Source organism: Cornus florida, unplaced genomic scaffold (assembly GCF_030987335.1).
Source record: "Cornus florida cultivar Cherokee Brave unplaced genomic scaffold, ASM3098733v1 CherokeeBrave_3.0.0_Hap2_Chr11, whole genome shotgun sequence".
NCBI classification, from domain to species: domain Eukaryota; kingdom Viridiplantae; phylum Streptophyta; class Magnoliopsida; order Cornales; family Cornaceae; genus Cornus; species Cornus florida.
Genome location: NW_026775581.1, coordinates 115,883,897 through 115,955,985, shown reverse-complemented (window position 1 = coordinate 115,955,985; position 72,089 = coordinate 115,883,897). Strand labels below are relative to the sequence as shown.

General features: G+C 34.5%; 6 protein-coding genes and 1 pseudogene across 9 annotated transcripts in view; 1 reads left to right on the top strand and 6 right to left on the bottom strand.

Moving 5' to 3' along the window:
- Positions 1-6,714, top strand: part of LOC132285673 (uncharacterized) — a 6,842-nt gene extending 128 nt beyond the window's left edge. Inside the window, exons 1-2 of the mRNA XM_059787865.1 lie at positions 1-2,259; positions 6,071-6,714. The exon at positions 1-2,259 is cut by the window's left edge and continues 128 nt beyond it. Coding sequence (XP_059643848.1) covers positions 832-2,106 — 1,275 coding nt within the window. The 5' untranslated portion in view covers positions 1-831 and the 3' untranslated portion in view covers positions 2,107-2,259; positions 6,071-6,714. The remainder of the gene's footprint in view (positions 2,260-6,070) is intronic.
- A 9,122-nt stretch (positions 6,715-15,836) lies between these two features.
- On the bottom strand, positions 15,837-19,130 carry LOC132285674 (uncharacterized). Its single transcript, XM_059787867.1, has 2 exons — positions 18,796-19,130; positions 15,837-16,264 (listed from the first exon to the last, which is right to left on the bottom strand). The coding sequence occupies exons 1-2, from the start codon at positions 18,875-18,877 to the stop codon at positions 16,065-16,067; spliced, it is 282 nt and encodes a 93-aa protein (XP_059643850.1). The 5' UTR covers positions 18,878-19,130; the 3' UTR covers positions 15,837-16,064.
- A 10,005-nt stretch (positions 19,131-29,135) lies between these two features.
- LOC132281508 (ribulose bisphosphate carboxylase/oxygenase activase, chloroplastic) lies at positions 29,136-49,642 on the bottom strand. Of its 4 annotated transcripts, XM_059783209.1 has the most exons (12): positions 49,197-49,639; positions 48,663-48,748; positions 48,512-48,521; positions 42,989-43,051; positions 42,398-42,511; positions 41,389-41,450; positions 38,594-38,648; positions 38,180-38,381; positions 33,002-33,108; positions 32,373-32,428; positions 31,232-31,324; positions 29,136-29,397 (listed from the first exon to the last, which is right to left on the bottom strand). In XM_059783209.1, exons 1-12 carry the CDS (start codon positions 49,570-49,572, stop codon positions 29,290-29,292), a joined length of 1,332 nt encoding a protein of 443 aa, XP_059639192.1. In that variant the 5' UTR covers positions 49,573-49,639; the 3' UTR covers positions 29,136-29,289. The 4 variants fall into 4 exon arrangements, with proteins under 4 accessions (XP_059639192.1, XP_059639193.1, XP_059639194.1 ...); XM_059783210.1 differs by lacking the exon at positions 31,232-31,324 and having other exon boundaries at positions 49,197-49,640; XM_059783211.1 differs by lacking the exons at positions 31,232-31,324; positions 32,373-32,428 and having other exon boundaries at positions 49,197-49,642.
- A 628-nt stretch (positions 49,643-50,270) lies between these two features.
- On the bottom strand, positions 50,271-52,180 carry LOC132281920 (E3 ubiquitin-protein ligase RSL1-like; annotated as a pseudogene).
- A 575-nt stretch (positions 52,181-52,755) lies between these two features.
- Positions 52,756-60,397, bottom strand: LOC132286068 (probable E3 ubiquitin-protein ligase ARI2). Its single transcript, XM_059788321.1, has 2 exons — positions 54,533-60,397; positions 52,756-53,747 (listed from the first exon to the last, which is right to left on the bottom strand). The coding sequence occupies exon 1, from the start codon at positions 55,434-55,436 to the stop codon at positions 54,624-54,626; it is 813 nt and encodes a 270-aa protein (XP_059644304.1). The 5' UTR covers positions 55,437-60,397; the 3' UTR covers positions 52,756-53,747; positions 54,533-54,623.
- An 830-nt stretch (positions 60,398-61,227) lies between these two features.
- On the bottom strand, positions 61,228-63,042 carry LOC132286169 (E3 ubiquitin-protein ligase RSL1-like). The gene is made up of 2 exons (XM_059788441.1): positions 61,816-63,042; positions 61,228-61,633 (listed from the first exon to the last, which is right to left on the bottom strand). Exons 1-2 carry the CDS (start codon positions 62,535-62,537, stop codon positions 61,561-61,563), a joined length of 795 nt encoding a protein of 264 aa, XP_059644424.1. The 5' UTR covers positions 62,538-63,042; the 3' UTR covers positions 61,228-61,560.
- Positions 63,043-67,770: 4,728 nt separating this feature from the next.
- On the bottom strand, positions 67,771-70,447 carry LOC132282578 (E3 ubiquitin-protein ligase RSL1-like). The gene is made up of 2 exons (XM_059784305.1): positions 68,798-70,447; positions 67,771-68,059 (listed from the first exon to the last, which is right to left on the bottom strand). Exons 1-2 carry the CDS (start codon positions 69,613-69,615, stop codon positions 67,978-67,980), a joined length of 900 nt encoding a protein of 299 aa, XP_059640288.1. The 5' UTR covers positions 69,616-70,447; the 3' UTR covers positions 67,771-67,977.
- Between the last annotated feature and the right edge of the window lie 1,642 nt (positions 70,448-72,089).

The following is a 72,089-nucleotide window of genomic DNA, read 5'->3' as shown; positions in this document are numbered from 1 at the left end:
ACTGCGCGCAGATTTTTAGAGAGAGAAAGTCCGGTGAAACCGAAATGCAGAGCGATTTCAAGAGAGAGAGAGCGAATAGAAGAACAACGGGTCAAGAAGAAGAAGAAGCTACATTGATTCCGACGAACAAGTCTCTGTAAACACTCTTCCTGAATCTGTTTTTACAATAGGTTCTTTCATACTCTCCAAACAAGGTCAGGCTACCCATTTTTTCTCTCTCTATATAAGCTCGTATTTTTTCCCTCTGGAAGCTTGAATCTCTGTTGTTCAATTTCAATTGTCTGTAAATATTCGAACGTTTCACTGAAAACTGCAAGTTCTATTCCTTTGTAATTCTGTTGCATATGAGTTGGTTGAGGTTTCTGGGTGAATCATTGATAGTTCTAGCCTATCGAATTTCGAAAGAATTGAGGTTTACTTGGGATCACGGAAAGGTATCTTTTCATGGGTTTTGGAGTTTCTGCTTGAACATGGAGGGTTTTCTTATATCTTACTTGTGATTAGAATTGGTGCTTGAGTTTGTTGGATTGGAGTTTAAAACTTATGATATTGAATTTTGGAGGGAGAGTTAGTTGGGATTGGGATCTCTGGTCTTGGTCCTCGTGGGCTTAACCCCTCCAATTTTCCCACGCTTGATTGGTTTTTGAAGATGTGTTTTGGGTTAGCATTGTTGGGGTTGCCTGTAGAGGGATTAAACCTTGTTTGGAAGACAGGTTTTGGAAACAGAGCAAAACCCTAGTTTAGAAGTGAAATAGGAGTCTTCTGTTTTGTGTTTGGAGCTGTGGAACTTGATGATCCTTCTTTTGGTTTATGGATTTTATGTCTTGAGAAATGCAACCACGACATCAGAACTCACGTATCAATCTTGCTGAACTGAAAGCTCAAATAATTAAAAAACTTGGGCCGGAGGGATCAATGCAATATTTTTATTATCTGAATAGATTACTGAGTTTGAAGATAAGCAAGGTTGAGTTTAATAAGCTTTGTCTTCAGATTGTTGGAAGAGAGAACATTCCACTGCATAATCAGTTTGTTCGTTCAATTCTGAAAAATGCTTGTAATGCAAAAGTGCCACCACCAATTCATGATAAAAATCCTGTCAAGTCTGCAAGAGCAGCTGCGAATAAAGATCCTCCTCCTGATGGGCATCAGCAAAATGGGTCCCATCCTTCTATAACCCAGACTCCAAATTCGGTGGTTTTGTTGAATGGGGATATATTGCCATTGTCACCCCTGAAAGCCAGGTCTGCAATTCATGACCAGAAGCTAGTAGATCGTCATAGTCCTCTTGGACCAAATGGGAAGACAACCTTTGCTTCTCAACAATCAACAACCATATGTGACAGCGATTCTAATGTTGTTTTGGGAAATGGGAACTTGATTTCAAATGATATTCAAAGCCTGGTGCAGCATCATCAAGAAATCACAAAGCAAGCAGAGAATGCAAGGGAAGTTATGCATCAGCTCCCTGCTAAATCATCAGAAATAAAGACATCACCTGATAATTCAGTTCCTGTACATAGTAAAGACCAGATTGAAGTATTTGTTGGCAATGAAAAAGAGGTGTCTGCTAGAAGTCTAGTCTGCGCCCCACTTGGGATTCCATTTTGCCCGGTTAGTATAGGTGCGGCCGGCAGGGTCATACCTTTGGCAAGCAGTGGTAAATGTCCTAGCTCATTTGAAAGTAATAGTTTGTTGAAGACCAAGACGCTGAGGGAACGCATGGAGCTGATTGCTACAACTCAAGGCCTCGAAGGAGTGTCGATGGGCTGTGCCGATCTGTTGAATAATGGGTTGGATGCTTACTTGAAGGGTTTAATTAGGTCTTGCATTGAATTGGCGGGGGCAAGGTCAGCACATGAGCCTTTGCCGAAAAATATTCTCAAGCATCGCTCTGATGGGAAGCTTGTTAACGGTGTCACATCGGTTTATCACTATCAGATGCAAAATAGTGGCATGCCATTGCAAGGCATACAAGAACAGAGATCCCATTGTCCAATATCTTTGCTAGATTTTAAGACTGCAATGGAGCTAGACCCAAAGCAGCTTGGTGAAGACTGGCCATTACTGATGGAAAAAATATGTACTCATGCATTTGAGGAATAACACAGCGGGAGCAAACATTGGTGTCCAGCAGTCATGACTGGCTGTTCGCTATTGGTCCAGAAGGCATGTCTGCTTTGTTTAAGCACCTGTGGGTGGCTTTGATGTAGTTATATCTCTTTCATGGCCTTCTTGGACCAGTTCATTATCCTTGAGGTAAAACTCCATCCCTTTTGAGATAATGGTGATCAGATCCTGAAAACTTTTTATTTACCTGCTACGGAGCTTGTCTTTAGTCAGAAGCACTATGTTTATCTGCAACCAAACGAAGGGAGTTGAAGAAAGAATGCCCATGTTTGGTTGCACTGTTGTAGTATTAGCATACAAGTTGATAATCTCACTGCGTATTTTTGCTTTCTCTGTAATTTATAACCAATGGGGAGGAAATTTAGAACAGTTTTGCAGGAATAATTCGTGTAGCTTGGTAGAAAAGTAAAATTGCATGATATAACAGTTTTTGTGTATTTAATTTCAATGCAAAGAATTCATTAGAATCTCAATATTAACATGTGATTGCCAGTTGAATATTCTTGATGATATAAAAAACTCCCTTTATTGAAGTTATATTTCTCTTTGTTTTATTTGGAAGTTTATCTTTGCTTTGTTTGGCTGCAATATTTAAATTTTCTATTTTTCACATTTTTGCTGAAGCTTTTCTATTGTTATGCTTTATTTTTGAGTTGCTTATCTAGTTAAGTGCTTGGAAGAATATTCTCACGATAACCTGCTTTATGAAAAATTACCAACTTTCAATTGTTTGGGTGTAAAGAATTTCCACTACTAGTGACCTCCTTGCAGAATCCCAATGTCAAGTTGTTCCGACTAATGAGTTTTTGCTTTCTCCCATGATGGAATTTTTTGAGTTTAAGGAGTCTGCCAATGGATTGTAGCATTGAATCTATCAACTAAAAGTTTGATATCCGAATTATTATTATTATTATTATTATTATATATATATATTTTTTCCATTTGCTTAATATGAAACAAATAACTGAGCTATGCCCATAGCAAGTCCAAAGGTTCAAATATACTTGACTGCTATTTGTGCATTGTTATTTTTCTTCATTTTTTTCTCTTCAAACTACAAACGTTTGTTGGAAAATACCACAACATCCTTCAATTTCCATTTCGTTGGAGTCTTAACTATGCATGGTGACCCAAATATTTATACACAGAATAGTATCATGCACACACACACACACACTATATCATTATATAAATTAATGGCCGGATTCTATTAAGAAAAAGGAGAGAGAGAGAGAGAGAGAGAGAGGCTTCTGCAAGGTTTTTATTAGCAATATCAGTGTTAGTGGATGATTCCTATTCTTTTTTTTTTTTTTTTTTTTTTTTTTTTTCTGAATTATTCCTATTCTTAAATTAGGTTTATTAGTTTTCATGTTCAAACTTTAACTTGTAAATTTGATGATTGTATAATATTCTTCACCTTTTAGGACAATGTTATAGATTTGTCATTTCACAATTTTCAGGTTGAATATGTTAAGCATATGAATGATTTTATTTTTATTTTTGTTTTTGTTTGTTTGTTTTGTTTTGATAAGTAATTAAATAAATGAATGATTGAATACATCCTTTATCGACTGCAAGTGCTTTAAGCAATTTTATACCCTTTGTTTGCATGATACTGTAAGAAAAATAACTCGGCAATCAAAATTCAATTGTTGAATATATATCTGAGCTAGGACTACTGTAGATTATTTTTAAAAAGCATAAACCTTTGGAAATATTATTTAATTGTTAGCAACATACATTGACATAAGTATACATCACTAGATATATGCATATATAGTGTATAAATAACCTAGGTATATACGCGTGAATTTGTAAGAATCATCCATAATTGATGCAGGGTAAATAATCCACATTCTGAAAATTGTAGAAATGTTGTTTCAATGCCTAAAGGGCTGAAACTATTGGAATTGGGTAGAAAACTCGGAAACTGAAACCAAAAACTTGAAACTGTTTTCTTCAATTTCTCCGAAATCTATCCATAGATTTTGAATTAAATGTTTGGCATCATGAATACATGCAATGGACTAGCTTTTCAGAGTCGAGTTTTGGAAATTAAGAAGGATTTGCACAAAATAAATAAATAAAGAAATAAAGAAAAAGATGACCAGGAATCATGAAAGGTTAAGAAGTTTGTGGCGAGAGAACCAGCCAAACCATGGTGCAGTTCTTGCCATTTTTGGTTCAATGGGTTCCGTTTGGAAGGGAGAACAAACACCTAAAAATTGGATTTGCATCAAGATAATTATGGTGATAAACAAGGAAAGATAAGTTGTTGAAAATCTTGGAAATTTTTTGGAAACAGAAACCAGCTAGAGGTTAGGGATGAAAGTTCATATGCAGCCGTGCTAGCGCCACTCCTGCACCAGGAACGTGGGGGCTCATGAGGCCGCTGTGGGGCTCGGTAGATTTCACCTGAGCTCACCTAATTCAACTTGGTAGGCTAGTTTTCGTGTCAGAGATGTCCTGTTTATTGGGTTTTACAGGTTTGACTGCATTCAATTTCGTGCCAAAAATATGCATTTTAAATATAATCAAATAGTAAAGATACAATTAATAAATATTAATAATTGAGTAATAATTAAAGATACTGAAAAAAATAAACACTTAATGAAAGTGAGTTAGTAAGTTCAAGTTAGTGTCCTTTGTTAGATTATTTATATAATTAACTGCAAATGTATGGAAAAGGACTGGGGTTTAAAAAAGAAAACATGTTAAGATATAACTATTTTTGCTTCTTTAAACATTATTGATTACTTGTTGGATGGGTCCTTTAGATTATTATTGAAAATTGAATTGTGTTAACATGGAATGACACGTTCAAACTTGATTTTTTGTGTTGTTCAATGACATAAATAATGGTGTAATATTTACTTTCAATATCTGGGTACTCTTGTAATCATTAATGGATTAATTGGCCCACGATAATTCTTAATGATTTAATAAATTATATTGTGGTTAAATTACATTGATCAAATATGTTAATGAACGGTTATATACATTGATTTAGTAAACTTGGTTGTGCTTGTGATCCTTTTGGTGACACCTTTAGGTTAGACAGGTCAAGCTCCACATATCCTTCTAGTGAGAGCTTTAGTTGGATATAGGTACAACCAGGGGTTGCATTAATACTAATCCAACTGTTTGGCCGTGCTATGTTAGTTTGTGCTAACTCTTCTTGTGATTGATTTAGGTTGTGCTTCGTAGTAATAGTACGCATTATTAGATTACATTGGCACACGTCTTTCCAATGATAATTTCATGTTGGAGATGGGTAATAATGTCAGTCCTTATAGTGACAGCTTCAAGTTGGATTGTCCTAGCTGCACATAATTTTCAAATGACTCTTGTAACTTTTAAGTTGACATGGGGTATCTTGCAGTTAACAAGTGAACTTTTCCAGTGACAGTTTCAAGCTAAGTCATGCTGTGGTAGCAGCTCCATCCTTCCGGTGACAACTGCAGGTTGGGTTTGATGAGTACTTATTTTTGTAGAATTGAATTGTCCATATCCTCCCACTGATAATTTCAGGTCGGATATAGTAAGGTTACACAGTATGAATCCTTTCCATGGCAAATTTTGGTTGGGTGATAATATACTAGCTTGTATCAACTCTACAAGTGACAACTTAAGATTGATTATAACAGCAATTGTATAAAGTTGCATATCATGGAACCATGACGTTTACACGTGTTCATGTTATTGCTTGAATTTTATTGTTTGTGCTGAACATGACATTCACAATAGTTGTCATGCATCTATGCATTCAAAATCATTGATTGTTCTTGTAACATATCATAGTCATGTTACATATGCAATTTATTAGAATGAAACTATTTGGTAAAATTGTTATATTGGTAAGCCTATAATGCAGACTGCTTAGTATAGGTATATTTTGCTTACTGAGTTGTCGAACACATTATATTCTTTAACATTTCAGGTGAAAGAAGGAACTGGGGAGATGCATTCTGTGTTTTGAATTATATCATGGATATTCTCTTTGATTCTTGATGTATAATGCTGATATAGTTCTTTGGGAATTTAAATTTTCTACATTGATATGGTCATTGTAACAAGGGTGTTTGAGAAGGTTCTTTCCCTTCCATGGTTTTAGTTGTTGTTGTATCCCTTGTTGTTTCAAATGTATTATTTTTAGATGGTGCAGACAAAATTTATTGCACAATATATCAATTTTAAAGTTACACATAATGTTGAGTGCTTACCTTGTAATTTACTTGTATTCATGATTTTTTTTTTTTTTTTTTATTAAACTTGGCAAATAACTCACACACCCACGGTGCCTCTACGGAGACTTGAACCGCAACCTTTCACTTTGGAAGGTGAGGATATACCACTAGGCTTTGGTGGTATATAATGATTTGACTCATGTGCATTTGTGATGTAACAATATTGTTTGCACACTTAATAATATCAGCCAACACACTTTTTGAGCAGTTGATGCCAAAAATCAGTTGTCTTGAAATGTCTTTCCATCATACTTTATTTGTTATTTTTTTGTTGATGGGTCACTCCCTTGTCACTCGAATGATATCTCCTTAAACTTCAGTATATGATGTTTTTCAATGCATCAACACTTGATACTAGCTACTTCTTAGTCAGATACCTAGGAAGCACAAATACTTCTCTTAAGGTGCCGTGGCGGTATTGGACACTCAGACACTTGCCAGATACACGGATACGGCCCGGACACGTGTCGGATACGGTTAGAAGTATCTTGAATAGTGAATATTTTATTTTCTAGTCGGACACGTCATGGACACGGTAAGGATATGTTTTGGACACTTCCAGGATATGGCGGGGTGATTTTGCAATTATTTTTTTTAGAAAAATGGAATTCAATGCAATTTAAGATATATTATGGGTTAATTAAAAAATAAAAATAACATAAAATTTAAGAAAAACAAAAGTAACAAACATCTAGCTCTAAACTCCAAATTATTGATTGATTATGTTTATATGGATAAAATGACAAAAAAATTATTATATATATATATAATATTATATTATTATTTTTTGATGTATCCATGCCGTACTTGTGTCCTATTTTTTGGAATTTGCCATATCGCCGTGTCCGTATCTTGTTGTACCCGTATCCTGTATCCATGCTTCCTAGGCGGATACCAGTTTGTGTGGAATGCATGTATTAAGTTGTAAGGTTTAAACACTAAACCTGAGATTTAAGTTCCACTCTTCCAACTTGTGGAAATCTGGGGGGAAGGTATTGGAGAAGGGGGAGATGTGATGAATGAGAGGGCACAATCAAGAGAGACAACTTTCTAGGTTATCATTTTTGACATCATTTGGCGGTTAATTCTTTAATAATCATACCCTCTCTACATGTAAATACTAACTAGCCTTTATGCAGTGCAGAATAAAAAGTTTCATTTTTCATTCTACATCTGTCAATTCTAGAACTCTTGATATATTCTTTGTACCTAAAATTAGAAGAGATGCTGGTTTCTTGAGTTTATCGTCCCATCTATTTCAATATATGCCGATTGTTTCTTTGATCGCAGAAGGCTGACTTTATTTTATGGTAAGATTTATTGGTTGACAGCTCACATCTTTACCTAACCTCTGTTAGTTAGTAATTGGTGTTTCAATGTGACAGCATTCATGCATGGTGTTTCAGGATGAATACAAGGTCTCTGTAAGTTCTTTTTACCTCAATTTTTGTCCTGCAACATTAGTAGCTGCTTTTACTGTTGTTGATTTTTGTTTTCTTTTTAGTTCATTTCTTACTACCAGTTACACTTCTCGAGTTTATAATTTGCACAATCACTAGTGGTGTATGAAAATTGTTCTTTAGAAATAGTTTATATTCTTTAAGTGCAACTATGCCATGGTTTTTATATTGGCAATTTTAACAGTGTTACTAACAATTCGTACAATAAACTACTATAAAATTTTATGGCATAAAGATGGCATCTCTTGCTAATAGAATTAATGTTATTGTGTTTTCCTACCACAATGAAGGTATTGTATTAACTCTTTCAATGACCTGGCCATAGCTACCGATTTTGCAAAGCATTTCTAAATAAAAAGATTGTAGTTTGGTCTTCCATCCTTTATTTTGCTTCCTTCTCTTTGACGACAAAGAAGAACCTGTCTTAACTCTTAAGGAGCCCTAGTTGAACAGTTAAGACCCTTGGAGAGCATAATATATTAGCTTCATAACTTCAAATGTTCCAATAGTATGATTTTGGAATTTCTCTTTATCTATGGGCTAACCTTCCATACCTCTTATAGCTCTAGTCCATTCTTAACAGCTAGGAAGCACATATACAGATACATATACGATACGGTACGGATACGGTGATGTGACAAATTTTTTTAAAAAAGGATACGGGTAAGGTAGGACACAACAATAAAAAACAAAAAATTATATTTATATATAAAATTAATTTTTGGTCAATTTTTTAAAGTATTATGAATCTAAATGTAATTTTTAATATAACATAGGAGTTCGTTTCACAACACATAAAGCAAACATCCCTAGCCATCACTTAATAAAATTTAAACTTTTTTTTAACAATTATGCTATGTTATTATTGTTGGAAAATTTACATTTTAGTGTCCAAAACTAGTTTCAAATATGTTTTAAAGTGCCTTAGAAGTATCGGATACGTAGTCGAAGTATTTGAGAGGTATCGGATACGTGTTAGAAATTTTAAAATTATGGATACGTTTAAAAAGTATCAGTACGTATCCGCGAGTATCCGAGGAGTATCGGTATCCAACACATAGCCGATACTGGTACGTCGCTCTCGTAGAAGTATTCGTGCTTCCTAGCTTAACAGCAACAGTGTCCTGCTCATTTGGTCTGCAGAACATTACTGGATCTGTAAATTCTAATGCTGTTAGAATTTGTGAAAAGGATGGAGCTGTAGGAAAAGAGTACTAGGAAAGATTGCGCAGAGTTTTTGAAATATTCTACTTTGTTAGGTGGATAAGCCAAGGGATGAGCATTTGAAACGACTTACGGTGCAAGGAGGTTGCATTCGTTCTTTTATTCCTTGATTTATTTCATGCAACAGTGGATAATGCACCTCCATTAGTAAAAATGTGAGTTTCCCTGGAGTTACGTGGTCTGGGAGAGTTTTACAGGATTAGGAGTTAATGTCAGTTGATGAGCTCTTCAAGTGTCTGATGGTGCTTCAATCACCAGAGGTAAAGGGTATGCCGTGACATGGAGGATTTCCAAGAATGGCTAGTGTGGGATGAATTCATTTTACCATGCACTGTGTGGGGGAAAATATCACCTTTACATGGATAGTCATTTGAAGTGTCAAGGTTTCAATTGACTTTTTTTTCACTTGGACAGCAGCTTTGGAGGCGGCTGTTGTTATTGACGACAATGTATGAAAAAGGAAGGTACTACAAAATTGGTGTTGCAAGTTTACAAGAGTTGAGGAGACCGTACAGCAGTAGGTGATGCTTATTCAGTTGTATAGGCATTGGGTAGCTGGTACGGGAGTTTTTTAAGAGATGGGGATTAGTGTAGAAGGCTTCCTGATATGTCTTTTTTGGATTCTTTGTTCTGTGCTATAAGGTCTTTTGAAGGAGTAGAAATGCTGGTATGTATCATATCACCACCTATCTGCTTTGATTCCTTTAATAATGCTAGGCTTGTCCTTATTTCTTACAGGCTTAATGTTACGGGACGGTTCCACACCCAAAAGGACCAGTCACTTTTGGGGTTCCCTGCACCCACTTAAGAAGCCCGACACAGCCCAATACATATCCAATGTAGGATTTAGAACATGTCTGTATTTGTGACATTAAGCTGCAAATGAATTGAGCTTCCATTTATTACAGGCTGCAATTAAAGTTTGATTGCAGGTATCATGTAGAAAACTAAAGTTATGAAGAAGAAATAAAGAAGTATTTTGGATCATACTAAAACAAAACCAAAACCACTTCTGATAGACTTATGCTAGAAACTAGCGGTGAACCATGGAGTGCTCTGTCCCGTCCCTCAGACTCTAACCTCACCCCTGAAGAAAGGGGAATGGAAACTGGGATCAAGCCCATTCTCACCTAGTGGTCAAGGAGCTGCCGTTCGAATGATTGTCAACCACCAGATCTGCTGGTCTGCAATATTCACCCTGGCCCACAAGCACAAAACCTCGGCAAGGGATATAATCACAAAGTACTCCAAAGACTTGAAATCACTTGGATTGAAAAGCAAGTCGATGATGCCATCTAAGGTTTATTTTGCTCACACAATACCAAACTAAGAAGTATGAACATGGATGCAAGACGTGACAATCTTTAAAAACTAGGATTGGAATACGGATACGGTGAAGGCACAACAGTAAAAAATATATTTTATTTATATGAAAATCATGCTATATTTCATGAAAACTAAATCAAATATTCTATCTGATGAAGTTTATAACTTGGCATATTCTATAATCGTAATCACACTAGTCGTTTAGAGAGAGAAAAAGAATACGTCAAATATATATGTAAGTGTTTGTGTATCTCTGTAGATATGTTTACATTTATGCATATATACACAATTCGATTATTCCTATACCCTCTCCTACTCTCATGCCCCCACTCTAAGTGATTTGTTTTTAAATATTGTTACCTTATTTATAAAATTTATATAAACCGTTAATTTGAACTTTCTTTTTCATGCTAAAAGAAAGTCTTATCTAAGTACATGGTCATTAGACACATCTTAGCGAGTGTTTGATAAGTGTTGGTCACATGTCCAAAATGAAGAAGTTTATTTTAAATTATAGGTACGTTCAAACTTGTCCGAAGGTGTTCGATGCATGCCCGACACGGACACAACCCTCTTTGGAAGTACATGGTCATTAGACACATCTTAGCGAGTGTTTGATAAGTGTTGGTCACATGTCCAAAATTAAGAAATTTATTTTAAATTATAGGTACGTTCAAACTTGTCCGAAGGTGTTCGATACATGCCCGACATGGACACAACCCTCTTTGGAAGTGTTCATGCTTCTTAGATCTCGGAAGAATTAATTTTTTTTTTTTTTTAAATTAACAGAAATTCTATGAAAAGAAATAGAACATAGATGATATGGATACTGCTGGACTTTTCTTACTCCTATAAGGATTTTGAACATAGCTTACTCCAAAATATAGCCCACGAACCATATTGTAGCCCATATCCAACAAACTTGAAAGTACCCAAGTACCTTAGATCTTGATTCTTAAATTTTGCTCCAACTTATAGGAGCCTTGACCCCAAAAAAGATTCCGGGCTGAGCTGGAGTTCCATAAGCCATTAAAGCACTAGTTTCTGGACGACTTTGTTATTGCAATTCAGAGTTGGGGACAAATTGTAGTCTGTAGTATTGAATGTTAATTATCTTAATTCCTTCCAATAGAGATGTTTTATGTCAGCGCCATTGTCCTCTCACTAGACTGCTACTTGAACTCACTGCATCTCGGATGGTTCTAGCCCTAGCCCTCCAAAATAGGGCCTAGGGAACACCAATTTCCAACTGGAGAGGATATCTCTTGTCACTGAATTCATATTTAAGCAAACTGTGAGCTCTAGCAATTAGCGACTTTCTACATGACCTGGAACACAGACGGTATGATGATGTCCCAACAGGACTGATTTATAAGCAAATCCCTGCGAGCCCACTTAGCCATAATTAGCTACGATATTTAGCAAATTCATGTCTTGTCATTGTTGCTTTGTCACATTTTTCTTTTCTTCGATGCCTTAACCCACCTTCACTCTATGGAGTGCAAACGGCTTCTCAACTTACGTTATTTGAAGCCTTTTTGTATTGAAATATGACAATGTGAGGCTTTTCAACTTTTTCTTTTTGCCCTTGATGACCTTTTGTAGAATAAATATACTGCTCTGATAAATCTGCAGCACATGCTTGATAAGCAGTACTCTACTAGCATATGATAATGATCTGTTAGGTCAACCATTTCTTCCTTTTGTCATTTTTCCGTAAGCTCCTTGTAATCATCTGTTTTCCAGTTGAGATGATTAGCCAAAAAGTGGCTTCTGAGTCAGCTCAAAGAATAAACCAGCACTCCTATGGGGTTTCACCTTCACAACCATACAACAGTGACCATAAACGCCTGGGACAAGAAGGGAGAATATCCTCCCTAATTGTTGCTGCATAGCTTGCATGTGTAATGCTGTGGAGGAGTTGGTCGATCATCTCCTGATTCATTGTAGACTTGTTTGGGACCTTTGGGGTATGTTTTTCCTTTGTTTGAAGTTTGTTAGGTGTTGGCGTACTTGGTCTCTGTGATGTTGGGAAGTTAAAAGGGAGAATATACTAGCAAAGAGGTTTTTGAAGGCTTGGCAGGAATCACATTTGTGCCTTATGTGGTGGTGTGAAGGAGAGGATAGCTGCACCTTTGAGGAAGTGTAGATGCCAATCCACAGATTGGAGAGGCATGATATTGGATTATAGGGAAGTTTCTTGATTTGTTACACTCGTATGATTTGTCATTTTGATAGGAGTTCTTTTTTTGTTTTGCTTCTGTAACAATGTGTGTACATGAATTGCATCTCTTGTAGTATCTTTTGATTGACAAATGATATTGCTTATAAAAAATAAAATAAAAGGTTCTAGCTTCATCTTCTGTAGATTATCACAATCAATTATTAACTAGGGCACTGTTAGATTCTCTTACCCCCTTTTGTTTGTCCAAGTAAATTAAAACCCATTGAAGTTTATATCAGTTTAGTGCGGTGGTCCAAAAGCACTGTTCCCTCCAACACAATGTTTAAGTTCCCCATCTATATCCAGGGTTCTTATATAGGCAAAGAATTTAGGTTTGTGCACCAAATTCTTATAGCAACTGAGGAACCGTGGACAAAAACTGCCAATGACCGTTATTATTCCTACACTTTTTCCAGATTTTGCTGTCTCTCATTCTGAATGTCCAAAAAGCATAGACTTTGCGTATTAACTAATTTATTCATTTTTATATTTTAAGGGGGTCATTTATTGCTACTAGATTCCACACCACCTATGAAGCACCGACATGGCATTCCTTAGCGCCGTATCAGTGTCAGACACGTGTCCGATACGCCTGAGAAGTGTCCCTTTATTCTATTTTATTTTTCTGATCGGATACGCTGCTGGACACTTTGGGATACGTTGCCGGACACGGCTGGTGGGAGTTGGACTGACGATGCCGATGATATATAAGTATATGTATATATGTGTATGAATGTATCGATTCAAATAGATGTATAAAGTTGAGATAAGAGGATAAGGATCTAACTGATGAGGGATGAGAGAATCGCTGGGTGAAGAATAGTGGCTGACAGCCGAGAAGATGAGGAAGTGATGGAGAAGATGAAGATTGCGGAGCGAGAGTAATAACAATTCTGTGAAAAAAGAGAGGGGGGATAAGACTCATCTTGTTTCTATCAAGTTTTTTACCAGGATTATAAAATTGCATCTTTTATTGTGTGGTAATGAAATTTGGGCTTTTTTTTTTTTTTTTTTTTTTGTTTTTTTGGTTTTTTTCCAAAGAAAGTTTGGAGGGTCTAATTTATAATGGTTTTGTTTATTAATATAAATTAAAAATTGAGCAAAAATTAAAATTTTATATATAATAAAAAATTAATATTATTTTATTGTTGTATCCTCGATGTGTCTGTGTCCTATTTTTTCAAAATTTTCCGTGTCACCGTGTCCGTGTCATATCGTACCGTGTCCCGTGTCGGTGTTCATGCTTCATAGCACACCACTAAATTTAACCATTGATATTAGGAATTAGGTTTTGCTGCCTCTTACAGAGAAGAGCCTCCGTTGCCTCGTAGGGGCACCACCTTTTAATGTTGCCCTTTTAATGTTTCCTATTCTCATTTCAATCCATTTCCCCCCTCATTACCTGTTGCAAATATTGAAGACTCAAAATCAGGAGCTGAATAACTAGGAAAAAAATAAAAATCTGGAGCTGAATCAGAGATATTAGTAAAAATATTCTTGGCGGGAGTAAATCTTATGTCTTGCTCTATTGCAGTGAAGAAATTATTCAAACCTTAGCTGGAGACTTGTTTCAGCAATCTGTAATTTACACTCTGGCAGGTTTCTTTGTAAAATCTACATCAGCATCTCTGTTCTGGCCTCCTTAGGATCTTGTATCTTTGCCCTCACATCTTGTACTCTCCCCTCGACACCCTGATGAAACGCAATGCCAATAGGCCCTTCTAATGGGAGTATGTCATTGAAAGAGAAAAGCCATTGCCATTACTGGGCCCGTCTAAGTGGGGCACGGGAGGGAAATGCTAAAAAACAGACATAACATTTGACATTATTTTACACAAAGTAGTTGCTCTCATACCTGAACCCGTGTCCTCGCGCTTGTCAGTCCGAATTTTTTAGCATTGCACAATAGAAAAATCAACTAGATATGACACCCAACAATGGCAGTGGAACAGCTTAACTAACAAAGGGGCGGCACAATGCAATACTCCGTTAGCCACTTTAGGAGCATCTAACACTGAACTTCTATGAGAAGGCGCTAGGTTTCTGCAGTTTTTGAGATTGTAGCTTTTAAGGTCAATGTACAAGAATCCAAATGATGATTTGTTTATTACTGAAGTAATCATCTAAGAATCTGAGTTTTATATGAATTTAGAGAATCCCAATTATCTTACCAGTTGTATGGTCTCTGGAGACTATTAGCTCTGCTTGAAGGGTAAATGGAGCAATTACCGTAAAATTCAGGGATGAGCACACTACAATAGTTACTCTCAAGGCTATTGGTTCGGCTTGAAGAGTAAATGGAGCAATGACAGTAAAATTCAGGGATGCACACTGCAATAGTTCTCTCGACTAAGATGGCTTCTGAGGTTTTGGCCTAAGGAGTGGCATTGCCATGTAAATCAAACCACTGCTTATTCGGAAAGTGTGGAGCTCCTGTTCTGAGATGTTTGAATGTTATATGCTGTTTATGTTGCTCTGTAATTTCACATACTGAAGCTTCATATAAGTAGAAGGAAAGGGATGGCTTCCCAAACAACTTTTGAGGTGACTTGGCTTTTTCCGAAGACAACCAAGTCAGCCTTCAAACAATAGCTATTTCAGATTACTTACCAGGAAAATAAAAAGTTGGCTATTCCAGATTGAGAATACCTGAATATTTTGATATGTTTGAAAGAACTTCTAGAATATTTATAACCATGTATTAAAGTTTAAACACGATAATCTGGTTTTGACGAGTAAACCTAGCTCCATGATGCATGGTCACGGGTACATATGCTTTACATAGTCTAGCTTTTATATTACACGGCAGGTGGGGGAAGCATTTCTGCATAGATTTGATTTGTTTCCAGGCAAGCTCTCCAGAGGAAATGTTCACCCTCGAGTCCTTGACGGAAACCTGATGTTTCAAAATAGTTTTTATTTTCTTTAACATGAGAAGAACTTGCCTTGGATTAGCTGGTGGCTGTCTTGTGAACGGTTCCACTTGCATGCACACGGCACAACCTGTGTTCTTTTCTTTTTCTTCTCTTTTCCCTGTATTGTGTGGTATCCCAAACACCTTTTCACACAGATGGCCACTGCTCTTTATTAATCACAACTCTCATACAAATGGCATGTGCGTCACAAAACTTCCATACAGATGACGTGCTTGACAAAAGTATAGAGAACGAGCAAAATTGAGCTCACCGGGGGAGCTTTTCCACCGAATGACTTGAGTGTGGATCATGACAAAACACAATATATATTTACAAATGAGTTCTTTATTCTTATTGTACTCTTATACTGGCAATAGAGGTAAAATGGATACATATTTCATTATCACTGATATGGACACGCGTGAAATAGCTCTGCACCATACCACTTCAAATTCAGCTGTAGGAATTTGAGATGATAATGCCATGTCATGTTGCAGGACACTAGCGAAGCATTATTATTATCAGCATTGAACCAGTCTTATGAAGCATGATTTGTGGAGAAAGATGAGGCAGTGCTGTGGTTGGACCATACAAAAATCCTCCAAAAAGGCCGTTGCTTGCGCTTGGAATGGTTGGACATCAACTCTGATTCTGATCTCCTCAGCATTTCCCACATCACCTGCACGTCCTCATATCCACAGGTCTGTATATCATCATGAAGCTTTAAAAGCCCGGCACCTGCGCAGAACAACATCGTGGAGAGAAAGCAGGTAAGTGGTATTTCTAAAACTACTAGTTCCAGAAGAGAAACATAATTAAGGACACCGTTGCAATAATTGTCATGATCATGCTATTAATTGACATTAGTCACCCATGTGAAGTCCTAATGCCTAAAATCAGCCGCAGAAATGAACAGAATAATATTATCTGCTAGTGAACTGATACATGTGAATCCACACCACCCACAAAAAGGGAATTAAAGTGAACCGATACATGTGCACCAACCACAAAAAGGGAATTAAATGGATAATACGAAAATCTTTAGGCCAGATATATAGAAAGTTGGTAATAAATTTACATTGGTTAAGATAGAGGTGCTATCTTTAGGCCTAATTTTCATGTCTGCAATGCATATGAAAGGGAAAAATTCAAACTCTAACCATACGAACTTTTATCTGCTCATTTCTGTGATTGCAATGCAAATGAGAAGGAAAATTCAAACCGTCTGAACTTTTATCTGATTATCCTGTTAGGACTATAATTGTTTATACCAGATCGAGTGAAATCTTATTTGCTAGCCGGTAATAAGTTTTCTGTTATCACATTTAAATTATTCCCAAGGTGTTTGTCATCATTTTAAAGGCTAGAGTTATAATCTCGTGTCATCACTTGCACAATTCACACACTTAACTGTGTAACTGTGTTTCTGAGGGGATTCAGCCTAGCTAATGTAGAACACCATTATCTTTGATGATTTTTTGGCATTTTATGTGTGTAATAATATAAAATAAATCGAAAAAGATGGAACTTCTTTAAGAAGCTTAATATAGCTCTGCTGAAGTTCCAGAGTGGGGTTGGACATATCTTTATAGCAGAAATTAATCCGTACTATAAAGAAGAATAAATTCTTCTTTAAACAAGTGACATTATTTTTTCATTCAAGTGGTCCCAAATTTTAATAATCAGATGTAGGATTATCATCATTTTGGTTGTTAGCAAGAATACCTTTTGAATAAAGGAATTAATCTCTGATTAGGGTGGCACTGTACTATATATAACACTATTTTTTTTTAATCTATGAGTGGATATATCCTAGCGGATACAACCATCATCAATAGAATCTTTTAATTGTGTTTTATTTATTTTTTTATATGAAGGAGAAAGATAAATGAATCACAACCCTTTCATAAAAAAGATTTTGGAACAACTTTAGTAAGATCTAACAGTAATGTTGCTAATAACAACAAAGGGCTGGGGCAAGGATCTTTATTACTACCTGTTATAGTAAAACAAATTGCCCAAAGAGGTTTGATAAACTAGTTTAATCTATGAATATCTACTTATTCATATATAATTTATTCATACCATGCTAAAGTAGCACGAGGCCATTTCCTAGTAGCCAATTATGGAAATCTCACCACTATAAGTGCCGTGTAACCCTTCCAACCACTGTCCATTAGACTTATAGTTGAAAGGTAAACCAGTGTCGATGCCAGAAAATTTGTCTGAGATCCTATTCAGAGCTGCTACGCCTTGGGAGCACTAGAAGCATACATGTTGCCCCTTTTTTTATTTTTTATTTTCTATTATTATTATTATTATTTTTATGGTTTGGTTGATATAGAGAAATTAGGTTAGAAATAACATATTGGGACAATAACATCAATTTCTCGGATGGACCGTTCATTGCCAACAACTTGGGGAAAGGCTTTGTGAATGAATGAATATCCTTGAGAAGTCAAAAGATGAATGAATGAGAGCCACTTTTTAGTTCACTAACAAACTCTAAGGAAAGAGTGGTGCTGAGGAACTGCCCACATAGAAAAATATAATTATAAAATTAATGGGTTTTAATTCTTTTTCCTGAAAAAGACAACAATAATGCTTCCCTTCAACGCAATGAATAAAAAAAAAAAGGAAAAAAAAAGAAAAAAAAGCAGAGGATCAAAGAGGAACATTCCTCAAGCAATTGCTCTATTCCTTTACTTTTTATCAATTTCTTTTTTAAATTCTACAAAAATTTGTCCATATATAAATACTCCAATATTCTTTTCAAAATTAAAGGGAAACTTAATTATATTAAGATTAAACAATTCCGTGTCCTTTAAGAAAAAAGAAAAAAGAAAAAAAAAAAAAAAAAAAAATTCTAAGAGAACTAAAAACATAACCATGCACTGTAGAGAATCTGGAGATCGAAATTAAAGATGGACTAGACTCTCAGAGTTAATTTCTGTATACACCATGCATCACACTCTCTCTATAACTAATTCAACAATAAACATTTTCCAGCAAAATATAACTTTGTTTTCTCAAAAGAACAAGATTTAAACGCAAAAAAAAAAAAATGAAGGAGAAAGAGAGAGATTATATAGAGGGAGTACACAGAGAAAGAGTAACAAAACTAATTATTCTCGTTATTGCAAAAAAAAAGAAAAAAAGAAAAAAAGTGAAGTTACCCATTAATTTGTTCCCCAAATGAACCAAATTTTGAAGGCAGAAAAAAAATGAAAGAGGAAGAGAGACGACATAGAGAGAGTAGAATGACTAACCATTCTTGCGATTCTTGAGTCGGGCAGAAAAAGCAACCCAAACTCTTCGGACAGGAAAGACCATCTTGTGCCACAAATCCATGACTTTTATCTTGACCTTCCTCCTGCGAATCCCAATCCCAGTGGGTCGACTCGCAATCCCTCTTAACCAGGCCAGACCTCCTGTCCTCTGTATTTAACCTACCCACCACTTACATAGATAGAGACAGAGATAGAGAGAGAGAGAACAACAGTAGAGAGATAGAGAGAGAGAGAGAGAGAGAGAGAGACAGAGACAGAGAGCCTAACTGCAGAGCAACTGGTTTGATCAGTGATGAATAATAACCGACGGTGGTCCAAATGGGTGGTTTTTAAAAAAATATATAGGAATAGAATTCACCGACACGTGACGGTGTGGGTTTGGCTTTTTGTAAATAATAAATTGGAAGACGACACGTGGTGTAAATCTTGTGGACATTTGGACTTTCGATTGCTATTAAGGTCTCGTTGTGTCAGAGAAGGGGAAGGCCATTTCCAATAGAATTTTGACTTTTGTAGGATAGGATTGGAAACGTGTGTGCCTTGAGTTGGGTGAGGATCAGTAAAAAGGTTACCATTGGGCGGCTTCACCCTCTACTTGTTAACCACAAATTTCCATTCCTTACTTTGAAGGGTATGTATCTGTATCTGTATCTATATATTGGAGGGATTTAAATATCCTACCACATTATGCTTTCACCCACTAAAGTAAGAAGGGGCGAGCTCGTTTAACCCAGTTGGTAGGTAGGGTTCTACATTCCACTCACTCCATCTTTCTTAAATTTCAATTCAACACATTTTCTTCCTCCTCAACTATTAAGTATGAAAGGGTGAACTCGGTAGTTCACGGTATGCTTCCATAAAGTTAAGCGACTAGGTAATTTGTATGTTGACCCAAATTTACTATTTACAAATTCAGTAAAAGATTTAGTTTAAACCACATTGAATCAAATATATTATTCAAAATAATATGTTTAACACTGAAGTAATTATAGTCTTTTAACTCTTTTTCCTTTGGATTACGGATTACTTTAAGTGTTTTAAGAATTTGTTCTTGAAAAAAATATAAAATTAGAATTGCATAAGGAAAAGAAAAATAATTTGGGTTAACAAAAAAACGAATTAAACGGTGAGCTAAACATATCAAAATGTCTTAAATCGTTTAAAGGGATTGGTGGTAAATTTTTTTTTTTTGTATTTTATCGTATTTTTCAAACCTCAACGGCCGGAATGACAAGTATAAGTATTTTTCCAAAGAATAGTATTCCATAATTTACTAATTAGGATTATGAGTTGAGAATATAATTGTCTTTTCGCACAAATATTAGACAAAAGTATTTTCACAAGCATTTAAAAGGTACTAGTACAACGTACGTGGGTTGCATGTGAGTAAAAACTTATTTAAAATTAATATTCAATAAAGTAATTAAACAATTATTTTTTCAATGATAATTAAAATTAATTTCTTAAAATAATTACATTGATATATTAATTAAGATAAACATATTACAAGATTAACCAAGGATAACAATTTAAGAAATCTTTACAATAATAAATTATATATTTCCTTGTCTAATTAGTATTATTATTAACTAATTCGTACTATATATTTCCTTGTCTAATTAAATTTCTTTTTAGTAGTTTTATAGAAATTCTTCTAAATACCTTATATTAATTTTAAAAAATAAAAACTCATAATAAACAGTTAATTTGTGATACAGTTTTATAAAAACTCTTAACACTACTAAGACGTATATATTTCTTTTATATATTTTCTTCTTTAATTAGAGAGATTAAATTATTTATTTTCTTTATGTATTATCTTGTCTAATTAGATTTTATTTTATTTAAAAACTCATAATAAATAGGTAATTTGAGTTTTATAGAAACTCTTCTAAACACCTTATATTAATTAAAAAAATAAAAACTAATTCTAAATAGGAAATTTGTGTTAAGACTTTTCTGGGAACTCTTTTAAAAATTATATATATTTCTTTTACATATTTTCTTATCTAATTAGGGAGACTAAATTATTTATTTTCTGCATATATTTTCTTGTCTAATTATATTTTATTTTATTAAAAAATTCATAATAAATTGGTAATTTGAGTTTTATAGAAACTCTTTTAAAGAGCTTATATTAATTGAAAAAATAAAAACTAATACTATTTATAATTTGTGTTAGAGTTTTATAGAAACTCTTTTATATTTTTTATATTAATTAATAAATATTTTTTATATTTATACATAAATACTGAAACACTGAAACTTTTTACACTTTTAAATTGAAAAAATAAAAACTAATACTAAATAGGTGATTTGTGTTAGAGTTTCATAGAAACTCTTGTAAAAATTATATATCTGTTTCTTTTATATATTTTATCGTCTAATTAGAGAGACTAAATTATTTATATATTTTATTGTCTAATTAAATTTTATTTTATTAAAAACTTATAATAAATTGGTAGTTTGAGTTTTATAGAAACTCTTCTAAAGAGTCTGTAGTAATTAAAAAAAATAAAAACTCATACTAAATAGGTAATTTGTATTAGAGTTCTATACAAACTCTTAATTTTTTTTATATATTAATTAATAAATATTTTTTATATTTATAAATAAATATTAAAACTCTTTACACTTATAATGCTTCTGTAATCATTCAAAATATAAGAAAAATAAGTGTAATAAATCTTAATCAGAGGGGAGGTAAATTTAATTCACCCTTACATCAAAATCCTCCCCCCAAACTCTACTGTGACGACAGCCTCTGGGCTATCCCTTCATATATATATTGGAGAGGACTTAGCCCAACATCAAGTTTTTATTTATTTTTTAATTATTTTTATATACAATCACACAAGGAGACTTCAAATTAAAATGGAGGGTTGTGTCAATTTTATTTATTACAAAATAAAAAACTGCTTTAACTAATCTCCAAAATATTTTTTTTTCTTTATTTAATTGAATTTGCAGAAAATTGACAACCAAACAAGTTTCAATTATTAAAAATTACGTTAAAAATACTGAATCAAACATATTTAAAATTTTCATGTATACTGATGCGCTCGAATTAAATGCAATTTAATGTCTACCAAGTAAAATTTTACACGTATCTCACTATAGTTAATCTTTTGGAGGATTCGGTTCTCTATTTTTGATTGAGGATTTCAGTTAAAACAAACTTGTTTTTCTTTTTTGTCCTTTTAAATGAAAAATAAAATAATTGATGGAATACTAATGAGTGGGGTTTCTAATTTATATATAAAAATTTGAGTTAAAACATTAATGTTAGTATATAATTGTATATGTAGAGGTTTGTAATATAGAGTATAGACACCCCTAGTGTCGGCAAAGGTCTAGTCACAGAGGTAGTCAACGAGTGAGAGAGAGGAAGAGTGGATATGGTATGAAAAAGATTGCTCATCCGACAAGTTCCAAAGTTTTCGTCTTAAAAATAATGCTGACCAATCAGATGTGTACAGCGTATAGCAATCAAGGGTGCTTTTGTCCTTTCACTACAATCTCCTTCTCTCTTTCTCTAACATTTCAACACTGCTACTTGTCAGTTATGGAGTGGAGTCATCAAATGTGCTCAAAATCCACTGAGGACACACACCCACTCATAATTTAGCCCTAATTATGTATGAACTTTGAAGTGGAGTATATTCTACAGGTTACACACACACAAACACACACACACACATATATATATACTTGTTTGTATGTCACACCTCATTTTTCTAAGTATATAAAGGAATAGAAAATTTGTCTTGTCAATTGTCACCACCGACAGTTATTCTTCGAGGCGTGCCAAACGTGGCCTTTTATAATTAACATTAGCCAATAAAATTTCTTTCCCTTTTATGGTAATAAACTTTTAGTATATCCCATTTTACAATATTAATATTGTTTGCTCACTTGTGGTATTTGGGTTCAGCCAACTGGAAAATGGAAAGTAGTTTGAGAGAATTTTATTTATTTTTTAATGCGGGTGAAAGACTTAATATCATCCTGAGTTATGCTTCACATGCATAGGTTTAATCATATGTATTTTACTTTCGAACTTTATACCATAGCTATTTACAGTATTATTGTTTTCAAGTATATTAGAGTTCCAAGTGAACTCTAGAGCGTGATGTGTAATGTTATATAATAGTATAACAATAGAAGTGATTTCAATTGTCACATGATTGCTCGGCACAAGTGCCAAACTCAGCCTTGGAACTCTAGAGCGTGATGTGTAATGTTATATGATAGTATAACAATAGAAGTGATATAAATTGTCACATGATTGCTCGGCACAAGTGCCAAACTCAGCCTTTGACCCAATGTCACACCAACTCTTTTTTTACTTAGATTGTGTTACTGTGTTGCGGTTCAATTATGACTCAAATTATGAGTATAAATAATTTGATCAATTTTTTGTCATGTGGGTTTTAGATCTAGTGTGTAAAACCCTCTTATAATATAGGTTTTGTGTATAAATATTCCTTCTTTTTGAAAATATACATTTCAGTCAATATAATTTTAAAAATGTGCAAATAAGCCCATCTGATTATTTTTTGGTCAAAATTGACATAAAGTAAATTTAGAAACTCTAATTTGCCCCTTACTCTCCCTATTTTGCCTTTATTTTATTTTATTTTTATCAGTTGGGTTTCACCCGTTTAACAATGGATCTTCTTCATTTTTATTTTTATTTTAATATTACATAAAGACCAATACTTTCATCCTGCGCAGGGATGATGAAGACGAGACCACATCATGTTACGTTACTTGTCCAATATTAAAAATGGGCAATGCTCATTTTTGCGGGTTAAACCCACTTTCCCTTGTTAGTCTCTCCTCTCTCTCTAAATGCAGAAGACCCAATTTTTCATCAGCCTCAACCTCCGCATTTCCACTCCTTCTCCCACCACATCACTGCCATTACCCTCAATGCATTCGCAGCGGCACACTCCGGCTACACCATGGCTCTCAAGCACACCGTCCTACGATACCCTCCCTCCGCCTCCCCTTATCTTCCCCTCTCTCTCCTCTCCAATGCACCGCCACTATGCCCGAATTTATCTCCAAATCCGATCTCAAGCATTCGGATCCAATAATCGAAGTAGACAATGAAGACGAGATGTGGAGGACGCCACCGCAGAGTGATAGAACGTCGCCTCCACCTTCGCTACCTGACACTCAATTTTAACAAAACAAAATCAAAATCAAAATCAACATAACATAACATTCTAAACAAAAGTGTTAGGTGGGTTTTGGATTATCCATCTACATTGCAGTCTTTGCCATTTTCATAGTTAGGTTGGGAATTATTTTTGGATGGTTAAAACATAAAGGTTGGAGTGTTGTGAATTCCTTCTGTCATTTTTAGACAAGTGTGACAGTAATGAGTGTGTCATTGGTCTAGGTCACGTGGTTGTTGTGCAAACAAGTTGGGTGATAATAAAAAATTGAACCGACCCATGGAAACAAAAATTAAAAGAACATATAACATTGGATGCATCTCTTTTAATAAACCAACTAAATTATTAAATATATATAGATACAAATAAGTTCATTTCCAACCGATTATATCATAATTTTTAAATGCATAAACATCCTTTTGTGAACTCATAGTCTCATCTACGAAAAATATATTAAATGAGATTTATTATATGTGATGGTTATGACCTACTATTTTGATGATGACCATAAATGACATAAGGAGAATCGACAAAATTAAAGCATGAGTATGGTCTAGATTATTAAGGTTCTTGTGGTGTGTTTCGTCAACTTCAACTAGGAAATGTTAGTGGCAATCAATCAATATTATTCATAGCTTTTAGTGTGTGGAACTATCCTGCACCTAACAATAATTAATGCCCTGTGGTGGCCCTATATATATATATATTTATTTATTTATAATGCTAATTAATCCTAAGTGGTCCATATATCAATATTTGTATTTATATTTTATATGATCTAATTAATTCGTCAATTAGTCGTAACTTCCTAACAAACTAGCCACAGTTAGATTTTAAAGCAAACTAGTATTTGAACAATGATCATCACAATCTTTAAAGTTCAATTTATATATATGTATATATATATTTACACACATAGTTGGGTTAGGTCAGGATTGTGAGGGGTGGGCTATTACCGTTGAGGGTGCAATTGTTGTTCATAATCGAAATATCTTGTTATATTGATGAAATTTTAAAATTTATGATATTTAACGTTTTTTAAATAGCAAAGCTGTTATAATCCAACGTTTGCATGACATATAAAAGAGAGTGATTGAGAAAAGAATATAGGAGATTAGTTCTTAATGTTGGACATAAATAAAAAAAAAGCATATTGTTTATTCGAAAATTTACAACTACGTATTAGAAAAGAACGACATGCACCATGTTGTGGGGGCTTCCCCCACAGTTTAGTATTGGGAGAGCCGGGGCAAATGTTAATTTTTTATTAAAAATAATAAAAAATATTGACAATAAGAATACGACAAGACAACGGATAATAGAATGTTTAGTTTAAATCTTTTCTATAAATGCGGTTTTGATTCTCTCTTAATCAATCAATTAGGATGTCAAATGACTGGCATCATATCATTAAGTGACGGATCAACAACAAAATGTTATTTTAAGTTTATTTAAACTTGCAATTGGATAATTAGGATGGACAAGAGAAAAACATGTAATACTATTCTTTATGAGAGAAGAAAAGATAGGAGAGAATAATGTAAACATCTATTCATGTTCCGATAACAAAAGAGACGACAAAAAGAAAAAAAAATTTTTTTGATAGGGATAATATTTCATTGTGTTTAAAATAACTTTTTAAAAAGAGAAAAACGACAAGAAATAATTGCTTTTAAAACAAATTGTTAATATTTTTGGCCAAAAAAACAAAAGAATTCACCTGTTATAAAAAACGGATTTGAATTTGAAGAGGTCTTGCTTGCACTTTATCAAAGGTGAAGATTACATCATCATTTGATGAGAGTTGATCATTTTTAATGAGTCTTATGTAATGATTTAATCTTCACAACAATGTCTTGATGAGTCCCATCTATCAATTTAACATCAACCACATGATTTTCTCCGGCTCTCTCTATTGCTCGAGAGGATCTTTGTCAACAAGAAATAGAGACAACATATGGTTCCTAATTCTTCTATTATTGCCTTTCATTTTCTCATATTCAACGAAAACATTAGTTGAACGGTTAAGTCATTACATCATTTTTTTTCTCTTTCATTTTCTTATTTGACCAATTCTTATTCACTCCTGAAAACAAAATAAAAATTAGGATAGTGTTCACATTTTGAATGGTTTGCATAATTTTCTTCCTAGTGTTCATTATTAGGCTGAATAGTGTAAAAATCAGAACATTGGAGGACATAAAAGCATCATTTTATCACAAGTTGAGCCCTACTGAAAAGAAAAGAGAATCCATATTATCTGAATAAAGTAAAGTTTGGAATAAACAAAAATGTGTGTTTGTGGGGAATACACTCCCAACCTGTCAATTTTTAAATAATAAACACCAGATGAACCCGAACCCCCCATCAACTGGGACCCACAACACAATAGAAGTGACACGTTGGAAAACACATTACACTACTAATGTGTTTCCAAATCAACAATCACTCTCACATTATTTATTTCCTTTTATCATATTATCAGCATCTTTCATTATCAAACCAACCATCTTTAATTAAGAACCAACAAGACATAAAAATGAGATTCCCGCTATTACTTCTTATCCTCCTCCTTATCCAAACTTTCCCTAAGAAGCGGCTTTTATATATTCCATTCCACACCACTAGATTTAACAAAGAGGCTCCCAAGAATGTGCAAGCGACAAGAGAAAAGTGTCACTTGGAATTTTTCAAAGCACTAGTGACTCAATTTTAGATGCTTTGGAATGTATGAATATTTTAGGTTTGCCAAGTTAAAAATTAGGGATATACACATACATAGTATTATCCACATATGTAAGAACTCAGGACTTAACAAGTACTATAACCTAGGAAGACACGGATACGGGACACGGGTATGACACCACACGGATACGGCGACACGGCAAATTTCAAAAAAATAGGACACGGACACGGCGGGGATACGCCTATAAAATTATATATATATATATATATATATATATATATATAATTATATATTCAAAATATAATTACTAAAATCTTGTATAGATAAATAAAACAACAAAGAACAAAATCAATTTCAATAATTTCATCTCTGTTATAAAAAAAATATAGACAAGACAAAATAGAAAATAAATGAAAAATAAAGTTGATTCAAATTCTAAACGAAGATGTGCAGAAGAGACATAGATAAAATGAACTAAATATGTATATGAATAAACATATATATTTTCAGTCTTTCACAAAATCTTGTTCATGTAACTTATATATATATATCTTGTTTATGTAGAGAGATAATTGAAGAAGATGAGAGATTGAGAGAGGAGTGAGAGAAAATAAATTTTGTCTTACAGAAGTGTCGGATCGTGTGTCCGAGCCTCGGACACGCGTGTTCAATAAAAAATAATATTTAGACACTTCACAGAAGTGTCGGACACGTGTCCGAGCCTCGAACATGGGTGTCAGTGTCCGAAAAGTGTCCGACGCTGGTACGAGTAAAGTGTCCCTGGGAGGAGTGTCCGTACTTCATAAACTACAACAAATTTGGGTTTCAATCTATAAGAGTAAAGATGTCAAAAGTTAGGTCTTTCACCATCTCTTCTCCTCCCAACATCTCCAAAATTGGGTAATGACATTTTTTTTTTTTTTTTTTAATCCGAATTCAAATACGTATTGCACAACATTGATCTAATTCTAAGTTTTGGTCAAACAAGGACAAATTTGAATTCCCACTCCTTAAAGCTGATGTATAATGATATAGTTGGACCACAATAAAATGAATTCATCAATTTTTTTTGACAATCTCGGTTGGTGGATGGGTGCAAGATAATGGACCAACCATCACACTGACAGGTTATAAGGTGTCATGATCCCACATTATTTAGGAAAAATGAAGTGCTATATATATATAAGATTTAACACATTTTTATGATATAACACGTTTTAAAATTATAATGGTTATGAACCCATCAGGACTTCAAAGTTGCATACTCTGTAGTAGTAACAGGACGAGCGACCTCTTCGAAAATCTCTGGTTCATGGGAACCATTTTTAAACAACTATTGTGTACAACTTTAGGATTTATTTTATCAATATAAATATGGGATGAGTGACCTCTTGGGAAGTTTTTGGTTTAAAGAAACCAAAAAGTAAAATTTGTGACCACTTAGGAAGTCTCTGGTTCCCCAAACCAAATACGGATAAATATTGTGTCTAATTAGGGTGAAGGTTGTTACAAATTTAAGATTTATTTCATCAGTATAAAACTGGGGGGGGTGGTTGACAAATTTAAGATATATTTTCTCAATATAAAACTGGGTTAAGTGATTATTGACTTCCTGTTTCTTTTTTTAACATTATAAAGAACACAAATGATATTATATTATGGTAGTCGCTACAAGAAGAGTATCTAGTTAAACTTGGCTGATGATGGGCTTTTTAGCCATTTCATGAATTGGGAGTATGCACATCTAAAAAAGGATGAAAAAGAATGAAGAAGAGAGACGAAGGAATGAGTTGCCTTCAGCGAGTCTTCTCTTTCATTGACCAGAGGAATGATATTAATGTTCAAAACAAATCTTTCAACCCGCCACAACAAAGGAAACAACTCTTAGGTTGTTTAAGTCTGTTGACATATTAGTAAATTCATTGATTTTGCGGAAGTTTCTCAACTAGAAATATGTGGTTATAGCAATTTAAAATTACCGTAAACAAAAACCACTTTTGTGGTCCAACCATGTGGCATGATCATTAGTCAATTTTAGCGGTTGTATTATATTTATATATAATAGCTTTTTCAAAACCAAAACATAGCTAAATCCACTAAATTCAATAGGCATCTTGCCGACTACTTTTAAGTGGGCAGGGGTAAAAATTAAATGGGGAACACTAAAAATGGGAATCAGATTCGGCTGCATTAGTGAGAAGGTGGACTTTGCACAAATTGAGAACAAGATTAAGAGTCCCACAGAACTGTTTAATTATGTGTAGCAAAGACTAATAACTAGTATTTATGGAAAGGAGTTATATGGTCCAAAAGGAAAGCACCACAAACACACAGCTGAAAATGAGGAGAGGTTTTGGAAACATATTCGGAGGATATTACTATTACGGAGTTCTCTAGCAACTAAACAGGTTGGCATGACCAGATGAAGTAACAGCTCAGGTACGAAGGAAGAAAGAAGAGTTTTAAGCTCTTTCGAGATCTTTTTCATTCAAAATACCATTCGTACTTCCAATACAAAGCAATATATTGCAAATCAACTAATTACAACATACCAATGCAATATGGATGGCACTGCAATGGCGGTTGACCATGTCCTACTTGCTAGTCATCCATGTTCTTCATGTATTCCTTCGAAAGCTTATTCTCCATTATCAGCTTTTGTTCTTTGAGAAGAGAATTCCCTGATTCCAGTAAAGCTTCCAACGTTTGCTGTTTAACCAATCAAATGCAACCACCAATTAAAAAAAGTCACCCAACTAGGAAAAATGAATTAGGATTCAAAAAGAGAGACATCCTCAAAAGTTCCAAGAATATGAGTATTTATGCCAAAACCATTATAGAAGTGTGACAAGCCTAGAAATGATTTGCCACAACTGAAGAAATGTATGTATATATTCTAAATGAATAATCTTTTTCTGTTTTTACTTCCATCATTCATTGAGTCCGGTAGGTTAGATTGTATCCAATTTCTCATAAAGTGCATAGTGCAACAAAATCACTTTGATGCTCCAACCAAATTTATGACGTCAAATCTTTGGGTTCTCACCCTTCCTCTATCCCTGTTTTAAGAACTTGATATGCATTCTTTTGCGTGTCATCTAATATGGTATCAGATTTACTTACCAAAAGAACATGGTATCAGATGTTGAATTTAAAAGGTCTTGGGTATAAATGTTTCCATTTGCAATTGCTCCATATTATATGTCTATTTGTTCTATGTTCTATTTGTCTGTCCGGACTCAGTTCTATTTGTATATCTTCTTCAATCCATTGCAAGTAAAGGTTGCACCTGAAGGAGGGTTTGAGTCCATTGCCTAACAGTTGAAGCCTCAAAGCAAATGTTTGTCTAAGACCTACATTATACATAGGTCATAAACAAAAGCAAACAAATAAAGAATGAAAGACCAAAATAAAGGTGCTTCTAAAAAATTAGTAAGAATCTAAGGGGTTTGGTATGAACAAGCAAGAGAATTCTGGTATCAATAAAGAAGTTTCATAAATGGTTACCGCAACATACTTAATAGAAATGTAATAGAAAAAAATATCAGGGTTGAACTTTTACTCAAAGGACTACATATATTGTAGCTCTTAATGTACTGTTGGTGATTTCAACGGAAGCCTCCAAGGAAAAACAGCAAAGAAACAGAAGCCACATAAAGAAATTTTGCCAATTTATGGAAAGATTTCCGCACACTGCTACTAATCTCATACAAAGAAAGCTCTAATCTTCTTTTTCCTTCGCACACAGGTCTGGATTTGGCCACTATCCTCTATCCACTTCCTTGTAAAGGAAAGAATTAGGTTTAAGGATGTCATTTCTTTATTCACAAGAAAGAAGTGTTCTATTATATTTGATAGTTACATCACACAATACCTTTTAAAGTATAAATTCATAAAAAGGTTCTCCGGCAATGTTTGACTGCAGAAACCCTTTTAATTCTCACAGGGAAGATACGAGCAGGAAAGCAGTACTGGACATGATGGAAAAACAACTGACAAATGAGGGGAGGAAAAAATAGATGCAACCCATGTTGTTCAAGCACAAAATGAGCAACATGTTTTATGCACCACCATCTATCCTGGAATGAGCTGCATTTTTTTTTTGGTAGCTTAAGAGTAGGTTGATCATAATTTGTGAATGTGGATGAAGAACTCTGGTTGGAATAAGCAGTTCAAAACTTTTAATTGTTCAACCAAGCTCCAGCATCAAATTCAAATGTGTTCCAGTTCTATTAGAAGAGAGTTCCATATAGCTTTTAATGATTTTAAAAGCTTTTCTAGAAGCAGAAAGCACTCTCGGTTTAGCAAACCCTGCCTGGCCTTGTTGAATATATTTATTTATCTACACAGAGCAGCTTCAGAAAGCTTCTTTCAGAGAAAAACCCTATAAATCTGGCTCAAGTAGGTAATAAAGATAAAGAACGGAGTTCTCGCTTTCAAATTGTAGTAAACCCGAAAAACGGAAGATCTACTACCTACAATAAGTTTCAACCTTTATAGAAATACAAGGATCCATGGAAAAGCCTGATATGAAAAGCGCTACCTTTGGGGGAACATATACTGGAAGTTTTTCATCCTTCCTTCGCTTGAGAAGTTTATTTCCAAGATTTTCAACACCTCCAATATCATTGATCCACTGCAATTGAATATAAGTTGTACAAAAGAATATTCATCACTAAGTAAATATAATGCCGTTGAGAAATTTGTTGGTGTTATAAGGACGAGATGGGTCTGTAATTTCCACACACACACATACAGAAAAAGAAGTTGGGTCTAACTAGTAAAATAAACACCAAACAGAGATTGAATTTGAAGGTGATTTGTTCCATGAAATCTTCAGACCTATTGTGAGAGAAAGTGTGTCATATATATAGAACCTGCTTGTGTGTGTGTGTAATATATAGAGAGACAGAAGCTATGTTACGCAGGTCTAGGACCCTAGGTCTGGCCACAATGCAGACCTACACTAATTGAATTATTACTGCCTATCCTTAGGCTGTAATAATTCATAATTACACTAATTAGTACAAATTTAGGGTTAGGAGCAACTTACCTTACAAAGCTCTCGTCTCTGTATAATCTCTTTGTTTGTTAACAATGTATGACTTATATTCTTTTCATTTACAATATTTTGTATGCCGTGTCCGAGTACCTGTGCCTGGTTTTTGGACACTTTTAATTCGTGTCACCGTGTCCTATAATTTGATAGATAGATGGATCCGACCCCTAGACACACACCCAAGTCTGACACCCGCACCCGAGTCCGAGTAACATAGCAATAGACAAAGAGACCATGGAAAGCAATTTATACTGCTTGCTGTTTCATATAATGATAAAATGTTGATAAAAAAAAGGATATAACTGGATTCACTTTGATTTATAATTCTCTTTTCAAGTCTAATATCGAATTCATTTCTTACACAACTTAATTCTTTCAGATAATATTTAATCATAAAAATGTACAAGATCATTACAATGTTGCATACTTGTGTGAATACAGAAAAAGCCCTATGGCTTCATTTGTCATCAATGGTTAAAAAAGAAGTAACCTAAAATTTTACATCCATGCCAAATAAGTTGCTTTAAATAGATGGCAAAGATATTCAATGTTCTAGGTCACAACAATATGTACATTAGAGATGGACTTGTCCTATAGTCTATAATCAAGTTAGAATGATAGATACCTTAGAGATTGACCGGTCATATGTCCGGGACCTAAGAGCTCCATAAAAATCCAAGGCTGCCGCCATCACCCCGAAAGAAAAAAAGAAAAAAAGAAAAAAAAGAAAGAAAGAAAAAAAAGGAACTGCAATTAACTTCATGCATTTTCCAAATAACCATAATTTTTTTTTTTTGGCAAATAACCATTCTATGTCAATATCACAACAAGAAGTGCTATGACATTAACAACACTGTTTTCATCATATTCTTTTTTATTTTTTTTTTATTTTTTTAAGTCACTGTATTTATCATATTCTTCTATTCTTCTTTTTATTTTATTTTTATAAGTCACTGTATTTATCATATTCTAGCATGAAAACTAAAACAAAATGCATAATGTGATGTGCAGGAAGGATGTTACAGTAGCATCCTTATTTTTGTCACATTTTCTCATATCACACACATAGTTATAATCATATATAAAATTATAATCATGAAAATGAAGTATGCAAGTTAACACAAAGCATGTTTATAAAAAACATGAACAATACAAAATAAAGCAAACTATAAGTCTATAAGAATAATATCACAATGACATCCAACATTTTGAAGCCTATGAGCATTTTTCAAGACATGTAAAACAGACTAATACCTTGATTAGGAAATGTATTCACTATCCTTACAACCTCATCCGTTGATATGCCATCTTTCTCATACATTCTGCGAACAATATTTATGATATCTTCCTGGTTAGGCTGCCTGTTCGACAAACAACACCTCTAAGAAGAATGACAAGGGACCACAAGATTGACTTAAATAAGAAACCTAGATTAAAAATTAATACATACCTCTAATGTAATAATTTGAAGAATAATATTGAAAAAGAGCGGGGCTCGATTTAGAATCAAGCAAAGTGAAAAAGTACCCAACTTTTTGTCAAATAAATTATATCCAACAAATGGCTTAAAGGAAAATTTCAATAACCGCTTTGTATTATGTCTCCAGCCTATTCTTGTCACTCAAAATTGAATATATGTTTATATCTTCTTAGTCTTAGAACTGAAATTTAGAGGAAAGCTCAAGGAAACATGACATGAAATCAAGTGCTTAAAGCAAGCAGACTGTAAACATGTAGATGATGCCTAAGCTGGTCATTCAAATTATCGAAGTACTTCATTTCTAACAAACTGAACATCATTCCAGAAAATTACATTTAGCCCAACAGTTCAGTTTGTACTTTGCACCGTCAATATGTATATATGTATATGAACGTGTATATACATTTATCTAAACTTGCAAGGAGGAAAAGATAAGGTTTTCCTTGATGAACATCTCAAGGCTGGAATAAGGTCAATGTTTGCAAAATCAAGAGGAAATACTATGTAATTTTAGTCCAAATATAGACCAATTTACCTCTAAGCCAAATAGAATGTTCCAACAAATAGTTATAATGTAAGGAAGAGGAAGAGTCGAGGAGACAAGAAAAAAAGAGACATTTCAAATTAATTTTGAAATGAGGATCAAATGGAAAATTGGAAATACTACTACTTTTGAAATGTTCTGAAACAACTTTTTTGTCCTTTGTAGGTCTTTAAACAATTGGATACCAGAGTGTAAATATAGGATTCCATGCTGCTATAGATATTTTTCCAATTACCTAAAACCCATTATCTCATATAGAAGTATCCTTCTTATGTCACTCACTTTATCTTGGTAAAGAACCAAAATACATTCCTTACCCTACTCAATTCCTTGATTCCAACTTGGGAGCTATCCGAGTGAACTTCAAAAGCTATCAAAATTCACAAGTAGTTAGAAGATTGCTTTGGTTCTTCAGTCCAAAAAATCATTCCTTGTATTTATCCACTACTAAAGCAGTTGGTATGCCAAAATTCCAAGCCTATCAAATTTACTGGTTCAAAACCATAACATTGTTCATCTTTTGCTTTCATTAGCGCAAGGCAGAATATTATTGCATCGACATATTGGATCCAATAACATATCTTTAAGAAACTACAAGCCCAAGTTAGCAAAATCTTCAAGAAATGAGCAAAATTTTCAATAATGAACATTTCTTTATGTTGATCAATAGTTGACCCTGTAGCAGATTATAAATGATCTTCTACGCCATGGCTATAGACCATGATGCCGAAGTAACATATATCTTAGGAAAACTCAACAGAAAATTCCTCTACTTGGCCTTCCATATTATACCTCCCGATCTAATATTCTGTGTATAGTTGCTACAAAATTCCAGTGTTCCTTACCATAACTGTTAACAAACATCTACTCTAAAAGCTTAAGCTGTTAGAGATGGTGTAACTTAAATATATAAATCTTTCAACACGACCCCTCACATGTGGCCTTCTTTTGGTCCAACACGTGTTTTTCAAATTTTTAATTACGGTGATGGTGAGGTTTGAACTCGAGACATTTGGCCTTGATACCATGTTAACAACCATCTACTCTAAAAGTTTAAGCTGTTAGAGAGGGTGTAACTAAAATAAATAAATCTTTCAAAAATAACTATACACTCCAATGAGGCCAGCCACTTCTTTCTTGGCATTTATATTATTCTGCCTCTTGCATTAACAATATGGGAAAGCATTATGCTTCAATTACCTTCTTACAACTGTAGAGCTCCAGAATTCTTTTACCCCTTGCTTGTTTGAAGCCTGGAGGTACATCTAAATTCCATTCCACTACTAATTAATGTCTACAGTCTACAGAAGCTCCTTTATTGCTCCTTTTCAATCCAACCGCTGAATCTCCATTGACAGAACCAACAGTTCCCTCACAGATTTCAGTATTGTTGTTTTCAATAGGTAAATGATGCACACACACTTGTTTGTCCCAATGGCGATTCAAATCTATATGGAAGGAGGAGATACCACTTGGGTTGGCGCTTGGTGGTAATTTCAGTGCTTCTCCCAACTCCATTAACTAAATCAAAACAGAATTGTAAAGAGATCCCTCATGCATAAAGGAGTATCAATGCTTCACTTCCTCAAAAAAATCGTGATCCTCCACAAGTATATTTTCCAGCCAGTCTCTTAGTTCTGGCTCTTAATTGAACAGGAGACCCCACACCCCCAACAAGCAAGATTAATTAGTGAGCTGAGACTGCCCTTGGGAACAATTTGTGGTTTCAAATTGTCCAAATCCAATCTCACCCCAACTCATCAAAAAGAGGAATCTATGAATCCTCGTCAAATATTGGTAGAAAGTGGTCATTTCCAAATATATAGGCCACTTAGGAGGAGAGATCCAGAAAAAAGGAACATGCTCCAACCTGCAACATACTGAAACCTTTGATTAATCTTTGAGTTGGCTCCATTAGTAATAAATAGTAAAGAGGGGAACGGGGAAATACTGGAAGTCTGATATACAAAGATCATTGTGTAGTTTAAAGGCATGACATGAGCACTGAGAGAGATGAAAATAACAAAAGGAATAAGACAAATAAAAGGGACAGAGGCAAAAGGGAAAAAAGATCCTGTCTCATTGTTAGACAACTTAGTATGGAACAGAAAAGGCATTCACACAAAGAACATTAATCCCTAAGACCATTTAGAAAAATAAAAATATGCTTCTTCAAAAATCTCATATAATTCTTCGGGAAAGAAGGGGGTGGGGGGGTGGAATGGGATCTCATCTAATCACTTTTATTTCTATGAACACGATGGAGAAGAGGTATGTCCCTCACAAGTCCTAGGATTGGAAAACCAACAATATATATGAAGCTTTTTGTTTGCCCAATTTCCAGCTCTTTGGGTGTGCAGATCTTCCAGAATCCTTGACCCGGACATCGGGTGCAGCGAGCCAAATAATTTTCCACATCTTGGACCGTCATGACGGGTTTATAAAATATTTCAGCAATTCGAGAAAAATCATTCTGTGGATCAGCATTGCCTTGGTAACAAGGATTTAAATATTCTCCAACTAATTGATCATAAAATTAAAATGGTGGAGGACATGGATATGGAGAAGTGTGCTGGTTTTTTTATGCAGCATGTGAAATGTTGTCTCCACTGCTATGAAACGGAGGAGACTCGATGAGTACAAGGAATGTTTCTCGAGCTTAGGTATGGACAACTCAATCACATGTGCATCACATGTGCTCGAAATGTTTCTCGAGCTTAGGTCCAGGCAACTCAATCACATGTGCTCCACTGTATATGCCAGCCATGGAACTGATAAATCCTTCGTGCCCAACTGTCTCAAGTCAAGACAAAACTACTGTCCCCCAATTCCACCCCACCCCACCCAAAAAAATAACCCATATGAAGGAGCTTCGTTGAATGAAGACGGTGATGAGATTTTGTTCCACACAGGCTCAAATGCATACGTTATTCATGTGATAAAGAAAGAAAAAGAAAAAGAAAAAGAAGCTAAAGAACCATAAGTTAAAGAAGAGGCACTTAAATGAACTTCATCTCATTCATATTTCGTAAGTTTACAACAGAAGAGGTTTCATATATGTAGTGGTCGCGATCTTGCTACTGTGTCCATCTTCATTGCCTTGTAATTTCCTACTTATCCTTGTTAAATTGGCCTCTAATTTCTCTAAAGGAAGCCTCGTCTCGGGGATCACCCTTTGATTTTCTTTAAAAAGCAAATGTTAATTTCCTTAATTTAGGGAGAATAAAAATGATGGAACATGGTCTTCTGACAAGAGTATGCTCACACACACACACACACATTCAAAGTGGTCCCCCATTTCACATGTACAAAATGACAAAAAGGAGAGAGCTCTATGACCCTCGGCCACTAACCTTGACGTTTGTATATTTCTCTCCCTCTCTACCAAGCGGGCCCCACTCTGATACAAAAATACAAATTAAGAAAATGGTATTCAATTCTTCACTTACCTCAACATTTATATTTTTCTCTCCCCCTCTCTACCTAGTGGGCCCCACTCATACAAAATGACAAATTAAGAAAATGGAGTTTCAATTCTAAGTGTTGTTGATTTACCTTTTTTAAAAAAAAAAAAAAAAAAAAAATCAAGTGTTATGGCCAAGGTGTCCAAAATGGGGGGACAACACTCTCGGACTGTCCTTCACATGTGAACCCTTCTTGCACACAGAGAGACAAACAAAACATACAACTCTCCTTCACACGCAACCCCCACTCACACATGAAGAGTCATAGATTTAGAACATATTGTAGATAGAGACACACATAATGGGAGAAAATTGGAAACTGAGACTTGAACTCGACATCTTCCCATATTAAAGCTTTTACCATGCTACGATTTATCTCTACAAACATGAAAGAGAGAAAAGAGAGAGGGAAAACACAACCCTGTGAGCGGAGTGGGTTTGCTCCTCAATTATGTCATACTTACTAAAACAAATTAAATTGCAAATACATTTCTCTACATGAAAATAACTTTCAACACTGTAATATAAAAGAATTCTCTTTATAGCATAACAAATAAATTCATGATATTAGCAGATAAAATGAACAGGCACAATCAGTTTTTTTTTTCCTTTTTTTTGCACTAAGAGTAGGGAGACCAGGGCAAGTATATAGGCAATAGCGTGTCATTCCAATACAGTCAAAGGACAACAATCGGTTGAGAATCTAGACAAGCGGACAGGTATATAGACCAAATTATATATATATAAATATATATATATTGTTCGTGTAACAGAAGGGCGTGAGGCACTAGTTCTTCCACAAAGTTCCTACATTAATAAAGAAAATGTACTGATACTGTTGTCTTGCTGACAAGTTTCTAAAGTGCATTATGCCTCTATAAAAAAGAAGCATTTTAGATAAAACTTCGAAGTTTTTAAATACCAATAAAGAAAAAAAGATGTACCAGTAAAATTTGTCCATTCTTCCATCACGAATCAAGGGAGCATAAATTGTTGAAAGATCATTTCCGGTAACAATGATTGGAATTCTGTTCATAACATCCTTTTCTCGCCATTCTTGCCCAATACTAACTCTTGTAGGATTATCTGACAAATTCATCAGAGTCCCAACAACAATTTGATTGTTGACTGTCATTTGAGTGTTTCCTAGATGAGCACAGAAAATAAAAAAATTAATAAAGAATTCAGAGAATAAAAGGACTCGGAGTGTCATACTATCAAGAGAGGGGGAGAGGGGGGTGGGGAGGGGATAAATAGAAAAAAAAAAAAAAAAAAAACATTATAGAAGACATGGAAAGAGCTAATAGAAAAAAGTTCTAGATGAAACAAACATTATGCCAAATTTAACTGTAGCTCACCAAATCTACCAAGGCCAGCATCAATATCATTGATCATCAAACAGCTCATCTTCCCCTGTAGTATCAAAGAATAAAAACAAAACTGTAACTTAAAGTAGGTCAATAAGAAACAACAAGAAACATCCATCATTTAACATAAAAAAAAATTTCAGCTTGGAGTTAAAGACATGTAGAATGAAAATAAATTTTCTCAAAATGCCATCCCTTTTCTAATTAATGTATTCCCAGCCTTTGTTATCCAAGAGGAAAAATTAGCTTTGTTTCATCTTTATTAAATTTAACATAAAAAATAACAAGACTAACAATTGAGTTATCCAAGAGGAAAAATTAGCCTTGTTTCATCTTTATAGAACACTACTCACGCTTTATATTACGCAATAGGTGCAATTGTGAGGTGATGGAATATGAATGCATTTTTTACTGAACCCCTCTATAACTCTCTTTTTTATTTTTTTTATTTTTTTTTTATTTTTTTTTTGGGTTGTGGTGGGGGGGGGGGGGGGGGGGGGGGGGGGGGTTTGTTTTGGGTTTTGACTTTCTTTGTTGCATGTAGATTTTATCACAAAGGATGTAACTAGACCTAAGGGAAAAAAGAAAAAAAAGCAATAATCTATTATCTGATGTTTGATTTAATTATCAAAATTCTTATCAGAAAACCTTTTCTGCCTTCTTTCCAGTCTCAAAAGGAGGAGCTAATTCCACCTTACATTGCAAACGCTTATAGCAGCCATAAAGCTCATTAAATATGGTAAATTTAAGCTAGTGTAGATATCTTCCTATCTTCTCCAATCCTTACACAACAAGAACAATTCATGAACCACCATGTGAAGAATAACACTTGGACCACTGAGATTAGGATACATACTTCTTATTTGGAACCAAGTCCAAGGAATTGAAAGAAAGGAAAAGAAAAGTGAAACAGTCAATTCATGTAAACACACACACACACACACACACACACACGTATTATACTGTCTTGAGTTCAGCACAATTTTGAGTACATTAACTCCTATCTAGGTGTGTGTTCAAGAAACCGGAAGAGAATCTTTCGCATTCTATCAGATTCTTTCTAGAGCCACAAACAGCGTGGAACTCCACCTCTGACTCCAAGTGACCAATAAATCATTGTCACCACTGCAAACAGAGACAAGGAATGGATTGAAATACATTAAGCTTCATAAATTATATTTTATTCATAACAAAATGAAGCTCAAATTTTGACACGCCATGAGAAAAAGCCAACACAAGATTGAGCTTCAAGCCCATCAACGTGGAGAGAGGACGACCCACTTTCTCTTTGGTTAGAAGAAAGAAAAGCACCATTGATAGACAGTGAAGACTTTATAGGATGATTGAAGTTGGATCATGATGATTAGGACCCCGCAACACTCAACAAACAGGTTCATCTCATGTGCCTATCCCTCTTCTTTTCAGTTTTCCATGAAGATGTTCATAGCTCTAGCTCAAGTACCTCACCTAAACAGAGTGGCTTGAGTTCACCTACTGAGGATAACAATAATGATTGTGATGTGGATGGTGATGACGATCGAGGTTGTAGTCGTGGTGGTAATGTTCCACCTGGTAATGCTAGTGGAGCTAGTGAGAGTGAACATGGAGGATATTATGAACTAGGTATACATTAGATGATAATGAGGTCGGATTGAGATCTCTGGATATTGGTAGTATCAGCGGAGGTAAGACCAAGTCAAGGAGACACAGAACACAACAATGTCAAAATCATATGAAGATTCCTCAAATAATGTGTGCAAAACTTAAGGGACTTTGGATTAGATGATCAGTCATATGATAGATGGTTATTGATAGGGAAAAATAAACCTAACCTATCTTGACCTAATGATAGAGGCAACTAAGTGTTGACCAGATGCCAAATCTCTTCTACTTTCGAAAGATAATATTTCGTTATCAAGGATAACGATTTCCATTGGATAAATTCCATGGAATAATTACAAATCTTATCAAGGATAAGATTTCCATGGGATAAGGATTATGATATTCCCTTATCAAGAATAAGGGAAGTGACGATAAATAGGAAGACAACTCGGGAATAAGGTACGACGAAAAAACTATTATTAAATTCCTGCCTTCTTTTTAGACCTCCGGTGACTAACTTGATCGTCGGAGAGCTCTTGGCAGGCACCACACCAGTGCTGTCAAGGTTCACCGATCTTCTCCTCTCTTCCTTGCAGGAAAACGGTGTCGTATCGGACCGCATGAATTTCACCTTCAACAGTTATAGACATGAAGCATATGGTCACTCTCCAAGTTTGATATTACCCTGATTATATGGGACAAGGCATCCTTACTATCTTTCTTTATCTAAATCCACCAAAATCCTGCAAAGACATCTTAAATGGGATCTAATTTCTTGGTACAAGTATAAATTATCATAATAGGCAGTTATAAGTTCTTCTATCCATCATGCATGAAGACCTAATAATCCTTAACAGTCATGATCTTTCCTTTTAGTATTCATTCTGGTTTTCTAAAGCATACCATTTATTTTGTTTTCATGGAGATTGGAGTGAAACTAACTAATCAATGAATCCCACTTCAGGAATTCTCAACATATTTGTAAAAGAGATGTGCTAGACTCATTTGGAAGTAAGTTTATTAAGGGTGTGTGTGTGTGTGTGTTTGGGGGGGGGGGGGGGGGGGGGGGGGGGCGGGGGGGTGTGGTGGGGGGGTGGTTTATGATAAATCAAATCAAGAGAACATAGTAAATCTCACAGCCCTATAATACATATACCAGTAGTGAAAATAGTAAGGCTTCTAACTTGGTTCTGAACCACTTGAGAAGCAGTCCTATACCGTTCACGTATCAATCTTCCTGGTTCACCTGTTCAAACAAAAGTTTGTATAAATAAAATTTTACAAACAATTAAATATATGAATTAAATGTTGTCTTAATTTTAGAAATAGCAGCTTGGTATATCTTACTTGGGAAGTAATGCTTTATAGGAGATTGCAAAGAGAAACATGCATAAATATAACACCATATAGTACTCAAGATAGTATCTTCGGAAAAGCAGTATTCCAATTTACAAACAAGTCAAGATTTTTATGAAAGATCAACGGATGGTAATTCATTCATGGAAAGTCTCTTTGTTCCAGCATTAAAAATATTATTTGTCAACCTTTAAGTTCATTGAAGGCCATTACCTAGTGCGGGTCCTGCCTAAGCAGGTTAAGGAGGGTTTACCATAATTCCATAGGCCGAACTAGCCATTTAGGTCCATTGGCAATAAAAGTTCTTTGTACATTTGAAGCGAGGTCCTTGGAAATTCACTATATAACTGAAAGATTTAAAGATTTTCCAATTGGCATATGATGTTTGTCAGTTTACAGGAGTCAATATGAGGTTACTATATTATAATAAGGATCATGTCAAGTTTTCTTGTTTTGATGATCGCTACAAAATTGTAAATTGTTCTAGGCTGTAAGAATCCTTTTTGTTGGGGACTTCTCCTGCTGTTTATTTATCCTTCATGAAATTCGTCATTTATTAAGGAAAAAAAATGTCTATTTTCTTAATTTGAAAATTTGAAATTGATTACTAAAAATTGCTAATATCTATAATAAAATAAAATAAAATATTTAATAATTGTCACCTCAATCCCCAAACATGTGACAATCAGTAAAATAGATTAGGATTCTACCAAATAATTCCTGCAAGCAGAACTCATTTGAATAGCTAAAATCGTTAATTACCATTCACGAAAGGGAAAAAAAAGAAGAAGTCAATTTGCACAAGCAAAGGGCATTTGCTACTTGCTAGGAACTTACCAGCTCTTTCTGATTCCAATTCCCCAGCAGACATAATAACAGGTTCAATTCCCATGGCCTGGAAAATAAGTTCAGTTTGAAATGACTTTCCTTGCCCTTTTCCTCCCCAAATGCCTGTTAGACAATATGCCACTGTGATTGCTTTGTTTTCAGGAATTTTGTTCAAAATATATGGAACCACACAAAGGTGTGTGTATATATATATATATAAATTAAAACATATCCCACTCATAGAAGAATGTACATCCATATCGTATCTAAAATAGCACTACTATTATCATATGTATGAGATAAAAAGAACCAGAATATTTACAGATTTAATAATTATAAAAGTATTGAAGTCCATGACAGATAAGTAGAAAATAAAACGAGACTTTTTCACTGCACAGGTATGAAAATGGTTCATCAGAAGAGCATGCTCTAGCTCACACAATATGAAAACGAAAGAACACCAAACAACTGGGAAGTATTAACCTATTTGAGATAAACATACACGTATTCACATGCGAACACATATACATACACATCTGTAACCATCATTACTTGTACAACTCTTATAGTGATCTCTGTTAAAACATTGAGAGTATTTACCTAGAATCAGAGGAACTTTGGTATTGAGAAGATGAGCAATGTAGTTCTTCACAATATGGCATACTGCATCAATAGTAAACCATGTGGGGAAAAAAAATGTCAGAGCAACTATGCAGCTTTGTTATTGAGATGATTAAAAGGACCTTGCTTGTCTAGGACTTTGTCATATGATATGCAACTTGAACACTATGAACAACCTTACAATGCTGCATTTAGAAGTATAAAAGACATAATCACAACTACATTTGATGACGTAGCAGTGGGGATTGGATACAAATAAGAACCATGCTATGGTTCATGTAGTGAGATTATTTGACTGCTCCACCTTCATATGGATTCAAATTACATTCATATTTGTATATCCTACAATTTAAAATCGCAAGAGTGTGCACAAAAAAATATACATCAACATAGACTTGCACACACATAAATACAGATCACCAGAGTGAAACATATCATAGTTTCACTTAATGTTGATTTCAGGCACCACTTCGCCTTTATTGACTACAAAGATTACCTCCACTAATATATATTGATGCTTGTTGAAATATCAAAACAGTTTTCTGGGAGTGTTGACTTATCATAATTGCAAATAATTATGCTTGAGGGCTGAAGATATTTTGTCATGCAATACAATAATAAAAATTTATATGCCAGCTATGCTATTCCACAATTCAGATCAATGCCAAAGTGAATCAGTTTCAGCACCAGCATCCAGGAAATATACCATGGATGAACTAGGGCTAAAGCTGAAGACAAAATTACCATAAGGGGCCCTCGCAAATAAAACATGCTTCCAATACCCAAATGAAAGAACAAATGGAGATTCTTCCATGTAGAAGCTCAATGGTAAATTTTGGACTCTAAACCAAAACAGAGTTCTAGAAAGAACATATTCTTGGCTCTTCATTGCTTAAAGATATCTGTGAGTAAATAAAAGCTGCCTTGATCACTATTATCATGATTATATCAATATCAATTTATGCCCTTTACAAAATGAAGGGGGGAAAAGTGGGCAAATTTCACCAATCTTCACCACAAAGGTCTTAACCTAGTGGAATCACCTCACCTTCTGAAGTGAAAGGTTGGGGGTTCAGGTCCCCCCATAGGATCATAGTTGGGTCTATAAGTAATTTGCAGGATATGTATAAAAGTAGCTTTCCTTGAGGTTTGCCATAATTACATGAGGATAGAACTTAAGCATTTATTACACTCGTATCCCCAACCAGAGTTTGGCAGATAAGCAGTGTTAAACAGGCTCATATAAAATAACATTTATATCCTTATCTTATTTCATTATTTCTTATTATGAATTTTTTTAACAAAAGTCAACAAAGTTTAGTGACCAATTTGTCTCCCTACCTAATATTTTCTCTACCATACCCTTCTCTTTCTCCCTCTAAAATTTCTCTTCCTTTGTCTCTCTAAAATTCTTTTTTTCTCCACCACCACCCATGAATTGGCCATCTCCTTCCACCACCATCTTCATCACCCAATTCATTCCTCTCCAAAATTAATTTTCATTTTTGTACCCCTGCAATTAAAGGACCAGTGTTCTCAAGTTTCTTCCCGTATGGAAAATTAAACCATTAACACTATTATGGTTCCCATTGGACCATTCTAAAGTTAATGAACTACACAATCCATTTTACTTTCTGTAAATATTTTTCCATTTCTTTAAAAATTTCTGCATACAATTTGATTCCAGAGAATTTGATTAATCAATGCTGTTAATTGCAAAGAACATAAGAGCAGCCACAACAGTTGGATGATGTTACTCAGCAACCTAAGTAAAATTTGATTATTCAAACCAGAATACACTTCCTGTTCAAAACCAGCAGCTTCTCCTCCACCATCGATGCTCCTGCGCCATGGATGGAATGGCTGTGGTGACAAGGGGACAAACCGCAGGAAAGACGTCTTTCTCAGTATTTCCCATTGAGTCATCCCTCGTCTGTTTAGCTGCCTTTTATGAGGCCCAGGAGTTGGAAGTAGTTATTCATCAATCTTCCTAGTGACATTGAAAAGTAAAGGCATGGCGAATGAGAAAGACGGGAAGCAACAGGCTTATTGGAGGCAAGTAGACCAACCAAACATAACTGTCCGTGGACAATCCATCGATCCAAATCATCATCAGCATCAATCTCGACCATTGTTACATCGCCTTCTTTTGAGCAATTGTTGGTTGGTTTCAAGTGGAAGTGCTTATGGTGGTGAGACACAGTTGAGCAATGGCGAGGGTGGTGATCAGAATCTGTTGAAGATGTTGAATAGATAAGAGGGAAAGAGAGACAGAGTAGACTCTTTGTTTTATGGAGATTTTGTTGGTGAGATTTTGGGAGCCAATAAAAGAAGTTGTAGGAAATACTGAAAATATGAGGATAATAAGAGGATGATAGTTATTATATCTTAATTCTCCACATTAATTTATAAAACTTGTAAATTTTTAATTATATATAATAAAATTGCAACATAACTTGCAAAATAAGGGTTCTAACACAATATGAACTTACAAATTCTATAAATTGATTTTGAAAATAACACAATGTTTACTGGCAAATTCTGTAAATTAATTTTGACATTTTTAACTAAATTAGTTTCGTAATTTTTTTAATTATACATTAAATAGTATATATAACAAGATAGTAATAAACTTGGTGATTACAAATTTTACTTTAAATTAAAGTGAAATTAGTTGCAAACATAGTTTAAATGCAATTCAACCTAAATGTAATATACATGTCTATTAAATATGTTAGGGGTATATTTATCCTTTGAAGAATATTATTAAGGGCAGAGTTGTCATTTCACATGTTTAGCAAACGCTTTGTTTAGTACAGAAGATGAAAAAGTGGGTCAAAAGGAAGGCAGGAAGAATGGATAAGGCATCCCTAGGAAGGAATGCGTATCATTCCCTTTCTGTTTGGTTGAGTGGAAGGGAGAACACAGAGGTGACACATTTTATTGTTTGGTCAGAGAGAAGGGAAGGATAATTTTATATATTTTTACCATTATACGCTCATTATATAATTTGACAAAAATTGATGAAGGGTAATAATGCCACTTTGCATAATTTACAACAATTATCCTTCTCTTCCCTCCTTTCTTCCATCCAAATTTGGAGGGATGAAAAATAATGGGCCAGGACTCGGGAGAGATGCCTCATCCACCTATCCTTCCCTTCCCTCCAACTCTCCTTCATACCATATAATGGAGACTTGTTCCATCCCTCCTCCCTTTCATCCTTTCCCCTTACTTCCCTCCTACCGAATGCAGTGTAAGACGTCAATCTTTTAGACGAAAAGGACACATCCAACATTCAGAAAAATTTCCTGTAATGGCCCTAATGGCCGACTAAAAGTAGAAGAGTGTTTTTGAAAGCAGTCTTCAACACAACAGTGATCATAACATTTTGCTAACATGGTATCATTGACCAATTAAATGTCACAGTATAAGCACATGGAACCCACTCAACACAAGTATTTGATTACCTAACAGTTAAGTTAACATGTATGCATGTATTAGATGGGTCTTATAGCATATGTGAAGATGTAATTAGTCGGTCATACCATGTCAGGATAATCTCATGGCATCATCATTGCATTGAAATTTTTTCCCAAACAACGAGGAATAGACTGCGAGAAATTGAAAATTTCTTTATGTAATTAGGACAAATATTAGGATTATTTATATATAATTTTATAGATGAATCTCAAATTAAATTATATGTGACATGTACAATTCTTTATGTAATTACAACAAATGTTAGGGTTTATATATAAACTGATAGATGACTCTCAAATTAATATGCGACATATACAATGGCACAAGGAAAAATGAGATTAGCAAAAATAAATATATAGACTATGATTATGATTGCCCTGTCCAAGAATTTGGAAGGGAAAAAGAGATTGGAGCATACACACTAATCACCTTGGTTATCATTCGCAGACCAGGTTAGTGTAGAAGCTAGGTTACAGAAAACAGGGTTAAATAAATGACATCAGACGACTTTACACTCGGACTAAGAGATACAGAGGCAGGATGGAAAAAGGTAGTAAAGGTGGAGAGGGAAAGAGAGAGACAGAAGATATCTAAAAAAGGAAAGGAGTTGCCAAAATTGTTTGTCTTGACTTTAGACTGTACAGCTATTTATATAGGTCCTGGCAAAGAGGACTCCTTATGGAGAAATCAGGTTGCACCATGTGTCCCTTTTTCTTTACCTTCTAGGTTGAGACGTGGATGTCTCTTCCTTAAGGGCCGCAAATAATTTTGCCTGACCTATGTCATCCCACCCCAGCAAGCCCCTCCCCCAATCCTCCATGCCTCGACAGACCCTCCTTCCCACTTGGGACAATGATATTTCACAAACAGTTTCACACCATGGCTGCCTAGGCTTATGATATTGCAACACTATGCTCACAGCCCAAATTATTTGTATCTTGACTTACAAGAATTTCCCAAAGGGCATTAAAAGGGTGCCACGTCTCACCCTGTGCCTGATTAACTTGAGAGAAATTAGTGTATCCCTCCAGCGTGGATTTGTACCTTGGCAGTGACCTTACTAGACAGTCATGGTAACGCCAAGGTGGGTGCTCGTCGCACTTGAGCACTTATATCTAGTGTGCTCCCGTGGTCCTCAGGGTGTGCTGAGAGCTTCTCACCTCGTCCACCCCTCCCCTCCCTCCTTCTTGGAGCTGCAGGAATGGGCTTTCAGGCAAGAACTCCCAAGACACACCCGCATGTGGATTTGTATTGAATCTCTTACTGGAGAGGGTGCCCCTGCAGCCCTCCCTATACCCATTGTTCTAGTGCTTCGGGGTGGAGTATGCTGTATGCTTTGTGAGAGAGAGATCTCGCAAGTGTTGGGTGTCCTCACAAACAACGCTGCTAGGTACCTCACAGGTAGGCCCTTGTGGCTTTCTGGCTTCGAGTCCATTTGCTGATGGCTGTGAATTTGTGCACTTTTTACAGTTAGCAATTACATGTTGAGAGAGGTTACAATGAAGATGAGGGTAAAAGATTACAAAGGGCAACTAAGAATTGGGAGCTGGGGTATATTGCATGGTGCACTAGTAAAATGCTCGAATTCTCAAGTTTAAGATCACAAGTTCAAATCCTTAGAGCAGCCACATTGTAATGCCAAATGCTATGTCTGTATCCGGTCCATCCTCCCAACACCCTCAAGTAGGGACCACACTATGTAATGATCCTAATGACCTAAGAATTGGATGCTATGGATTGACATCATTTACAAAATACACGTTGACAAATAAATTTTCCATGAAAGCAAATACAGAAAGATGGATTATCTCAAAACGTTAACTAGCAGATTTAGTTGCAAGTCTATCAAGGAGAAAAATGCATAGCAAGTGGCAATTGATATGACTTTTTCCACATTAACAAACATAAAGATACACGTCACATAGATCAATGACTACTTCGGTCCTTTTAACCAAATTTCTTGCCGCTTCAAAATGATTCATCACAGTTTCTTTCTCATTGAATAGACACCGAACTTACCAACTTTATCCTGTCAAATGAAAATTAAACACAGAAGAGGTACACTGCGTGTCAAGATAGCCAATAATAGGTTAACAAGATTGGAAATCAAAACAATGATATATATTTATGCACTAGAAAGTAAACAACATAACATAATCAAGTAACATACCATGAAAGCAGGAGCGATGTAATAATCCCCCTGAAGGTACTCAAATGACCTGGTTACCTTCTGACGATAATCAAACACAATATCCGCTGCAATGCAAATAAAATAAATTCAAACCCGAAAAGGAAGCACAACAAAATTGAAACCAGAAACCATTTTTGGTATCTCTATTATACAAAAGATAAAAAGAGTCACCTCAATTAGGCCATACAATGACAATACATTAAGGTGCTATTTGATAAAACTGGGAAAAAATAGAACACAAAATAGTAAAATTTGAATTTTAAGCGCAATTTTAAATTGAGAATTTTTTTAATACTTGTCTAAGTTTTAAGGTAATGTGTCTAGTGTTAATGATAAGTGAAGTCTCCCTTATTTAAAATTTTATACCATTTTAAGTGGACTTTATTCTTAAGTGGTATTTAAATTACGTTATCAAATTTAACGCCATTAAGTTATTGATAATTAACAGTTGTTTCCTTTTCCTTCATTTTCTTGGCAACCAATGGAACACAGGAGTTGAAGAAAATCACTCACAGTCTTGCCCAAGAAATTTTCCAGCGAAAAGGTCGTCGATGACGCCAGCCCTAGCACCAACGGCGATGTTCATGTTATCCGCCTCTTTGCCGAGCCTGTAGAGATAATCGTTACCCTCTGCGTCCTTCGTTTCCCACGATGACTGCTCCGAGAGTCTCTTCTTCTTGGATTTCTCCTCTGATTCTTCACTGCTGTTTTCGTTTCCACTAGAATTCGTCAATGAACGGACAAAGAAAGGGGAAGAATTGAAGATTTTCTTGAGGGGAAGGAGAGATAATCTGCTGAACTTGGGAAATTTAGAGATAGAAGAAGAAGATCGGAAGGAGAGAGAAATGGAAATGAGGTCTGCGCCTTTGAAGCTGCAAGATAGAGCCATGGATTAGGTTATGAGACTGTTCTGTTCTGTGCCTCCGAGAGTCTCTTCTTCTTAGCTCCCTGCGGTTCATATCCTTAGTTACGTTATCGTACGAACAAAAAATAATTAAATAAATAAATATAAATTCAAAATTAAGGGTTGTTTGGCGCCATATATATATATGTGTGTGTGTGTGTGTGTGTGTTGACAATCCCCTTGTTAACTTAAATCATATAACTGTGTATTTGCAAACATGTGTCTAAGCATATGTATTTTCCTTCACTCTCCCTTTTAGTATGCTTAGCTTAGAATAAAAAAATTATTTAAATTGATTCGTCATTTATTTATTTTTAATAATCAATAATGGTGTTAGATCTCTTAAAATATTTTAAAGAAATGATTAATTTGTTTCGAAATCATGACGTTCAAGTTACAGTAGAACAATCTTATCATTGCGTCGAGATTTAATAGCACACCCAAAAAGACCAGATAAAACAGGATAATGGAGAGCACAATGACACGATTCCGCTGACCGGAGCATCTTCATGATTTTATGACTAATAAACTAAAATTAATAGACTGTGACACTATTCATGTTCAGTTCCTTTTGTTGACATAAATGGTCTTAATAGAGCTAGACAAAAGAGGCCTTAGAGCCCCAAATAGATAACACTGGTTTCCAACATCCCTATCCCATGCACATTTCTTGACACTGCCAATCATAGTCGGCAATCAGCATGAATTATACTCCAAGTTGCTCCACATGCATAGCAAAACTGAAATCCACACCTGACACCATAAACAGCCATACATGCACTTAGATACATATACCTTCTTCAAAACATATATTTTGACAATGTAAGATACCTATTGTATGAATTTCTCAAATAGAAGACACGAAAAGCTAGGTTCAGGTTGCATTGATTCTACACAATTATGGCCAGAAACTGCCCAATTAAAGCCTTACCCGTTTATAAGTATGCTTTGAAGTATTTACAATTAGGCTAAAACCTACCTACATAAATAGGGATCAATATATATAAAAACTATAGATACAATATGAAACATTCAACCCAAACAAATCCAACCATTTGTAGCAAAAAATAAAAAATAACATCCAACCCCTTAAACATGAGGCAAGACTTCAACTCATATCTTAATTTGAACTTCAGTTTTACTTGGGTTAAAATCAGACTAGAATTTGGATTGTTCTGATTCAATTTGGCTAATTACAAAAACTTCTCACAGCAAACTACTACAAAATCCAAACAAAAATTTCATTCATGAAATAGAACCAATAAAATGAACAAAACATATGTGCACAATGTTTTGTGTTATAGTGTACTAATATACAAACACAGAGGGACAAATAGTTAGATTTGAAAGAACTTAATGTGTTATAGTATACAAATACACGCACACATGAAGTCTAGTTGGATTGGGCATCAACTGGAATTGTCAATTTGGGTTGACTTCCGATTATCCAACTCCAGAATCCGGCTCTACCTAAATTAAATTCAACATTTTTCGATCCGAGTTTCAAAAACTCATTCTCAAACATGCCAAAAATCAAGTCAGGTTAGGATTGGCCGGCCCAAACTGCACTCTTACATAAATTAAAGCTATGAACATTGTGAAACAAATACCCACACAGTAACAATAACAACAATAATATGGAATTGAAAGTTGTTACAAGAATGGACAACAACATACCGGCAAGTCATATGTAAACAGCCGTGTGTTTTTTCAACATTATACTTGCAGTGTGGGCATCTCATCCAGTTCTTCTCCCTAGCAAGCTCTCTCACCATCAGCTCCTCTTTCCCTCTCTCATCTTCATTCAATCTCCGATACTCCTCACACTCGATCCCCGGATGCCACGGGACATAACACTCTGCGCAGAACAGTCTCCACTCTCCGGTAAACAGGACACTCGACTCCCTGATGATGACTTCTCCAACACTCTCATTAACCAACATGTCAGAGCAGTCCTTAAAAGGACAATAAAATCTTTCTGATGCAGAAATCATCGACTCACACAGCATTTCATCCCACCTTTCAAGCACTTCTCTTCGAATTATCGGCCTACAAGCATCGAGCTCTAGCACTCCTTCGCAGTCCAAACCCGGGCACATAACATCTCTGATGTTCTCTTGGATCTTGGTGGCAACATGTTTGCTTATGCAGTCACAACAGAAAGAGTGGTGACAAGTTCGGTTCCTAAACATGTCACCAGTTTCTTTCTTTTCCACGCAAATTTAATTCGCAGAAGCTGCGTGATGATTCACCTACTTGTTTTGCAATATTATCCATTGGTACTACTAATTCCGGGTTAGAATTAGCTGGACTTTGTTTTCTTCTTTTTTTCGGTGGACTTTCTTGGGTTGTCGATAGCACAACGGTAATAGTATTATTATTGGACATTTGGGGAAGATATCAAAGAGGCCATTAGAGTGTATTAGTATTATTATTGGACATTTGGGGAAGTGATCAAAGAGGCCATTTGAGTCTCTTGGAACTGTAGCTCTTCAGCATTTTTCGCTTCTGACATTTGGAAAATCTGATTTTCTTCATTTTCATCAAACAGAGCTCAGATGTAAAAGTCATCCACAAGTTCAACATCGGACATTTCCACGAGACGCTAACAAAATCAAGAATAATACGCCCACACAAACAAAACAAACGTTTACCTTGTTTCATGTAGACCAAAAACAAAGAACAACTTTAGTTATAAGGGTGAATTCCCCTCTAAGTCTATTAGGAGAAACTAAAAATATTGGGAAACTAATTACTAAAAAATATTAAATACCAAATATATAAGGATTTCAAATTTTCAAATATTCAAAAAAAAATTAATTCAAAATTGAGAAAATGCGATTTTTCGATCCTTAAATAATTCTTAGATGAAAATTGATAGTCTAAAGTGAATGTAAAAGAAAGTGAAGTAAATGAAAAGAAAATAAATCTTATATCATGTATTTGTTTAGCAAGAAAAAATTTCATGAATAATATGAGAAATTACCATTTTATGATTTTAATAGAAATAAAATTATTTTAAGTTCATAAAACTTTCGCAATTGGTGTAAAAATTGAGTGGTTATAGAAAGTAATTTATCCTCAAAAATTTTGTTTGATTAGACCGAAATAACAAGAAAAGAAATGAAATTTTTTTGAACATTTTTTAAGTTTTCCCTCCAAGAAAACACTAGAAATTTTGACTTCTTAAGAAACTTTTATGAACTTACAGTAATGCCTTTTTTCATATGGCAAGTTTCATGCTATTCAAACCACAAAATGATAATTTTTCATTGACTTTTTTTGGCAAAATTTTGAAGACAACCTAAACACAATGAAAAAATTATTTTCCTTTTTTTCATTTCATTTTTTTTTTTTTTTTTTTTTTTTAACTTTCACTTTCTACTATTATTTTTCATCGAGCCAAAAGCAGCAAAATTGTTCAAAAAAATTTCATTTCCTTTCTTTTCTTATTATTTCTATGGCGCCAAACCTAAACCCAAAATCAATAGCCACGCTGTTGAGTATTGCAAGTTAAGCCGTTTCCAATCAGACTAAAATCTTGTCGAGAAAAAAGGAATTCCTTGAAACTATCCAAAAAATTGTGTCAAGCCACTCATTCAGCCTTTGACAATTCAAAAGGGTTATGAAGACTTCAACAATCAATTCAACAGGCATATGCAGCTTTCAATGTTATTTCTTGTGGCACTCTGAACCCAACTTAAATACTCTTATATACGGTGTTATTAGAGATTTCTAAATTCGAGTCCACAACATACAAGAGAAAACAGAAAACGGGTGAATCCCACCCACCATCACACTTCTCGATACAAATTTTGCAGTTTGTATATCATCATATAAGAATGAAGGGACTTTTGATTTTACACTTCACAAGACTTAGCTTCGAAGGACTCTTCTTCATTGGAAGTCCTAAAGAGTCCTGTAGTCTTCAGCTTTTGACTTCACTTCTGTACGGATCAATACCTTTCAATTGTGAATTCAATATTTCCGTCACAGTAAGATCAATGGCTAAAAGAGGCCTAAGACCCCAGGTAGATGGCATTGATTAAACATCATCCCTCTGTCTCACATTTCTTGAGTCTGCTAATCATGGTGCCTGACAACCACCATGAATTTGACTCCAAGTTGCTCCACATGCATAGCAAAACTGAAATGCACACCTGCAACAAAAAACAGCCATGCACTTAAATATATACCTTGTTCAAAACTTTAATTGGACAGTATAAGTGGGATAATGATTTTCAAATTAGATTTGACAAAATCGAATGAATTGGATAAGGCCAAAACTAGATCTCAATAACATTGTCCATCTAAGTATCTATCATATGAATTTCTCAACTAGAAGATACAACAAGCTGGATTCGATTGCTGCCCAACTAAAGCCTTCCCCATTTATAAGTATGCTTGAAGTATTTATAATTTGGCTAGAAAAGATGGATACAATATGAAACCTACAACCCAAACACAATCCAAACCCGACTTCAAATTGAATTATATAATCTGAGCTTAACTAGAACCGAAATTAAACATGAGCCAAGTCTTCAACTCCTATCCTAAATTGAACTTAGGTTTTACTCAGCTTAAAATCAGGCTGGAATTTGGATTTAATCTGAGCTCAAGTAGGTTCGGGTTCAGTTTGTTTATTTACCAAATCTCCAACAAAATTTATATATATATATATATCATTCATAAAATATAAACAATAAAATGACAAAAACATATGTGCACAATGTAATGTGTTATCTAGTGTACTCGAGTTGTCAATTTGGGTTGAGTTCAAATTATCCAACACCTCAACCCGGCTCTACCTAAATTAATATAAGTTAATGAATTTTCAATCTGGGACCAAAAACTCTTTTCTAACATGTCAAAATTGAGTTGGATTAGGATATAACAACAATAATATTGAATTCTGAACTTTTAAAAGAATGGTAAATAGTTATACCTGCAAGTCATGTGTAAACAACCCTCTGTTTTTTCAACATAATATTTGCAGTGTGGACATTTCATCCAGTTCTTCATACAATCATTGAGCTCTAGCACTTCTTCCCAATTATCTGCATACAATCATTGAGCTCTAGCACTCCTTTGCAGTCCAAACCCGGACACATAACAACTCTGTTATTCTCTTGAATCTTTGCAGCAATATGTTTGCTTATACAGTTAGAACAGAAGGAGTGGTGACAAGTTTGGTTCCTAAACATGTCATCAGTTTCTTTCCGTTCCACACAAATTTCGCAGAAGCTGTGCGATGATTCGCCAACCTCTTCTGCAATCTCCATTGGGAAAATCTGACTCTCTTCGTTTTCATCAAAGAGAGTTAAGACGTAGAAGTCATCCTCATGATCAAGTTCAACATTAGTTGACTCTTCTGCCATATTGTGGTGACGATCATCAAAGAGAATTGAGATGTAGAAATCTTCCTCAAGTTCAGCATTAGAGGTTGATTCTTTTGCCATACTGGGGTGACGATCATCAAAGAGAGTTGAGATGTAGAAGTCATCCTCAAGTTCAACATTAGTTGATTCTTTTTCCATATTGCGGAGATAATCATCAAAGAGAATTGAGATGTAGAAATCAACCTCAGGTTCAACATTAGAGTTTACCATATTGTGGTGACGATCATCAAAGAGAGTTGAGATGTAGAAGTCATCCTCAAGTTCAACATTAGAGGTTGATTCTATTGCCATATTGTGGTGACGATCATCAAAGAGAGTTGAGATGTAGAAGTCATCCTCAAGTTCAACATTAGAGCTTGATTCTTTTGCCATATTGTGGCGACGATCATCAAAGAGAGTTGAGATGTAGAAGTCATCCTGAAGTTCAACATTAGTTGATTCTTTGGCCATATTGTGTTGACAATCATACAAGAGAATTGAGATGTAGAAATCATCCTCAAGTCAACATTAGAGTTTGCCATATTGTGGTGACGATCATCAAAGAGAGTTGAGATGTAGAAGTCATCCTCAAGTTCAACATTAGAGGTTGATTCTATTGCCATATTGTGGCGACGATCATCAAAGAGAGTTGAAATGTAGAAGTCATCCTCAAGTTCAACATTAGAGGTTGATTCTTTTGCAATATTGCGGTGACGATCATCAAAGAGAGTTGATATGTAGAAGTCATCCTCAAGTTCAACATTAGTTGATTCTTTTGCCATATTGTGGTGACAATCATCAAAGAGAATTGAGATGTAGAAATCATCCTCAAGTCCAACACTAGAGTTTGCCATATTGCGGTGACGATCATCAAAGAGAGTTGAGATATAGAAGTCATACTCAAGTTCAACATTAGAGGTTGATTCTATTGCCATATTGTGGTGACGATCATCAAAGAGAGTTGAGATGTAGAAGTCATCTTCAAGTTCAACAACATTAGAGCTTGATTCTTTTGCCATAATGTGGTGACGATCATCAAAGAGAGTTGAGATGTAGAAGTCATCATCAAGTTCAACATTAGAGGTTTGATTCTATTGCCATAATGTGGTGACGATCATCAAAAGGAGTTGAGATGTAGAAGTCATCATCAAGTCCAACATTAGAGTTTAATTCTTTTGCCATATTGTGGTGACGATCATCAAAGAGATTTGAGATGTAGAATTCATCCTCAAGTTCAACATTAGTTGATTCTTTTTCCATATTGTGGTGACGATCATCAAAGAGAGTTGAGATGTAGAAGTCATCCTCAAGTTCAACATTAGAGGTTGATTCTTTTGCCATATTGTGGTGACGATCATAAAAAAGAGTTGAGATGTAGAAGTCATCCTCAAGTTCAACTTTAGAGGTTGATTCTTTTGCTATATTATGACAGAAGAACATGTCAAAAAAAATTAGGGAAGAAATTCACATAAAATCCATTTTTCGAGTTGTTGCGACGGAGACAAAATAAAATTCCGACTACAAATGAAGGGATTTGTGATTTTACACTTTGCAATACTTAACTTGGAAGGTCTCTCCCTTCATTGGAAGTCCTAAAGAGTCTTGTAGTCTTCATCAGCTTTTTGACTTCACTTTTTTACCGGTCAATATACCTTTCAATTCTAAATACAATTGTCCCGAATCCCGATCACCATTTCACCAAAAGATCTAGAAACCTAGTAGTAGTAATTAAGCAATATTATTAAGTAGATGCCAAGATTTCATTTCAGGGTTAAAGATAAAAAATAAAAATAAAAAAAATAAATCAACTAAAAAAATTTATGGTAGTGTAAGTAGAATATATCACCACAATCAACTTTGCGCATGTTAGTTTGATTATGATCACAGAAATCAGTCTAGATAGTATCATATAATTTGTTTCTTTTTTAAAAAAATCATAGCAAATTTGTAAAAATCACTCTTACTTACATGAAAATGAAGTTTGTTAATATATTTTACCTATATATAATTAATCTTGGAAGACTATATTGAAGTATATATGGTCAAAAAAATATATGTTAAAAAAAATAGGATTTGATTGAAAAAGGGAAAGCAAATTTATTTGAAGAGAATAAAAATATATATATATGAAAAAGAAGAAGAGTAAGAAGAAAAGAAAGAATGAATTGAATAAATTTTTAGAAAAAAAATAATTTTAGGGAAACATTAACTCCATCCAAGGTTGTTAGAATCGGGATTCTAACAAAAAGAGGGATTAGCATTATTTGACCCAATGAGAATCGTTTTGGGCTTCGTAGAATCGGAATTGTAGAATCGTGAATCGTAAGATTCTGCCAACTTGTAAAAAAAAACAATTCAAACTAACTTCTTCAGCAATAATGTGAGTAAAATATAGCAAGAATAAGGCCAAAACACAAAATAAATTGTATAAAAGTGTTCTTCCAAAGTCAAAATATAATATAGAACAGATTTCAGAATCAAAAAATAATTCCAAACAAAATAAGATAGAATGTAATAGAAACAAAGACAGGGTACGGGTTACCTACTCTTAATGGTCAAAAAGCGCCCTTTCATTCTGAACTCTTTAATTCAGAATGAATCAAATCTCCCCAAGTAGGATTCGAACCTACGACCAGTCAGTTAACAGCTGACCGCTCTACTTCTGAGCTACTGAGGAACAATGGGAGATGGAATCAGTAGCCCAAGTCCACATAGCTACAGATGTTGGCCATGACTAAGGTGGGGCCACCAACAAAGCAAGCAAGCAGTTCATGAATGTTAGGAAAGACCTAGAGACCGAGCTAACAGAGCTCCTTGACGTAGGCAACATCTCGCATCTCAAGCATAAGAGTTGGAAGGCATGGCAAACCTTTCCCTTTATGAGGTCTAAGAGTGTAATACCCGTATTTTTTTTATTAGGAATATTTTTAAGGAATATTAGAGATAATAGGTTACCTTTTTAAAAAAAAATTGAAATTTTTTAAAAAAGGATCCTAAATTATCTCACCTACCAGTTATTATTACTCTTTATAAGTTTATCTTGCACTGTATATCATATTACGATATTTTATAAATCGAAAGAGAGATAAAGATAATAGGGTTATATAGAGTGAATGAGATCTGACGTCGCGTACCTGCCTGCAGTTTCTGGGAAGAGAGTCGGTGATCGGAGATTCGTATAGTAGAAGGGATTAGCTTTTCCAGGCAAGTTAATCTTGCTTTATATTTTTATATATAATTGTAACTTGATGTGGAATTATATTAAAATAGTTAAAAAAATTCTATGTTAGGCTAAATGTGTTAAATTAATCTAAGATAATTTTAAGATTAGATTTGCATGAACTGGTATAACGTGATCTGTTGTATTTAATTAATTAGTATATTTTAGTTACCTTAAAGTTCTAATGTGATACGTACTATGTTCCCTATTAAGACATGAAACCTAAATTGTTTCCACTGTTATAATAAATTGTTCATTAAAGTGAATAGGAAGGTACCCATTTTATTATACTCGGTTACAATGATGGGTACTGTGAAGGGATACATTTTAAGGAATCACTTTCTTTCACCTTTAGTTGTAGAATCAAGATTTGGATATAAATGGCCATAAACGCGTATACTTTAATTTTCACATTAACGGTTTGAGTAATTAAAATAGATTCTATAGAGTTGTTTTGAGAGTTGATATATATAATTATACATCTGTTAATTCTTATTAATTTAGAGTTATTGTTGTAATAGAATTGTTGAGTATCTTTTATTCACTGTTGTTATAAAAAAAAAGAAAAAAAAAAAGAATGACAATTAATTAGTTAAACATAATTATAAGTGATGGGTTATATCAGGGTATCATTAAACAATAGAGTTTGTATGTTAGTATGATGTTAATTTGTTAGATATGTTTGTTGGAAAAAGTGAGTAAGGTGTTCTGGATTGTGACCATTAAACCACATGATTAATCATTTTATATATATATACATAAATATAAATGAAATTGCATGACTAGATCAGTAGGTTATGTTTAAGGACGGCTATGGTTGATGATAATTTAAGCTACTCGACCAGGTGATAGTTAAGTGGGAAATTCCATATAAGCTTATTTGTGATTCTCATAATTGGTTAATTAAAGGCATAGTTTGATACATTAATTAATATTTTAAATTATTAATTATTAATTCATTTCATAATTCACCATAACTGTTATTTAATGGATGAGTTTGGATTAGTCTGAGGGGTAGTCAGGGACTGACCCTATGATGACTTTTGGTTATGGTCAGGGACCTGCCTATTTGGGAGTACACTACCCTTTCATTATGGTCATGGGTTTAATGAGCCCTTATTGTATGGACGTGATCAGGGATCATCTGGGGAGTAGACATACAATCCAGCCACACGTGTGTTTTCGGTAGTCAGGGATTATGCGATTCACACCACTTTATTGGATGGGAGCCCGGGGCTCATATGGGATATGTGGATTTATTAAAAGTAAATGATGATTATTTATGAAGTTTATAATTAACTTGGTTATGCATATTTAATTAATGCAATTGTTGAGTTACGTATATATATGAAAATATAAGGTAAGGTTAGCTTGCTGAACGATGATTGTGTTTAGCATTTCTTGCTAAGCTTGTGAGTTCACCCCATTATCACATTTCAAGTGCTCGTAGAGTAGGAACGTGATGGAGACACAGGATGGGGACGGATTTTAGCTCATTGCATATTTATGTATTTTTACTCGGTTTTCCTTTATTATGATCATTGTAATAAAGTTGGTGATTTGTGAGACCTTGTTTAGTTGACTGAGTGGTTATTGGATTTTTATCATGTTAAGAGGGAATTTCACCTCTATTCATTATTTGTATAAATTTGTCAGACTCTCATGTTAATAAATTTTATGATGAGATTCATTGTTTATGGTGGATGTATGTTGAGAATGGGTGGAAGTTATATTTCAAATTTTATTTGCAGAACAAGTAGTTCTTGGATTAAAATTTGGGGTGTGACAAAGAGGGTCCCAAACCTCAATTGATTTATCCACACTACTGGTCCACCGCACCAAAACTTTAACTAGAAAGATAAGTATTAAGATAATTAGAAGCTCCAACATGAACAGAATCCAATTTGGATGAGGTCAGTTACTTTAGAATTAGACTAAAGACACAAAAGTAAATAAGAAAGAGATGAAAACACATCATAGACCCTAAGACCCATGAAGACTCCACTGATCTCTATTTTTTTTTTCTGAAATTATCTCAGTGTTCGTTTACAATACACTGGAAGTAACATTCTAACATCCCAACCCCATAGTCAAGTTCAAGATAGAGTGCTCAATATGATTGCGGAGTTCTATCAAACACCTAGAGTGCTGCCCAAAAAAAAAAAAAAAAAAAAAAAGAGAAAAGTTTCGAAGTTCAAAACTTCAAACACAATAACACACCTTGTTTAGACTTCAGAAAGATGTGATGAGGAGGCAAGGAGCTGTTGAAGGTTTTTGCGAGGTCGAATGGTGGAGACTCTGGACTTTCGCAAAGAGAAGCTGTATGGCCAAACCCGATGTCTTCTTTTTTTTGCTTTCAAAGTCAAAAATCCCTTTCTTGTTGCATTTCCAGAGTCTCTTGTGCAGTTGTCATCAATTCAGAGTCGGGCATATGTTGGGTAAAACTTCCTAGTTAGCATCTCAACGAAGTTGATGGATGAAATCAGAATTTATTAAGTAAAGGAAAAGACACGGATCATCTCAATCTTTTATGTGTAAGAGTTTGGGCCGAAAGTGTGTTGGGCCTTTCTTATTTTGTAGCCCAACCCTCAAAAGAAGAACCAGCCCAAGACGAATAATCGGTGCGATTTACCGATTAGGAACGCATTTTTTGCCATTTTGGGGTCGTTTAATAAGAGGCGTGACTACAACTGAACTCGGGTAAAAATTGTTGGACTAATTTGGTACGGGAGAATGAAATAAGGTAGAAATGAAAATGGAATGGGAATGAAATGAGAATGGAATTTACCAAATTTTTACTAATTTGGTAAAAATTCTTGGACTAATTTGCTGATGGGCCCGTACCAACACCATCAGCAGTCAGCAACATGGTTGCATTCTCTCGGATCCAATATTTTTTTTTAGAATCCAATTCAAAACATGATCCCATTGTTGAGTTTTAGTATTTGCTTTACATCTCCCAAAATAAGAGAAGATACTAGGTGTGCCGTCATTGAGCTTATCTCAATGAGCTTCGAATAAAATAATGCCACCCAATATTCATTCCCGAAAAAGAGTTATAATTTTTTTATTTTTACCCGAGCAAACATACAACACGGGCTACAAAACAAAAGAGGCATTTGCATACAACCTTTGAAACACAAACAGAAACAGGAACAAGGATTGAATGAAGTAGGAGCCATTTTGCATGTGCCGACAATGCTACACAGCAAGAGCATCATCTCACGAAACTGTTTCTAGATCTAGTCCCGCACAAATATTGAGCATGCATCCCACCATTTGAATAGAGGATCATCCCGACAGACCTAAAAAGATGCCTAATGCCCCCGGGTAGATAGCATTGACCCTCTGTCTCACATTTCTTGAATCTGCTAATCATGCAGCCTGACAACCACCATGATTTTGAGTCCAATTTGCTCCACATGCATAGCAAAACTGAAATCCACATCTGAAACCATACACTTAGTTAGGTACGCACATTCTTCACAACTTTTATTCCGACAATACAAGTATCTTTTGTATGAATTTCTCAAACAGAAGAGACAACAAGTATACATAAATTCAACCTGTAAACATTGTAAAACAATAACAACAATAATATTGAATTGTGAGAACGGTAAATAGTTATACCTGCAAGTCATGTGTAAACAACCATCTGTTTTTTCAACATAATAATTGCAGTGTGGACATTTCATCCACTTCTTCTCCCTAGCAAGCTCTCTCACCATCAGATCTTCTCTCCCTCTTTCATCCTCATTCAATCTCTGATACTCCTCGCACTCTACCCCCGGATGCCACGGGATATAGCACTGCGCGCAGAACAGTCTCCGGCACACCGGACACTCCGACTCCCTGATCGCCTCTCCAAAACCGTCATTTACCAACAGGGCAGAGCAGTCCCTAAAAGGACAATAAAATCTTTCTTCTGCCAAAATCATAGACTCACACAGCATTTCATTCCACCTTTCAGCCACTTCCCTCCCAATTATCGCCATACAATCATTGAGCTCTAGCACTGCTTGGCAGTACAAACCCGGACACATAACAAATCTGTTATTCTCTTCAATCTTTGCAGCAATATGTTTGCTTGTACAGTCGGAACAGAAGGAGTGCTGACAAGTTCGGTTCCTAAACATGTCATCACTTTCTTTCTGTTCCAAGCAAATTTCGCAGAAGCTGTGCGAAGATTCGCCAACCTCTTTGTCTTCATCAAAGAGAGTTGAGATGCAAAAGTCATCCTCAACATTAGAGGTTGATTCTATTCCTATATTGTGGTGAAGATCATCAAAGAGAGTTGAGAGGTAGGAGAAGTAATCCTCAACTTCAACATTAGAGGTTGATTCTTCTGCCATATTATGGCGATGATCTTCCTTCTCGTTACCACAACCTAGAACAAAATCAAGAATAAACACCACACCCTAAACCCCCTTTCTCTCTCGCCGTTTAATAGACCATCTCAAACCCTAAAATTCATTTTTCAAGCCCATGGCACAAAAAACATTAGGTTAGATATTCAAATAAAATTCATTTTTCGAGTTGCTGCGATGGAGTCGAAATATAATTCCGACTACAACATCACATTTCTCTGTACAAATGATGTAGTCTGTATATGATCATGTAAAATGAAGGGATTTGCGACTTTACCCTTTACAAGGCGTAGCTTGGAAGGTCTCTCCCTTGATTGGAAGTCCTAAAGAGTCTTGTAGTCTTCAGCCTTTTGACTTCACTTTTTACTGGTCAATATACCTTGCAATTCTAAATACAAATGTCCCGAATCCCGATCACCAACCATGTCACCCAAAGATCTGGAAACATAGTAGTAGCAATTAAGCAATCTTATACCTTCCTAAAAAACAAAACATTAAGCAATCGTGTACTTAAGATGCCAAGATTTCTTTTAGGCTCGGAAAGGAATTTGGAGGCATAGCGAGGAAATAGAAAGAAAATGATAATGTAGATCGTGTTTGAAATGTTTGAAAGGTTTAAAATGAGAATGAGAAAAGAATTGAGAGGGATAAGGAGTAGGGATGTCAATTTTTACCGCCCCGCCGGGGCCCCGTCCCGTTCCGCCCCTTTAATAACGGATATGGGAACACTTGTTATACCATTGGGGCGGACATGGATACAAATTTTGTACCCGTCGAGGGTCACGGGGCGGGTAAGGGTTCAATATACATATCCTAGGGGCCCCGCCCCGCCCCGCCCCGCCCTGCATATAACTATATTTAATATATATATATATATATATATATATATATATATATATATATATATATATATGTTATTTTAGCGGCTTACCCAACTACCCATCTCTTACAATCCTAATTTGGGATGTAAATTTGGTATTAAATTTACTTTTGTTTTGGTTATGGTGGAAGTTGGAGCTTAGAACTTTTTGTGATTTGGTTGTATTAAACTTTTATTTTTGTTTATTATATTCTCTGAATTATGTTATGTGCATGTTATTTTTTTTTTTTTTTATTAGGATACATAATTTTATTTATGTTGTGTCATTCCTAGGCTTTGCACATTTAAATAGCAGGAGTTTAAGTTCCAAAAAGTGGGAGAAAAAATTTTGTTAGTGGGGCGGGCACGGGGGCAGAGTATTTCCTAACGGGGCGGAGTTGGATATGAACTTGACAAAAATTAAAAGGGGCGGGGCGGGATTTAGGGAAACCCGCTCCAAACCTGCCCCGTTGCCATCCCTAATAAGGAGAGATAACTATATATTTTTGTCGTATCCTATCCTCACATGAAGATGAAAGAAAAATAATTGTATATCAAGTAGTATTTTATAATTTCAAAACTCTAATAATTAAAAGGTAAAAATTGTTACTATATATGTATTTCTGATTAAAAGGATATGATAGTAATTTAGATTGATTGTTATTATGTATTTTCTTTTCTCTTTTCTGTATTATCCAAACAATAATACTATCAATTGAATTCATTTATTTTTACGTTAAAAAAAAATTCATTTATTTTCCTTCTTATTTATCCGAACATAAGTAAAGATTATTGTTATCATTTTATTTATTTTCTCTCATAATTAATGATATTATTTTCTTTCTCTTTTTCTTTTATGTATCCAAAATTATCGTGAAGTGTATTCAAAAAGAGTAATGAACTAATGATAGAGAGTTCAACTTATTTGAAACACATTTTAATAATTTTATGTGAGTAAGGACTGATATCGTCATTACCTCATGAACACATTATGATGATATTAGCCTTTAGACCCATCACTCACATAAATCGGTTGGACTTATTGGGCCAATGGTAATTCATTATCCATTTGATAAAGATAAAAAATAAAATAAATCAACTAAACAATACGATAGCGCAAGTAAAATATCTAATAGAAGGATTGTTGGTGCTCGTGTTTGTTAAATATTGAACACCATAATTTACTAGTATATACTATTAACTGACAATCAATTTTGCACACAGTTAGTTTGATTATGATCAAAGAAATCACCCTAGATAGTACCATGCAATTTGATTGTTTTTAAAAGTCATAATAATTTTTTGTAAAAATCACTCTTACTTGCATGAAAATGGTGTTTGTTAAATTTTTATATATATATATATATATATATATATAATCTTGGAAGACTATCCTAAAGTATATATATAAATACTTTAGGATTGATTATTCTTTCTGTTTTTTTTTTACTCTTCTTCTTCTTCTTCGTTTTTTTTTTTTTTTTTTTTTTTATTGTCTTCAAATAAATTTGCTTTCCCTTTCTCAATCAAACCTTAATTTTTTTTTAACATATTTTTTTGACCATATATACTTTAGGATACTCTTCCAAGATTATATATATATATAATCTTGTACTTAAGATGCCAAGATTTCTTTTAGGCTCGGAAAGGAATTTGGAGGCATAGCGGGAAATGGAAAGAACATGATAGTGTAGATTGTGTTTGAAATGTTTAAAATGAGAGTGAGAAAAGAATTGGGAGGGATAAGGAGAGATAACTATTTATTCCTCCTTATTTGTCATATCCTATCCTCACCGAAAGATGGAAGAAAAATGATTGTAGGTCAAGTAGTATTTTATAATTTCAAAATCCTAACAATTAAAAGGTAAAAATTGTTACTTCAATGTATGTCTTTCTAATTAAAATGATATGACAGTAGTTTAGATTGATTGTTATTATGTATTTTCATAATGCTATCAATTGAATTAATTTATTTTCACGTTAAAAAAAAAAAAAAATCATTTATTTTCTCTCTTATCTATCCAAACATAAGTAAAGATTATTATTATCATTTTTATTTATTTTCTCTCATAATTAATGATATTATTTTCTTTCTCTTTTTCTTCTATGTATCCAAAATTAGGGTGAAGTGTATTCGAAAAGAGTAATGAACTAACGATAGAGAGTTCAACTTGAAACACGCTGAAATAATTTTATGTGAGTAAGGGCTGATATCATCGTAACATGGCGAACACATTATGATGATTTTAGCCTTTAAACCCTTCACTCATATTAATCGGTTGGACTTATCGGGCCAATGCTAATTCATTATCCATTTGATAAAGATAAAAAATAAAAATAAATAAAATAAATCAACTAAAGAATACGATGGCGCAAGTAAAATATCTAATAGAAAGGATTGTTGGTGCTCGTGTTTGTTAAATGTTGAACACCATAATTTACTACGGAGCATATACTATTAACTGACAATCAATTTTGCACACAGTTAGTTTGATTATGATCAAAGAAATCACCCTAGATAGTACCATGCAATTTGATTGTTTTTTAAAAGTCATAATAAATTTTTGTAAAAATCACTCTTACTTGCATGAAAATGGTGTTTGTTAAATTTATATATATATATATAATCTTGGAAGACTATCCTAAAGTATATATGGTCAAAAAAATATGTTAAAAAAAAATTAAGGTTTGATTGAGAAAGGGAAAGCAAATTTATTTGAAGACAATAAAAAAAAAAATGAAGAAGAAGAAGAGTAAAAAAAAAAAGAAGAATAAATTTTTAAAATTTTTAAAATTTTTTTTTTAGAGAAGCATTATGTGATATATTACACACATTATAGGGCATATATATATATATGGACACTTTCATACTTTTCTTAGCGTTTAATGATATAAAAAATCTAATGGGCCAGCTTGGGTCCAGACTCTTCCGCGGGGCGGCCGGGGGGGGTTACCTGGGCTACGCTAACTCTATCTTTTAGTAGCCCAAAACTTTATATGATAAATTTTCTTTAGGAGTGATACTCAAAAGGCTTTCTAACTCCTTTTCGCATTTCTAAAACATTTCTTATAATATAATTTTTGTTGGTAACCAAAAAAAAAGTTGGAAAAGGGGCAGGGGAAGGGTTAAAAAGTGATAAATTGGAAAAAATTGGATAACTTCCTCAACTTTGGATATTACTGAGTATTTATTATTTGAGGTTTTAATTTCATGATTTTTTTTTTTTACTGACAAAAGATTATGAAATCGATTCAAAAAGATCACTTGCGAGATTAAGAACCATTGGAGCTGCATGCACCATCCCCTAACTTACATTTAAGGGCCCATTGCCTTATCAGGGGAATATATATATCCTTACGTAATAATTTTAAATAGTGTCCCCTCTCAAATTTTCATATTCTTTTAATTTACTTTTGAAAAAAAAAATTTACATATATCCCTTCTTCAAATATACAATATTTTTTTCCTTATTTAATTTTTGTTTCCTTTTTCAAAAAAATTATTTTTTCACTTATGTATAATTATTTATTTTTTTTATTATTTTTAAATTATTTCTTTTTATCGATATCATTTGTGATTATTTTTAATTAAAATATTATTAATTAATATTTTGATTCTTATATTTTTAACTAAATTTTTTTTACAGTATATTATTTTACAATTATTTTTTTTTATTTATCTTTTTAATTTACAAAAATTATATTGTCATAATTATTAAAAAAAAAAAAGTTTAATAAGTGCACTGTGCCATCTCTGAAATTAAATTCTGGCTCCGCCCTGAATATAACCATTGAAAATCTCTTGAATCTTTTGCCTACGTATTTCTACAAGCACGTGTGGAAAAACGCAAACACATTTTGTATTTTTGCAATCTCTGCTGTTGTTTTGTCTTGTTTTTCTGGTCAAGAATTTTGTTACATAGTCATATGATTATTATGTTTTTGAAATATTAGAATATTTTGGATAAACATAAAATTTCTTATAGACGTAACTGAAAAGAATTACCTTTGTCACACTATATAAACAGAACAAACCCTATCTGGCTTCATTGTACATCATTCTTGTTTTTTCTGTTCTCTTCCAGACCATGGAGTGTCTAAAGATGATCAAACCTGCCTTTACTCTCTCTTGTTTTTGCATGCTTCTTTGTTATGCCACTGTCCTCAACCCTGTTTCTGCTAAGAAAAGTTGTGATTTTCCGGCCATTTTCAACTTTGGCGAGTCTTTAATTGATTGAATGATCGTCGAGATGGGCAACTTACTGATGCTCATTGAAAAAAATTATTACACACACTAATCAAGTGAAAATATATATATATATATATATATAAAATCAAGTGAAATAACACATATAAATGTAGACTGCTAAAATAAGAGCAATACCGCATTTCAAAATATTTAATACACAATAATGCCACAATGACCTGAATTAGCCCGAGATCATGCATTTCGCTTACTGAAATTGACAAGACTTTGTGGACACAAATGGACTAACAGAGCTAGCCAAAAGAGGCCTTGGACCCGAAATAGATAACACTGATTTCCAACATATATCACGCATTTCTTCACACTGCCAATCGCGGTCGGCAACCACCGTGAGTTTGAGTCCAAGTTGCTCCACATGCATAGCAAAACTGAAACCCACACCTGCAACCATAAACAGCCAAACACACAGATACATACAAACCTTGTTCAAAACTTTTATTTGGACAATTTAAGTATCTATTACAGTATATGAATTTCTCAACTAAAAAGAGACAAAAAGCTGGGTTCAAATTGCATTCTACACAATTGTGGCCAGAAACTCCCCAATTAAAGCCTTACCCGTTTATAAGTATGCCTCATCACGGGATAAACTTATTTAAAACTATAGATACAAATCAAACAATATCAAACCTTCAACCCAAACAAATCCAGTTACTTTGCAGGAAAATAAATATACAAATCCAATCCCCCTTAAACATAAGCCCAAACACTTCAATTCATATCTTAATTTGGATTGTTCTGGTTCAATTTGGTTAATTACCAAACCTCCACACAACAACAACAACTAGAAAATCCAAAAAAAATTCATTCATGAAATATAAAAAAATAAAAATGAACAAAACATAAGTGCACAATGTTATGTCTTATAGTGTACTAATACAAACACATAAAATCGAGTTGTCAATTTGGGTTGAGTTTGGATCATTCAACGCCTCAACTAGGCTCAACCTAAATTAAATTCAAGTTAATGATTTCTCAAAACATGTCAAAAATTAAGTTAGGGTTAGGATTGGCCGGCCTAAGCTGCACTCCTAAATAAAATCAACCTGTAAACATTGTGAAACAAACAACAATGATATTGAATTGTGAATTCTTAAAGAATGGTAAATAAAGCCATACCTGCAAGTCATATGTATACAACCCTCTGTTTTCTCAACATAATAATTGCAGTGTGGGCATTTCATCCAGTTCTTCTCCCTAGCAAGCTCTCTCACCATCAGATCTTCTCTCCCTCTTTCATCCTCATTCAAAATCTGAAACTCCTCGCACTCAATCCCCGGATGCCACGGGACATAACACTGCGCGCAGAATAGTCTCCGGCACACCGGACACTCGGATTCCCTGATGACTTCTCCAGCACCGTCATTAAGCATCATGGCAGAGCAGTCCTTGAAAGGACAGTAAAATATTTCAGATGCCAAAAACATAGACTCGCACAACACTTCATCCCACCTTTCAAGCACATCCTTCTGAATCATCGACCTACAATCATCAAATTCTAGCACTCCTTGGCACTCCACACCCGGGCACAGAACAACTCTCGTGTTCTCTTGGATCTTGGTAGCAACATGTTTGCTTATGCAGTCAGAACAGAAGGAGTGGTGACAAGTTTGGTTCCTAAACATGTCATCGCTCTCTTTCTTTTCCACACAAATTTCGCAGAAGCTGTGCGAAGATTCGCCAACTTCTTCTGCAATCTCAATTGGTTTTTCTGGGTTGGAAGATGAACTTTCTAGGGTTATCAATGGCACGGGATTGTTGGACATTTGGGCAGTGATCAAAGATGCCATTACAGTCTCTTGGAACTGCAGCTCTTCAGCATACTTGGCATCTGATATTGGGAAAATCTGATTTTCTTCATTTTCATGATCAAAGAGAATAGAGAAGTAGAAATCATCCACAAATTGAAGATCAGAGGTTGATTCTAATTTTGCCATATTTCCACAGCTTATTGTGGTGACCTTCCTTCTCTATACAGATTATGTAGTGTGTATAACATCATATAAAATAAAGGGTCTTGCAAACTTTACTAGGGAGTCAATTCTTAGCCTTGAAGCTCTCTTCTTTCATTGGGCATCCTAAAAAGAGCCCTAGTCTTATCCTTTCTGACTTCACTTTCTGTACGGGTCAATATTTTTCAATTCTTTTAAATGCAATTCTGAAAAATCACTCTCTCATAGAAAGATCTAGAGGACCAGTAGAAATAAAGGAATCTTGTTAAGTAGATCAATGGCTAGCCAACCATCCAACTTTATATGATGAACTTTCATAGTGATATTCCAAGAGGCTTCATAACTCCTTCCTTTTTCCCTTTCTAAAACATTTCTTATAATAGGAGTAATTTTTTTTTGTTGGTAAAGGATAAAATGTGGAAAAAGAGAGCGGGGTAGGTAAAAAAAAAAAAAGCTGACCTTTTTTTTTATTTCATATAATATAGGGTTAATTATACTAACACCACTAAGGTAGTGCCTAATTACACAGACGAAACTTGAGGAACAAATTGAAGAAAACCTCTCCAAAGAAACAAGATTACAGAATTCTTACCAAATATGTTAAAATGAAAGATGAAGATGCGATGATGGTGGTGATGACTGATCTGCTCCCAACACAGCCCTCTTCCCTATTCTTCTTTCCTCTTCTCCTTTTCTTCCTCAAATTTCGTGGTCTACCTTTTTCCCTTCCCCTTTCTCTCTCTCCCCCTACTCTAAAGTTTCTCTCTCCTCTTCAGCTTTCTTCTGTTGCGTGAAACGAAAATGAAGGACAAAACAAACGTGTCTCTTTTCCTCTATGCATATAAAGAACACATGGATCCCACTTATATCTAGCACTTGTAACTCTAAAAATGAAAAATCCCCACTACTAACAACTAATCTTATCCTTCGCCGCCACATCCTCTGTTGTTTCCATTTCCCTCCACCACTAACTTGAAAATCACCCAAAAGTCCCGTATATCCACATGCATTTTTAATGTCAACTGTGCACAACATTATCAAATAATAACACAAGTGCCCAATATTTCTATTTTTGATGTAAAACATTTAAATTAAATAAAGATAAGGAAATTAATCTACAAGTATTTTCAAAGCATTAATTAAATACCAATTTACGCAAAATTTTCTCATAAGGACAAAAATAATTAATAAAGTACAAATTGGCTGACGTTTGTCAAACTCACACCGTCTCCCACACAGTGTTTGACCCTTTCACCCTGTCAAAAACTTATTTGATCCTAAATGTACATAAAAAAAAACTAAATTACAAATTTACAATCATACCCTTTTTCCACTGTATGGCAACTAATTTACTATTTGTATGATTGCTTGGATTCTCTCTTTTTGTTTTCATTTCTCTTTATACTTCCACCTCCGTGTAAAACAATATCCCTTCCAAAAAAGATGAATTTTTGGAGGTGAATTGCTAAATTTATGGGGTTAAATTTACCCTTTTTTTTTTTAAAACAAAAAAAAAAAAAAAAGAATTTAGAAATTAATTGTCAAAATCATGGTCATGAAAATTTACTGTACATAATATTTTTATTTCCAAACTGCCCTTCAAACCGTTGAACTGGGTCGTGTGTTTCTCCTCCTCCGTCACCGGCTGCTGCCCTTTCTACTGTTGAACCTGGTCGTCTGTTTCTCCTCCTCCATCACCGGTTGCAACAACTATGCCGTGAATGGCTCATCCAAATATACATTAAAGTGAAAGAGTAGCGATTCTTGTCAACTAAGTTTTTATTAAAATATACATTATCAGTCAAAGCTGCTCTGTTTCTCTTCTTTCAAGCTTAACAGGTTATATATATATATATATATATATATATATATATATATATTATTTGTCTCTGTATGTAACAAGTACTGCACCGCTGTGTACAGGGAGTAAATGCATCCAAACAAAGCCTATCAAATGCATCCAACAGCACTAGAGTACAGGTCATATTTTGTTCAATTGAATACTTTTTTCTGTTTTACTTTTTTCTGCTTTGACAGAGCAACAACGCTTTCCGGGCGGTGAATCTCCTAAAAACGGCAAGAATCGCTGGTACTCTCATCGTCATTAAAGTGATTCCTCGTTATCACAGTGCCTGATATCAATATAGAAAAGGACATTGCATATATGGAAGTGGTTTAAAAATAAAATAATTTAATTAATAATGGTATTGATGTGTTTGGATTGTAGCGTTGGATTGAGAAGTCATGGGATTTGGATTTATATTCAAACTTTATTTTATAGAATCTGTTAGAGAGGGAGGAGAGGCAGAGAGAGGCAGAGAGCCGCGTGAGGATGAAGTCGACGCCGGCGAACAGGGTGACTTCTCCGATGATCGGATTTTGGTTAATTAGTAAAGTTGGTAAAAAGGTAATATGGTTATTTTTCAAGAAAGTTGAGGGGCAATTTGGTAATCAAGATA

Excerpts from the sequence above, each read along its gene's own strand:
- LOC132286068 (XM_059788321.1), bottom strand. The coding sequence starts at position 55,436 with ATGGCCAAAGAATCAACTAATGTTGAACTTCAGGATGACTTCTACATC.
- LOC132282578 (XM_059784305.1), bottom strand. The coding sequence starts at position 69,615 with ATGGCAAAATTAGAATCAACCTCTGATCTTCAATTTGTGGATGATTTC. Across the intron at positions 68,060-68,797 it reads TGTATACATATGACTTGCAG|GTGTGGGTTTCAGTTTTGCT; the intron begins GTATGGCTTTAT and ends TTATGGTTGCAG.
- LOC132286169 (XM_059788441.1), bottom strand. The coding sequence starts at position 62,537 with ATGGCAGAAGAATCAACCTCTAATGTTGAAGTTGAGGATTACTTCTCC. Across the intron at positions 61,634-61,815 it reads TGTTTACACATGACTTGCAG|ATGTGGATTTCAGTTTTGCT; the intron begins GTATAACTATTT and ends GTATGGTTTCAG.
- LOC132285674 (XM_059787867.1), bottom strand. The coding sequence starts at position 18,877 with ATGGATTTGTGGCACAAGATGGTCTTTCCTGTCCGAAGAGTTTGGGTT. Across the intron at positions 16,265-18,795 it reads ACTCAAGAATCGCAAGAATG|GTGCCGGGCTTTTAAAGCTT; the intron begins GTTAGTCATTCT and ends TGTTCTGCGCAG.
- LOC132281508 (XM_059783209.1), bottom strand. The coding sequence starts at position 49,572 with ATGGCTCTATCTTGCAGCTTCAAAGGCGCAGACCTCATTTCCATTTCT. Across the intron at positions 38,382-38,593 it reads TGCTGGCCTTGGTAGATTTG|GAAACACTCAAATGACAGTC; the intron begins GTGAGCTACAGT and ends GTGCTCATCTAG. Across the intron at positions 29,398-31,231 it reads CAGTATATGTTCCCCCAAAG|CAAACGTTGGAAGCTTTACT; the intron begins GTAGCGCTTTTC and ends TTGGTTAAACAG.